Source organism: Dendrobates tinctorius, unplaced genomic scaffold (genome assembly GCF_039654945.1).
Source record: "Dendrobates tinctorius isolate UK_male_01 unplaced genomic scaffold, ASM3965494v1 ptg000048l, whole genome shotgun sequence".
In the NCBI taxonomy this organism is placed as follows: domain Eukaryota; kingdom Metazoa; phylum Chordata; class Amphibia; order Anura; family Dendrobatidae; genus Dendrobates; species Dendrobates tinctorius.
The window spans coordinates 34,517,510-34,589,598 of NW_027361716.1; positions in this window are offsets into that span (position 1 = coordinate 34,517,510).

Genomic DNA, 72,089 nt, shown 5'->3' on the forward strand with positions numbered 1-72,089 from the left:
AAATTTCAGTCCTGCATGATTCTACCAAGAAATGTGTGTTCATTGAAACCGCTGGTTTTTGATAGTTTGGGCCCTATTGAATAATGAATGTTTTGAATTTTCTCCAAAAGTAAAGTAGTTGCAAACTCATCCTTTTAGAAACTTGTTTGGGCTGTTGAGAGGAGTAAAAAACCATCAAAAATTTCAATCCTGCATGATTCTACCAAGAAATGTGATTCTTCATTCAAAACGCTGGTTTTTGCTATTGGGCTCTATTGAATAATGAATGTTTTGAATTTTCTCCAAAAGTAAAGTAGTTGCAAACTCATGCTTTTAGAGACTTGTTTGGGCTCATGAGAGGAGTAGAAAAACATCAAAAATTTCAGTCCTGCATGATTCTACCAAGAAATGTGTGTTCATTGAAACCGCTGGTTTTTGATAGTTTGGGCCCTATTGAATAATGAATGTTTTGAATTTTCTCCAAAAGTAAAGTAGTTGCAAACTCATCCTTTTAGAAACTTGTTTGGGCTGTTGAGAGGAGTAAAAAACCATCAAAAATTTCAATCCTGCATGATTTTACCAAGAAATGTGATTCTTCATTCAAAACCTGATTTTTGCTATTGGGCTCTATTGAATAGTGAATGTTTTGAATTTTCTCCAAAAGTAAAGTAGTTGCAAACTCATGCTTTTAGAGACTTGTTTGGGCTCATGAGAGGAGTAGAAAAACATCAAAAATTTCAGTCCTGCATGATTCTACCAAGAAATGTGTTCATTCAAACCGCTGGTTTTTGATAGTTTGGGCCCAATTGAATAATGAATGTTTTGAATTTTCTCCAAAAGTAAAGTAGTTGCAAACTTATCCTTTTAGAAACTTGTTTGGGCTGTTGAGAGGAGTAAAAAACCATCAAAAATTTCAATCCTGCATGATTTTACCAAGAAATGTGATTCTTCATTCAAAACCTGATTTTTGCTATTGGGCTCTATTGAATAGTGAATGTTTTGAATTTTCTCCAAAAGTAAAGTAGTTGCAAACTCATGCTTTTAGAGACTTGTTTGGGCTCATGAGAGGAGTAGAAAACCATCAAAAATTTCAGTCCTGCATGATTCTACCAAGAAATGTGTGTTCATTGAAACCGCTGGTTTTTGATAGTTTGGGCCCTATTGAATAATGAATGTTTTGAATTTTCTCCAAAAGTAAAGTAGTTGCAAACTTATCCTTTTAGAAACTTGTTTGGGCTGTTGAGAGGAGTAAAAAACCATCAAAAATTTCAATCCTGCATGATTTTACCAAGAAGTGTGATTCTTCATTCAAAACCTGATTTTTGCTATTGGGCTCTATTGAATAGTGAATGTTTTGAATTTTCTCCAAAAGTAAAGTAGTTGCAAACTCATGCTTTTAGAGTCTTGTTTGGGCTCATGAGAGGAGTAGAAAAACATCAAAAATTTCAGTCCTGCATGATTCTACCAAGAAATGTGTGTTCATTGAAACCGCTGGTTTTTGATAGTTTGGGCCCTATTGAATAATGAATGTTTTGAATTTTCTCCAAAAGTAAAGTAGTTGCAAACTCATCCTTTTAGAAACTTGTTTGGGCTGTTGAGAGGAGTAAAAAACCATCAAAAATTTCAATCCTGCATGATTCTACCAAGAAATGTGATTCTTCATTCAAAACGCTGGTTTTTGCTATTGGGCTCTATTGAATAATGAATGTTTTGAATTTTCTCCAAAAGTAAAGTAGTTGCAAACTCATGCTTTTAGAGACTTGTTTGGGCTCATGAGAGGAGTAGAAAAACATCAAAAATTTCAGTCCTGCATGATTCTACCAAGAAATGTGTGTTCATTGAAACCGCTGGTTTTTGATAGTTTGGGCCCTATTGAATAATGAATGTTTTGAATTTTCTCCAAAAGTAAAGTAGTTGCAAACTCATCCTTTTAGAAACTTGTTTGGGCTGTTGAGAGGAGTAAAAAACCATCAAAAATTTCAATCCTGCATGATTCTACCAAGAAATGTGATTCTTCATTCAAAACGCTGGTTTTTGCTATTGGGCTCTATTGAATAATGAATGTTTTGAATTTTCTCCAAAAGTAAAGTAGTTGCAAACTCATGCTTTTAGAGACTTGTTTGGGCTCATGAGAGGAGTAGAAAAACATCAAAAATTTCAGTCCTGCATGATTCTACCAAGAAATGTGTGTTCATTGAAACCGCTGGTTTTTGATAGTTTGGGCCCTATTGAATAATGAATGTTTTGAATTTTCTCCAAAAGTAAAGTAGTTGCAAACTCATCGTTTTAGAAACTTGTTTGGGCTGTTGAGAGGAGTAAAAAACCATCAAAAATTTCAATCCTGCATGATTCTACCAAGAAATGTGATTCTTCATTCAAAACGCTGGTTTTTGCAATTGGGCTCTATTGAATAATGAATGTTTTGAATTTTCTCCAAAAGTAAAGTAGTTGCAAACTCATGCTTTTAGAGACTTGTTTGGGCTCATGAGAGGAGTAGAAAAACATCAAAAATTTCAGTCCTGCATGATTCTACCAAGAAATGTGTGTTCATTGAAACCGCTGGTTTTTGATAGTTTGGGCCCTATTGAATAATGAATGTTTTGAATTTTCTCCAAAAGTAAAGTAGTTGCAAACTCATCCTTTTAGAAACTTGTTTGGGCTGTTGAGAGGAGTAAAAAACCATCAAAAATTTCAATCCTGCATGATTTTACCAAGAAATGTGATTCTTCATTCAAAACCTGATTTTTGCTATTGGGCTCTATTGAATAGTGAATGTTTTGAATTTTCTCCAAAAGTAAAGTAGTTGCAAACTCATGCTTTTAGAGTCTTGTTTGGGCTCATGAGAGGAGTAGAAAAACATCAAAAATTTCAGTCCTGCATGATTCTACCAAGAAATGTGTGTTCATTGAAACCGCTGGTTTTTGATAGTTTGGGCCCTATTGAATAATGAATGTTTTGAATTTTCTCCAAAAGTAAAGTAGTTGCAAACTCATCCTTTTAGAAACTTGTTTGGGCTGTTGAGAGGAGTAAAAAACCATCAAAAATTTCAATCCTGCATGATTCTACCAAGAAATGTGATTCTTCATTCAAAACGCTGGTTTTTGCTATTGGGCTCTATTGAATAATGAATGTTTTGAATTTTCTCCAAAAGTAAAGTAGTTGCAAACTCATGCTTTTAGAGACTTGTTTGGGCTCATGAGAGGAGTAGAAAAACATCAAAAATTTCAGTCCTGCATGATTCTACCAAGAAATGTGTGTTCATTGAAACCGCTGGTTTTTGATAGTTTGGGCCCTATTGAATAATGAATGTTTTCAATTTTCTCCAAAAGTAAAGTAGTTGCAAACTCATCCTTTTAGAAACTTGTTTGGGCTGTTGAGAGGAGTAAAAAACCATCAAAAATTTCAATCCTGCATGATTTTACCAAGAAATGTGATTCTTCATTCAAAACCTGATTTTTGCTATTGGGCTCTATTGAATAGTGAATGTTTTGAATTTTCTCCAAAAGTAAAGTAGTTGCAAACTCATGCTTTTAGAGACTTGTTTGGGCTCATGAGAGGAGTAGAAAAACATCAAAAATTTCAGTCCTGCATGATTCTACCAAGAAATGTGTTCATTCAAACCGCTGGTTTTTGATAGTTTGGGCCCAATTGAATAATGAATGTTTTGAATTTTCTCCAAAAGTAAAGTAGTTGCAAACTTATCCTTTTAGAAACTTGTTTGGGCTGTTGAGAGGAGTAAAAAACCATCAAAAATTTCAATCCTGCATGATTTTACCAAGAAATGTGATTCTTCATTCAAAACCTGATTTTTGCTATTGGGCTCTATTGAATAGTGAATGTTTTGAATTTTCTCCAAAAGTAAAGTAGTTGCAAACTCATGCTTTTAGAGACTTGTTTGGGCTCATGAGAGGAGTAGAAAACCATCAAAAATTTCAGTCCTGCATGATTCTACCAAGAAATGTGTGTTCATTGAAACCGCTGGTTTTTGATAGTTTGGGCCCTATTGAATAATGAATGTTTTGAATTTTCTCCAAAAGTAAAGTAGTTGCAAACTCATCCTTTTAGAAACTTGTTTGGGCTGTTGAGAGGAGTAAAAAACCATCAAAAATTTCAATCCTGCATGATTTTACCAAGAAATGTGATTCTTCATTCAAAACCTGATTTTTGCTATTGGGCTCTATTGAATAGTGAATGTTTTGAATTTTCTCCAAAAGTAAAGTAGTTGCAAACTCATGCTTTTAGAGTCTTGTTTGGGCTCATGAGAGGAGTAGAAAAACATCAAAAATTTCAGTCCTGCATGATTCTACCAAGAAAAGTGTGTTCATTGAAACCGCTGGTTTTTGATAGTTTGGGCCCTATTGAATAATGAATGTTTTGAATTTTCTCCAAAAGTAAAGTAGTTGCAAACTCATCCTTTTAGAAACTTGTTTGGGCTGTTGAGAGGAGTAAAAAACCATCAAAAATTTCAATCCTGCATGATTCTACCAAGAAATGTGATTCTTCATTCAAAACGCTGGTTTTTGCTATTGGGCTCTATTGAATAATGAATGTTTTGAATTTTCTCCAAAAGTAAAGTAGTTGCAAACTCATGCTTTTAGAGACTTGTTTGGGCTCATGAGAGGAGTAGAAAAACATCAAAAATTTCAGTCCTGCATGATTCTACCAAGAAATGTGTGTTCATTGAAACCGCTGGTTTTTGATAGTTTGGGCCCTATTGAATAATGAATGTTTTGAATTTTCTCCAAAAGTAAAGTAGTTGCAAACTCATCCTTTTAGAAACTTTTAGAGACTTGTTTGGGCTCATGAGAGGAGTAGAAAAACATCAAAAATTTCAGTCCTGCATGATTCTACCAAGAAATGTGTTCATTCAAACCGCTGGTTTTTGATAGTTTGGGCCCAATTGAATAATGAATGTTTTGAATTTTCTCCAAAAGTAAAGTAGTTGCAAACTTATCCTTTTAGAAACTTGTTTGGGCTGTTGAGAGGAGTAAAAAACCATCAAAAATTTCAATCCTGCATGATTTTACCAAGAAATGTGATTCTTCATTCAAAACCTGATTTTTGCTATTGGGCTCTATTGAATAGTGAATGTTTTGAATTTTCTCCAAAAGTAAAGTAGTTGCAAACTCATGCTTTTAGAGACTTGTTTGGGCTCATGAGAGGAGTAGAAAACCATCAAAAATTTCAGTCCTGCATGATTCTACCAAGAAATGTGTGTTCATTGAAACCGCTGGTTTTTGATAGTTTGGGCCCTATTGAATAATGAATGTTTTGAATTTTCTCCAAAAGTAAAGTAGTTGCAAACTCATCCTTTTAGAAACTTGTTTGGGCTGTTGAGAGGAGTAAAAAACCATCAAAAATTTCAATCCTGCATGATTTTACCAAGAAGTGTGATTCTTCATTCAAAACCTGATTTTTGCTATTGGGCTCTATTGAATAGTGAATGTTTTGAATTTTCTCCAAAAGTAAAGTAGTTGCAAACTCATGCTTTTAGAGTCTTGTTTGGGCTCATGAGAGGAGTAGAAAAACATCAAAAATTTCAGTCCTGCATGATTCTACCAAGAAATGTGTGTTCATTGAAACCGCTGGTTTTTGATAGTTTGGGCCCTATTGAATAATGAATGTTTTGAATTTTCTCCAAAAGTAAAGTAGTTGCAAACTCATCCTTTTAGAAACTTGTTTGGGCTGTTGAGAGGAGTAAAAAACCATCAAAAATTTCAATCCTGCATGATTCTACCAAGAAATGTGATTCTTCATTCAAAACGCTGGTTTTTGCTATTGGGCTCTATTGAATAATGAATGTTTTGAATTTTCTCCAAAAGTAAAGTAGTTGCAAACTCATGCTTTTAGAGACTTGTTTGGGCTCATGAGAGGAGTAGAAAAACATCAAAAATTTCAGTCCTGCATGATTCTACCAAGAAATGTGTGTTCATTGAAACCGCTGGTTTTTGATAGTTTGGGCCCTATTGAATAATGAATGTTTTGAATTTTCTCCAAAAGTAAAGTAGTTGCAAACTCATCCTTTTAGAAACTTGTTTGGGCTGTTGAGAGGAGTAAAAAACCATCAAAAATTTCAATCCTGCATGATTCTACCAAGAAATGTGATTCTTCATTCAAAACGCTGGTTTTTGCTATTGGGCTCTATTGAATAATGAATGTTTTGAATTTTCTCCAAAAGTAAAGTAGTTGCAAACTCATGCTTTTAGAGACTTGTTTGGGCTCATGAGAGGAGTAGAAAAACATCAAAAATTTCAGTCCTGCATGATTCTACCAAGAAATGTGTGTTCATTGAAACCGCTGGTTTTTGATAGTTTGGGCCCTATTGAATAATGAATGTTTTGAATTTTCTCCAAAAGTAAAGTAGTTGCAAACTCATCGTTTTAGAAACTTGTTTGGGCTGTTGAGAGGAGTAAAAAACCATCAAAAATTTCAATCCTGCATGATTCTACCAAGAAATGTGATTCTTCATTCAAAACGCTGGTTTTTGCAATTGGGCTCTATTGAATAATGAATGTTTTGAATTTTCTCCAAAAGTAAAGTAGTTGCAAACTCATGCTTTTAGAGACTTGTTTGGGCTCATGAGAGGAGTAGAAAAACATCAAAAATTTCAGTCCTGCATGATTCTACCAAGAAATGTGTGTTCATTGAAACCGCTGGTTTTTGATAGTTTGGGCCCTATTGAATAATGAATGTTTTGAATTTTCTCCAAAAGTAAAGTAGTTGCAAACTCATCCTTTTAGAAACTTGTTTGGGCTGTTGAGAGGAGTAAAAAACCATCAAAAATTTCAATCCTGCATGATTTTACCAAGAAATGTGATTCTTCATTCAAAACCTGATTTTTGCTATTGGGCTCTATTGAATAGTGAATGTTTTGAATTTTCTCCAAAAGTAAAGTAGTTGCAAACTCATGCTTTTAGAGACTTGTTTGGGCTCATGAGAGGAGTAGAAAAACATCAAAAATTTCAGTCCTGCATGATTCTACCAAGAAATGTGTTCATTCAAACCGCTGGTTTTTGATAGTTTGGGCCCAATTGAATAATGAATGTTTTGAATTTTCTCCAAAAGTAAAGTAGTTGCAAACTTATCCTTTTAGAAACTTGTTTGGGCTGTTGAGAGGAGTAAAAAACCATCAAAAATTTCAATCCTGCATGATTTTACCAAGAAATGTGATTCTTCATTCAAAACCTGATTTTTGCTATTGGGCTCTATTGAATAGTGAATGTTTTGAATTTTCTCCAAAAGTAAAGTAGTTGCAAACTCATGCTTTTAGAGTCTTGTTTGGGCTCATGAGAGGAGTAGAAAAACATCAAAAATTTCAGTCCTGCATGATTCTACCAAGAAATGTGTGTTCATTGAAACCGCTGGTTTTTGATAGTTTGGGCCCTATTGAATAATGAATGTTTTGAATTTTCTCCAAAAGTAAAGTAGTTGCAAACTCATCCTTTTAGAAACTTGTTTGGGCTGTTGAGAGGAGTAAAAAACCATCAAAAATTTCAATCCTGCATGATTCTACCAAGAAATGTGATTCTTCATTCAAAACGCTGGTTTTTGCTATTGGGCTCTATTGAATAATGAATGTTTTGAATTTTCTCCAAAAGTAAAGTAGTTGCAAACTCATGCTTTTAGAGACTTGTTTGGGCTCATGAGAGGAGTAGAAAAACATCAAAAATTTCAGTCCTGCATGATTCTACCAAGAAATGTGTGTTCATTGAAACCGCTGGTTTTTGATAGTTTGGGCCCTATTGAATAATGAATGTTTTGAATTTTCTCCAAAAGTAAAGTAGTTGCAAACTCATCCTTTTAGAAACTTGTTTGGGCTGTTGAGAGGAGTAAAAAACCATCAAAAATTTCAATCCTGCATGATTTTACCAAGAAATGTGATTCTTCATTCAAAACCTGATTTTTGCTATTGGGCTCTATTGAATAGTGAATGTTTTGAATTTTCTCCAAAAGTAAAGTAGTTGCAAACTCATGCTTTTAGAGACTTGTTTGGGCTCATGAGAGGAGTAGAAAAACATCAAAAATTTCAGTCCTGCATGATTCTACCAAGAAATGTGTTCATTCAAACCGCTGGTTTTTGATAGTTTGGGCCCAATTGAATAATGAATGTTTTGAATTTTCTCCAAAAGTAAAGTAGTTGCAAACTTATCCTTTTAGAAACTTGTTTGGGCTGTTGAGAGGAGTAAAAAACCATCAAAAATTTCAATCCTGCATGATTTTACCAAGAAATGTGATTCTTCATTCAAAACCTGATTTTTGCTATTGGGCTCTATTGAATAGTGAATGTTTTGAATTTTCTCCAAAAGTAAAGTAGTTGCAAACTCATGCTTTTAGAGACTTGTTTGGGCTCATGAGAGGAGTAGAAAACCATCAAAAATTTCAGTCCTGCATGATTCTACCAAGAAATGTGTGTTCATTGAAACCGCTGGTTTTTGATAGTTTGGGCCCTATTGAATAATGAATGTTTTGAATTTTCTCCAAAAGTAAAGTAGTTGCAAACTCATCCTTTTAGAAACTTGTTTGGGCTGTTGAGAGGAGTAAAAAACCATCAAAAATTTCAATCCTGCATGATTTTACCAAGAAGTGTGATTCTTCATTCAAAACCTGATTTTTGCTATTGGGCTCTATTGAATAGTGAATGTTTTGAATTTTCTCCAAAAGTAAAGTAGTTGCAAACTCATGCTTTTAGAGTCTTGTTTGGGCTCATGAGAGGAGTAGAAAAACATCAAAAATTTCAGTCCTGCATGATTCTACCAAGAAATGTGTGTTCATTGAAACCGCTGGTTTTTGATAGTTTGGGCCCTATTGAATAATGAATGTTTTGAATTTTCTCCAAAAGTAAAGTAGTTGCAAACTCATCCTTTTAGAAACTTGTTTGGGCTGTTGAGAGGAGTAAAAAACCATCAAAAATTTCAATCCTGCATGATTCTACCAAGAAATGTGATTCTTCATTCAAAACGCTGGTTTTTGCTATTGGGCTCTATTGAATAATGAATGTTTTGAATTTTCTCCAAAAGTAAAGTAGTTGCAAACTCATGCTTTTAGAGACTTGTTTGGGCTCATGAGAGGAGTAGAAAAACATCAAAAATTTCAGTCCTGCATGATTCTACCAAGAAATGTGTGTTCATTGAAACCGCTGGTTTTTGATAGTTTGGGCCCTATTGAATAATGAATGTTTTGAATTTTCTCCAAAAGTAAAGTAGTTGCAAACTCATCCTTTTAGAAACTTGTTTGGGCTGTTGAGAGGAGTAAAAAACCATCAAAAATTTCAATCCTGCATGATTCTACCAAGAAATGTGATTCTTCATTCAAAACGCTGGTTTTTGCTATTGGGCTCTATTGAATAATTAATGTTTTGAATTTTCTCCAAAAGTAAAGTAGTTGCAAACTCATGCTTTTAGAGACTTGTTTGGGCTCATGAGAGGAGTAGAAAAACATCAAAAATTTCAGTCCTGCATGATTCTACCAAGAAATGTGTGTTCATTGAAACCGCTGGTTTTTGATAGTTTGGGCCCTATTGAATAATGAATGTTTTGAATTTTCTCCAAAAGTAAAGTAGTTGCAAACTCATCCTTTTAGAAACTTGTTTGGGCTGTTGAGAGGAGTAAAAAACCATCAAAAATTTCAATCCTGCATGATTCTACCAAGAAATGTGATTCTTCATTCAAAACGCTGGTTTTTGCTATTGGGCTCTATTGAATAATGAATGTTTTGAATTTTCTCCAAAAGTAAAGTAGTTGCAAACTCATGCTTTTAGAGACTTGTTTGGGCTCATGAGAGGAGTAGAAAAACATCAAAAATTTCAGTCCTGCATGATTCTACCAAGAAATGTGTGTTCATTGAAACCGCTGGTTTTTGATAGTTTGGGCCCTATTGAATAATGAATGTTTTGAATTTTCTCCAAAAGTAAAGTAGTTGCAAACTCATCCTTTTAGAAACTTGTTTGGGCTGTTGAGAGGAGTAAAAAACCATCAAAAATTTCAATCCTGCATGATTTTACCAAGAAATGTGATTCTTCATTCAAAACCTGATTTTTGCTATTGGGCTCTATTGAATAGTGAATGTTTTGAATTTTCTCCAAAAGTAAAGTAGTTGCAAACTCATGCTTTTAGAGACTTGTTTGGGCTCATGCGAGGAGTAGAAAAACATCAAAAATTTCAGTCCTGCATGATTCTACCAAGAAATGTGTTCATTCAAACCGCTGGTTTTTGATAGTTTGGGCCCAATTGAATAATGAATGTTTTGAATTTTCTCCAAAAGTAAAGTAGTTGCAAACTTATCCTTTTAGAAACTTGTTTGGGCTGTTGAGAGGAGTAAAAAACCATCAAAAATTTCAATCCTGCATGATTTTACCAAGAAATGTGATTCTTCATTCAAAACCTGATTTTTGCTATTGGGCTCTATTGAATAGTGAATGTTTTGAATTTTCTCCAAAAGTAAAGTAGTTGCAAACTCATGCTTTTAGAGACTTGTTTGGGCTCATGAGAGGAGTAGAAAACCATCAAAAATTTCAGTCCTGCATGATTCTACCAAGAAATGTGTGTTCATTGAAACCGCTGGTTTTTGATAGTTTGGGCCCTATTGAATAATGAATGTTTTGAATTTTCTCCAAAAGTAAAGTAGTTGCAAACTCATCCTTTTAGAAACTTGTTTGGGCTGTTGAGAGGAGTAAAAAACCATCAAAAATTTCAATCCTGCATGATTTTACCAAGAAATGTGATTCTTCATTCAAAACCTGATTTTTGCTATTGGGCTCTATTGAATAGTGAATGTTTTGAATTTTCTCCAAAAGTAAAGTAGTTGCAAACTCATGCTTTTAGAGTCTTGTTTGGGCTCATGAGAGGAGTAGAAAAACATCAAAAATTTCAGTCCTGCATGATTCTACCAAGAAATGTGTGTTCATTGAAACCGCTGGTTTTTGATAGTTTGGGCCCTATTGAATAATGAATGTTTTGAATTTTCTCCAAAAGTAAAGTAGTTGCAAACTCATCCTTTTAGAAACTTGTTTGGGCTGTTGAGAGGAGTAAAAAACCATCAAAAATTTCAATCCTGCATGATTCTACCAAGAAATGTGATTCTTCATTCAAAACGCTGGTTTTTGCTATTGGGCTCTATTGAATAATGAATGTTTTGAATTTTCTCCAAAAGTAAAGTAGTTGCAAACTCATGCTTTTAGAGACTTGTTTGGGCTCATGAGAGGAGTAGAAAAACATCAAAAATTTCAGTCCTGCATGATTCTACCAAGAAATGTGTGTTCATTGAAACCGCTGGTTTTTGATAGTTTGGGCCCTATTGAATAATGAATGTTTTGAATTTTCTCCAAAAGTAAAGTAGTTGCAAACTCATCCTTTTAGAAACTTGTTTGGGCTGTTGAGAGGAGTAAAAAACCATCAAAAATTTCAATCCTGCATGATTCTACCAAGAAATGTGATTCTTCATTCAAAACGCTGGTTTTTGCTATTGGGCTCTATTGAATAATGAATGTTTTGAATTTTCTCCAAAAGTAAAGTAGTTGCAAACTCATGCTTTTAGAGACTTGTTTGGGCTCATGAGAGGAGTAGAAAAACATCAAAAATTTCAGTCCTGCATGATTCTACCAAGAAATGTGTGTTCATTGAAACCGCTGGTTTTTGATAGTTTGGGCCCTATTGAATAATGAATGTTTTGAATTTTCTCCAAAAGTAAAGTAGTTGCAAACTCATCCTTTTAGAAACTTGTTTGGGCTGTTGAGAGGAGTAAAAAACCATCAAAAATTTCAATCCTGCATGATTCTACCAAGAAATGTGATTCTTCATTCAAAACGCTGGTTTTTGCTATTGGGCTCTATTGAATAATGAATGTTTTGAATTTTCTCCAAAAGTAAAGTAGTTGCAAACTCATGCTTTTAGAGACTTGTTTGGGCTCATGAGAGGAGTAGAAAAACATCAAAAATTTCAGTCCTGCATGATTCTACCAAGAAATGTGTGTTCATTGAAACCGCTGGTTTTTGATAGTTTGGGCCCTATTGAATAATGAATGTTTTGAATTTTCTCCAAAAGTAAAGTAGTTGCAAACTCATCCTTTTAGAAACTTGTTTGGGCTGTTGAGAGGAGTAAAAAACCATCAAAAATTTCAATCCTGCATGATTTTACCAAGAAATGTGATTCTTCATTCAAAACCTGATTTTTGCTATTGGGCTCTATTGAATAGTGAATGTTTTGAATTTTCTCCAAAAGTAAAGTAGTTGCAAACTCATGCTTTTAGAGTCTTGTTTGGGCTCATGAGAGGAGTAGAAAAACATCAAAAATTTCAGTCCTGCATGATTCTACCAAGAAATGTGTGTTCATTGAAACCGCTGGTTTTTGATAGTTTGGGCCCTATTGAATAATGAATGTTTTGAATTTTCTCCAAAAGTAAAGTAGTTGCAAACTCATCCTTTTAGAAACTTGTTTGGGCTGTTGAGAGGAGTAAAAAACCATCAAAAATTTCAATCCTGCATGATTCTACCAAGAAATGTGATTCTTCATTCAAAACGCTGGTTTTTGCTATTGGGCTCTATTGAATAATGAATGTTTTGAATTTTCTCCAAAAGTAAAGTAGTTGCAAACTCATGCTTTTAGAGACTTGTTTGGGCTCATGAGAGGAGTAGAAAAACATCAAAAATTTCAGTCCTGCATGATTCTACCAAGAAATGTGTGTTCATTGAAACCGCTGGTTTTTGATAGTTTGGGCCCTATTGAATAATGAATGTTTTGAATTTTCTCCAAAAGTAAAGTAGTTGCAAACTCATCCTTTTAGAAACTTGTTTGGGCTGTTGAGAGGAGTAAAAAACCATCAAAAATTTCAATCCTGCATGATTTTACCAAGAAATGTGATTCTTCATTCAAAACCTGATTTTTGCTATTGGGCTCTATTGAATAGTGAATGTTTTGAATTTTCTCCAAAAGTAAAGTAGTTGCAAACTCATGCTTTTAGAGACTTGTTTGGGCTCATGAGAGGAGTAGAAAAACATCAAAAATTTCAGTCCTGCATGATTCTACCAAGAAATGTGTTCATTCAAACCGCTGGTTTTTGATAGTTTGGGCCCAATTGAATAATGAATGTTTTGAATTTTCTCCAAAAGTAAAGTAGTTGCAAACTTATCCTTTTAGAAACTTGTTTGGGCTGTTGAGAGGAGTAAAAAACCATCAAAAATTTCAATCCTGCATGATTTTACCAAGAAATGTGATTCTTCATTCAAAACCTGATTTTTGCTATTGGGCTCTATTGAATAGTGAATGTTTTGAATTTTCTCCAAAAGTAAAGTAGTTGCAAACTCATGCTTTTAGAGACTTGTTTGGGCTCATGAGAGGAGTAGAAAACCATCAAAAATTTCAATCCTGCATGATTCTACCAAGAAATGTGTGTTCATTGAAACCGCTGGTTTTTGATAGTTTGGGCCCTATTGAATAATGAATGTTTTGAATTTTCTCCAAAAGTAAAGTAGTTGCAAACTCATCCTTTTAGAAACTTGTTTGGGCTGTTGAGAGGAGTAAAAAACCATCAAAAATTTCAATCCTGCATGATTTTACCAAGAAATGTGATTCTTCATTCAAAACCTGATTTTTGCTATTGGGCTCTATTGAATAGTGAATGTTTTGAATTTTCTCCAAAAGTAAAGTAGTTGCAAACTCATGCTTTTAGAGTCTTGTTTGGGCTCATGAGAGGAGTAGAAAAACATCAAAAATTTCAGTCCTGCATGATTCTACCAAGAAATGTGTGTTCATTGAAACCGCTGGTTTTTGATAGTTTGGGCCCTATTGAATAATGAATGTTTTGAATTTTCTCCAAAAGTAAAGTAGTTGCAAACTCATCCTTTTAGAAACTTGTTTGGGCTGTTGAGAGGAGTAAAAAACCATCAAAAATTTCAATCCTGCATGATTCTACCAAGAAATGTGATTCTTCATTCAAAACGCTGGTTTTTGCTATTGGGCTCTATTGAATAATGAATGTTTTGAATTTTCTCCAAAAGTAAAGTAGTTGCAAACTCATGCTTTTAGAGACTTGTTTGGGCTCATGAGAGGAGTAGAAAAACATCAAAAATTTCAGTCCTGCATGATTCTACCAAGAAATGTGTGTTCATTGAAACCGCTGGTTTTTGATAGTTTGGGCCCTATTGAATAATGAATGTTTTGAATTTTCTCCAAAAGTAAAGTAGTTGCAAACTCATCCTTTTAGAAACTTGTTTGGGCTGTTGAGAGGAGTAAAAAACCATCAAAAATTTCAATCCTGCATGATTTTACCAAGAAATGTGATTCTTCATTCAAAACCTGATTTTTGCTATTGGGCTCTATTGAATAGTGAATGTTTTGAATTTTCTCCAAAAGTAAAGTAGTTGCAAACTCATGCTTTTAGAGACTTGTTTGGGCTCATGAGAGGAGTAGAAAAACATCAAAAATTTCAGTCCTGCATGATTCTACCAAGAAATGTGTTCATTCAAACCGCTGGTTTTTGATAGTTTGGGCCCAATTGAATAATGAATGTTTTGAATTTTCTCCAAAAGTAAAGTAGTTGCAAACTTATCCTTTTAGAAACTTGTTTGGGCTTTTGAGAGGAGTAAAAAACCATCAAAAATTTCAATCCTGCATGATTTTACCAAGAAATGTGATTCTTCATTCAAAACCTGATTTTTGCTATTGGGCTCTATTGAATAGTGAATGTTTTGAATTTTCTCCAAAAGTAAAGTAGTTGCAAACTCATGCTTTTAGAGACTTGTTTGGGCTCATGAGAGGAGTAGAAAACCATCAAAAATGTCAGTCCTGCATGATTCTACCAAGAAATGTGTGTTCATTGAAACCGCTGGTTTTTGATAGTTTGGGCCCTATTGAATAATGAATGTTTTGAATTTTCTCCAAAAGTAAAGTAGTTGCAAACTCATCCTTTTAGAAACTTGTTTGGGCTGTTGAGAGGAGTAAAAAACCATCAAAAATTTCAATCCTGCATGATTTTACCAAGAAGTGTGATTCTTCATTCAAAACCTGATTTTTGCTATTGGGCTCTATTGAATAGTGAATGTTTTGAATTTTCTCCAAAAGTAAAGTAGTTGCAAACTCATGCTTTTAGAGTCTTGTTTGGGCTCATGAGAGGAGTAGAAAAACATCAAAAATTTCAGTCCTGCATGATTCTACCAAGAAATGTGTGTTCATTGAAACCGCTGGTTTTTGATAGTTTGGGCCCTATTGAATAATGAATGTTTTGAATTTTCTCCAAAAGTAAAGTAGTTGCAAACTCATCCTTTTAGAAACTTGTTTGGGCTGTTGAGAGGAGTAAAAAACCATCAAAAATTTCAATCCTGCATGATTCTACCAAGAAATGTGATTCTTCATTCAAAACGCTGGTTTTTGCTATTGGGCTCTATTGAATAATGAATGTTTTGAATTTTCTCCAAAAGTAAAGTAGTTGCAAACTCATGCTTTTAGAGACTTGTTTGGGCTCATGAGAGGAGTAGAAAAACATCAAAAATTTCAGTCCTGCATGATTCTACCAAGAAATGTGTGTTCATTGAAACCGCTGGTTTTTGATAGTTTGGGCCCTATTGAATAATGAATGTTTTGAATTTTCTCCAAAAGTAAAGTAGTTGCAAACTCATCCTTTTAGAAACTTGTTTGGGCTGTTGAGAGGAGTAAAAAACCATCAAAAATTTCAATCCTGCATGATTCTACCAAGAAATGTGATTCTTCATTCAAAACGCTGGTTTTTGCTATTGGGCTCTATTGAATAATGAATGTTTTGAATTTTCTCCAAAAGTAAAGTAGTTGCAAACTCATGCTTTTAGAGACTTGTTTGGGCTCATGAGAGGAGTAGAAAAACATCAAAAATTTCAGTCCTGCATGATTCTACCAAGAAATGTGTGTTCATTGAAACCGCTGGTTTTTGATAGTTTGGGCCCTATTGAATAATGAATGTTTTGAATTTTCTCCAAAAGTAAAGTAGTTGCAAACTCATCCTTTTAGAAACTTGTTTGGGCTGTTGAGAGGAGTAAAAAACCATCAAAAATTTCAATCCTGCATGATTCTACCAAGAAATGTGATTCTTCATTCAAAACGCTGGTTTTTGCTATTGGGCTCAATTGAATAATTAATGTTTTGAATTTTCTCCAAAAGTAAAGTAGTTGCAAACTCATGCTTTTAGAGACTTGTTTGGGCTCATGAGAGGAGTAGAAAAACATCAAAAATTTCAGTCCTGCATGATTCTACCAAGAAATGTGTGCTCATTGAAACCGCTGGTTTTTGATAGTTTGGGCCCTATTGAATAATGAATGTTTTGAATTTTCTCCAAAAGTAAAGTAGTTGCAAACTCATCCTTTTAGAAACTTGTTTGGGCTGTTGAGAGGAGTAAAAAACCATCAAAAATTTCAATCCTGCATGATTTTACCAAGAAATGTGATTCTTCATTCAAAACCTGATTTTTGCTATTGGGCTCTATTGAATAGTGAATGTTTTGAATTTTCTCCAAAAGTAAAGTAGTTGCAAACTCATGCTTTTAGAGTCTTGTTTGGGCTCATGAGAGGAGTAGAAAAACATCAAAAATTTCAGTCCTGCATGATTCTACCAAGAAATGTGTGTTCATTGAAACCGCTGGTTTTTGATAGTTTGGGCCCTATTGAATAATGAATGTTTTGAATTTTCTCCAAAAGTAAAGTAGTTGCAAACTCATCCTTTTAGAAACTTGTTTGGGCTGTTGAGAGGAGTAAAAAACCATCAAAAATTTCAATCCTGCATGATTCTACCAAGAAATGTGATTCTTCATTCAAAACGCTGGTTTTTGCTATTGGGCTCTATTGAATAATGAATGTTTTGAATTTTCTCCAAAAGTAAAGTAGTTGCAAACTCATGCTTTTAGAGACTTGTTTGGGCTCATGAGAGGAGTAGAAAAACATCAAAAATTTCAGTCCTGCATGATTCTACCAAGAAATGTGTGTTCATTGAAACCGCTGGTTTTTGATAGTTTGGGCCCTATTGAATAATGAATGTTTTCAATTTTCTCCAAAAGTAAAGTAGTTGCAAACTCATCCTTTTAGAAACTTGTTTGGGCTGTTGAGAGGAGTAAAAAACCATCAAAAATTTCAATCCTGCATGATTTTACCAAGAAATGTGATTCTTCATTCAAAACCTGATTTTTGCTATTGGGCTCTATTGAATAGTGAATGTTTTGAATTTTCTCCAAAAGTAAAGTAGTTGCAAACTCATGCTTTTAGAGACTTGTTTGGGCTCATGAGAGGAGTAGAAAAACATCAAAAATTTCAGTCCTGCATGATTCTACCAAGAAATGTGTTCATTCAAACCGCTGGTTTTTGATAGTTTGGGCCCAATTGAATAATGAATGTTTTGAATTTTCTCCAAAAGTAAAGTAGTTGCAAACTTATCCTTTTAGAAACTTGTTTGGGCTGTTGAGAGGAGTAAAAAACCATCAAAAATTTCAATCCTGCATGATTTTACCAAGAAATGTGATTCTTCATTCAAAACCTGATTTTTGCTATTGGGCTCTATTGAATAGTGAATGTTTTGAATTTTCTCCAAAAGTAAAGTAGTTGCAAACTCATGCTTTTAGAGACTTGTTTGGGCTCATGAGAGGAGTAGAAAACCATCAAAAATTTCAGTCCTGCATGATTCTACCAAGAAATGTGTGTTCATTGAAACCGCTGGTTTTTGATAGTTTGGGCCCTATTGAATAATGAATGTTTTGAATTTTCTCCAAAAGTAAAGTAGTTGCAAACTCATCCTTTTAGAAACTTGTTTGGGCTGTTGAGAGGAGTAAAAAACCATCAAAAATTTCAATCCTGCATGATTTTACCAAGAAATGTGATTCTTCATTCAAAACCTGATTTTTGCTATTGGGCTCTATTGAATAGTGAATGTTTTGAATTTTCTCCAAAAGTAAAGTAGTTGCAAACTCATGCTTTTAGAGTCTTGTTTGGGCTCATGAGAGGAGTAGAAAAACATCAAAAATTTCAGTCCTGCATGATTCTACCAAGAAATGTGTGTTCATTGAAACCGCTGGTTTTTGATAGTTTGGGCCCTATTGAATAATGAATGTTTTGAATTTTCTCCAAAAGTAAAGTAGTTGCAAACTCATCCTTTTAGAAACTTGTTTGGGCTGTTGAGAGGAGTAAAAAACCATCAAAAATTTCAATCCTGCATGATTCTACCAAGAAATGTGATTCTTCATTCAAAACGCTGGTTTTTGCTATTGGGCTCTATTGAATAATGAATGTTTTGAATTTTCTCCAAAAGTAAAGTAGTTGCAAACTCATGCTTTTAGAGACTTGTTTGGGCTCATGAGAGGAGTAGAAAAACATCAAAAATTTCAGTCCTGCATGATTCTACCAAGAAATGTGTGTTCATTGAAACCGCTGGTTTTTGATAGTTTGGGCCCTATTGAATAATGAATGTTTTGAATTTTCTCCAAAAGTAAAGTAGTTGCAAACTCATCCTTTTAGAAACTTGTTTGGGCTGTTGAGAGGAGTAAAAAACCATCAAAAATTTCAATCCTGCATGATTCTACCAAGAAATGTGATTCTTCATTCAAAACGCTGGTTTTTGCTATTGGGCTCTATTGAATAATGAATGTTTTGAATTTTCTCCAAAAGTAAAGTAGTTGCAAACTCATGCTTTTAGAGACTTGTTTGGGCTCATGAGAGGAGTAGAAAAACATCAAAAATTTCAGTCCTGCATGATTCTACCAAGAAATGTGTGTTCATTGAAACCGCTGGTTTTTGATAGTTTGGGCCCTATTGAATAATGAATGTTTTGAATTTTCTCCAAAAGTAAAGTAGTTGCAAACTCATCGTTTTAGAAACTTGTTTGGGCTGTTGAGAGGAGTAAAAAACCATCAAAAATTTCAATCCTGCATGATTCTACCAAGAAATGTGATTCTTCATTCAAAACGCTGGTTTTTGCAATTGGGCTCAATTGAATAATGAATGTTTTGAATTTTCTCCAAAAGTAAAGTAGTTGCAAACTCATGCTTTTAGAGACTTGTTTGGGCTCATGAGAGGAGTAGAAAAACATCAAAAATTTCAGTCCTGCATGATTCTACCAAGAAATGTGTGTTCATTGAAACCGCTGGTTTTTGATAGTTTGGGCCCTATTGAATAATGAATGTTTTCAATTTTCTCCAAAAGTAAAGTAGTTGCAAACTCATCCTTTTAGAAACTTGTTTGGGCTGTTGAGAGGAGTAAAAAACCATCAAAAATTTCAATCCTGCATGATTTTACCAAGAAATGTGATTCTTCATTCAAAACCTGATTTTTGCTATTGGGCTCTATTGAATAGTGAATGTTTTGAATTTTCTCCAAAAGTAAAGTAGTTGCAAACTCATGCTTTTAGAGACTTGTTTGGGCTCATGAGAGGAGTAGAAAAACATCAAAAATTTCAGTCCTGCATGATTCTACCAAGAAATGTGTTCATTCAAACCGCTGGTTTTTGATAGTTTGGGCCCAATTGAATAATTAATGTTTTGAATTTTCTCCAAAAGTAAAGTAGTTGCAAACTTATCCTTTTAGAAACTTGATTGGGCTGTTGAGAGGAGTAAAAAACCATCAAAAATTTCAATCCTGCATGATTTTACCAAGAAATGTGATTCTTCATTCAAAACCTGATTTTTGCTATTGGGCTCTATTGAATAGTGAATGTTTTGAATTTTCTCCAAAAGTAAAGTAGTTGCAAACTCATGCTTTTAGAGACTTGTTTGGGCTCATGAGAGGAGTAGAAAACCATCAAAAATTTCAGTCCTGCATGATTCTACCAAGAAATGTGTGTTCATTGAAACCGCTGGTTTTTGATAGTTTGGGCCCTATTGAATAATGAATGTTTTGAATTTTCTACAAAAGTAAAGTAGTTGCAAACTCATCCTTTTAGAAACTTGTTTGGGCTGTTGAGAGGAGTAAAAAACCATCAAAAATTTCAATCCTGCATGATTTTACCAAGAAATGTGATTCTTCATTCAAAACCTGATTTTTGCTATTGGGCTCTATTGAATAGTGAATGTTTTGAATTTTCTCCAAAAGTAAAGTAGTTGCAAACTCATGCTTTTAGAGTCTTGTTTGGGCTCATGAGAGGAGTAGAAAAACATCAAAAATTTCAGTCCTGCATGATTCTACCAAGAAATGTGTGTTCATTGAAACCGCTGGTTTTTGATAGTTTGGGCCCTATTGAATAATGAATGTTTTGAATTTTCTCCAAAAGTAAAGTAGTTGCAAACTCATCCTTTTAGAAACTTGTTTGGGCTGTTGAGAGGAGTAAAAAACCATCAAAAATTTCAATCCTGCATGATTCTACCAAGAAATGTGATTCTTCATTCAAAACGCTGGTTTTTGCTATTGGGCTCTATTGAATAATGAATGTTTTGAATTTTCTCCAAAAGTAAAGTAGTTGCAAACTCATGCTTTTAGAGACTTGTTTGGGCTCATGAGAGGAGTAGAAAAACATCAAAAATTTCAGTCCTGCATGATTCTACCAAGAAATGTGTGTTCATTGAAACCGCTGGTTTTTGATAGTTTGGGCCCTATTGAATAATGAATGTTTTGAATTTTCTCCAAAAGTAAAGTAGTTGCAAACTCATCCTTTTAGAAACTTGTTTGGGCTGTTGAGAGGAGTAAAAAACCATCAAAAATTTCAATCCTGCATGATTCTACCAAGAAATGTGATTCTTCATTCAAAACGCTGGTTTTTGCTATTGGGCTCTATTGAATAATGAATGTTTTGAATTTTCTCCAAAAGTAAAGTAGTTGCAAACTCATGCTTTTAGAGACTTGTTTGGGCTCATGAGAGGAGTAGAAAAACATCAAAAATTTCAGTCCTGCATGATTCTACCAAGAAATGTGTGTTCATTGAAACCGCTGGTTTTTGATAGTTTGGGCCCTATTGAATAATGAATGTTTTGAATTTTCTCCAAAAGTAAAGTAGTTGCAAACTCATCGTTTTAGAAACTTGTTTGGGCTGTTGAGAGGAGTAAAAAACCATCAAAAATTTCAATCCTGCATGATTCTACCAAGAAATGTGATTCTTCATTCAAAACGCTGGTTTTTGCAATTGGGCTCTATTGAATAATGAATGTTTTGAATTTTCTCCAAAAGTAAAGTAGTTGCAAACTCATGCTTTTAGAGACTTGTTTGGGCTCATGAGAGGAGTAGAAAAACATCAAAAATTTCAGTCCTGCATGATTCTACCAAGAAATGTGTGTTCATTGAAACCGCTGGTTTTTGATAGTTTGGGCCCTATTGAATAATGAATGTTTTGAATTTTCTCCAAAAGTAAAGTAGTTGCAAACTCATCCTTTTAGAAACTTGTTTGGGCTGTTGAGAGGAGTAAAAAACCATCAAAAATTTCAATCCTGCATGATTTTACCAAGAAATGTGATTCTTCATTCAAAACCTGATTTTTGCTATTGGGCTCTATTGAATAGTGAATGTTTTGAATTTTCTCCAAAAGTAAAGTAGTTGCAAACTCATGCTTTTAGAGACTTGTTTGGGCTCATGAGAGGAGTAGAAAAACATCAAAAATTTCAGTCCTGCATGATTCTACCAAGAAATGTGTTCATTCAAACCGCTGGTTTTTGATAGTTTGGGCCCTATTGAATAATGAATGTTTTGAATTTTCTCCAAAAGTAAAGTAGTTGCAAACTCATCCTGTTAGAAACTTGTTTGGGCTGTTGAGAGGAGTAAAAAACCATCAAAAATTTCAATCATGCATGATTCTACCAAGAAATGTGATTCTTCATTCAAAACGCTGGTTTTTGCTATTGGGCTCTATTGAATAATGAATGTTTTGAATTTTCTCCAAAAGTAAAGTAGTTGCAAACTCATGCTTTTAGAGACTTGTTTGGGCTCATGAGAGGAGTAGAAAAACATCAAAAATTTCAGTCCTGCATGATTCTACCAAGAAATGTGTGTTCATTGAAACCGCTGTTTTTTGATAGTTTGGGCCCTATTGAATAATGAATGTTTTGAATTTTCTCCAAAAGTAAAGTAGTTGCAAACTCATCCTTTTAGAAACTTGTTTGGGCTGTTGAGAGGAGTAAAAAACCATCAAAAATTTCAATCCTGCATGATTCTACCAAGAAATGTGATTCTTCATTCAAAACGCTGGTTTTTGCTATTGGGCTCTATTGAATAATGAATGTTTTGAATTTTCTCCAAAAGTAAAGTAGTTGCAAACTCATGCTTTTAGAGACTTGTTTGGGCTCATGAGAGGAGTAGAAAAACATCAAAAATTTCAGTCCTGCATGATTCTACCAAGAAATGTGTGTTCATTGAAACCGCTGGTTTTTGATAGTTTGGGCCCTATTGAATAATGAATGTTTTGAATTTTCTCCAAAAGTAAAGTAGTTGCAAACTCATCGTTTTAGAAACTTGTTTGGGCTGTTGAGAGGAGTAAAAAACCATCAAAAATTTCAATCCTGCATGATTCTACCAAGAAATGTGATTCTTCATTCAAAACGCTGGTTTTTGCAATTGGGCTCTATTGAATAATGAATGTTTTGAATTTTCTCCAAAAGTAAAGTAGTTGCAAACTCATGCTTTTAGAGACTTGTTTGGGCTCATGAGAGGAGTAGAAAAACATCAAAAATTTCAGTCCTGCATGATTCTACCAAGAAATGTGTGTTCATTGAAACCGCTGGTTTTTGATAGTTTGGGCCCTATTGAATAATGAATGTTTTCAATTTTCTCCAAAAGTAAAGTAGTTGCAAACTCATCCTTTTAGAAACTTGTTTGGGCTGTTGAGAGGAGTAAAAAACCATCAAAAATTTCAATCCTGCATGATTTTACCAAGAAATGTGATTCTTCATTCAAAACCTGATTTTTGCTATTGGGCTCTATTGAATAGTGAATGTTTTGAATTTTCTCCAAAAGTAAAGTAGTTGCAAACTCATGCTTTTAGAGACTTGTTTGGGCTCATGAGAGGAGTAGAAAAACATCAAAAATTTCAGTCCTGCATGATTCTACCAAGAAATGTGTTCATTCAAACCGCTGGTTTTTGATAGTTTGGGCCCAATTGAATAATGAATGTTTTGAATTTTCTCCAAAAGTAAAGTAGTTGCAAACTTATCCTTTTAGAAACTTGTTTGGGCTGTTGAGAGGAGTAAAAAACCATCAAAAATTTCAATCCTGCATGATTTTACCAAGAAATGTGATTCTTCATTCAAAACCTGATTTTTGCTATTGGGCTCTATTGAATAGTGAATGTTTTGAATTTTCTCCAAAAGTAAAGTAGTTGCAAACTCATGCTTTTAGAGACTTGTTTGGGCTCATGAGAGGAGTAGAAAAACATCAAAAATTTCAGTCCTGCATGATTCTACCAAGAAATGTGTGTTCATTGAAACCGCTGGTTTTTGATAGTTTGGGCCCTATTGAATAATGAATGTTTTGAATTTTCTCCAAAAGTAAAGTAGTTGCAAACTCATCCTTTTAGAAACTTGTTTGGGCTGTTGAGAGGAGTAAAAAACCATCAAAAATTTCAATCCTGCATGATTCTACCAAGAAATGTGATTCTTCATTCAAAACGCTGGTTTTTGCTATTGGGCTCTATTGAATAATGAATGTTTTGAATTTTCTCCAAAAGTAAAGTAGTTGCAAACTCATGCTTTTAGAGACTTGTTTGGGCTCATGAGAGGAGTAGAAAAACATCAAAAATTTCAGTCCTGCATGATTCTACCAAGAAATGTGTGTTCATTGAAACCGCTGGTTTTTGATAGTTTGGGCCCTATTGAATAATGAATGTTTTGAATTTTCTCCAAAAGTAAAGTAGTTGCAAACTCATCCTTTTAGAAACTTGTTTGGGCTGTTGAGAGGAGTAAAAAACCATCAAAAATTTCAATCCTGCATGATTCTACCAAGAAATGTGATTCTTCATTCAAAACGCTGGTTTTTGCTATTGGGCTCTATTGAATAATGAATGTTTTGAATTTTCTCCAAAAGTAAAGTAGTTGCAAACTCATGCTTTTAGAGACTTGTTTGGGCTCATGAGAGGAGTAGAAAAACATCAAAAATTTCAGTCCTGCATGATTCTACCAAGAAATGTGTGTTCATTGAAACCGCTGGTTTTTGATAGTTTGGGCCCTATTGAATAATGAATGTTTTGAATTTTCTCCAAAAGTAAAGTAGTTGCAAACTCATCGTTTTAGAAACTTGTTTGGGCTGTTGAGAGGAGTAAAAAACCATCAAAAATTTCAATCCTGCATGATTCTACCAAGAAATGTGATTCTTCATTCAAAACGCTGGTTTTTGCAATTGGGCTCTATTGAATAATGAATGTTTTGAATTTTCTCCAAAAGTAAAGTAGTTGCAAACTCATGCTTTTAGAGACTTGTTTGGGCTCATGAGAGGAGTAGAAAAACATCAAAAATTTCAGTCCTGCATGATTCTACCAAGAAATGTGTGTTCATTGAAACCGCTGGTTTTTGATAGTTTGGGCCCTATTGAATAATGAATGTTTTGAATTTTCTCCAAAAGTAAAGTAGTTGCAAACTCATCCTTTTAGAAACTTGTTTGGGCTGTTGAGAGGAGTAAAAAACCATCAAAAATTTCAATCCTGCATGATTTTACCAAGAAATGTGATTCTTCATTCAAAACCTGATTTTTGCTATTGGGCTCTATTGAATAGTGAATGTTTTGAATTTTCTCCAAAAGTAAAGTAGTTGCAAACTCATGCTTTTAGAGACTTGTTTGGGCTCATGAGAGGAGTAGAAAAACATCAAAAATTTCAGTCCTGCATGATTCTACCAAGAAATGTGTTCATTCAAACCGCTGGTTTTTGATAGTTTGGGCCCTATTGAATAATGAATGTTTTGAATTTTCTCCAAAAGTAAAGTAGTTGCAAACTCATCGTTTTAGAAACTTGTTTGGGCTGTTGAGAGGAGTAAAAAACCATCAAAAATTTCAATCCTGCATGATTCTACCAAGAAATGTGATTCTTCATTCAAAACGCTGGTTTTTGCAATTGGGCTCTATTGAATAATGAATGTTTTGAATTTTCTCCAAAAGTAAAGTAGTTGCAAACTCATGCTTTTAGAGACTTGTTTGGGCTCATGAGAGGAGTAGAAAAACATCAAAAATTTCAGTCCTGCATGATTCTACCAAGAAATGTGTGTTCATTGAAACCGCTGTTTTTTGATAGTTTGGGCCCTATTGAATAATGAATGTTTTGAATTTTCTCCAAAAGTAAAGTAGTTGCAAACTCATCCTTTTAGAAACTTGTTTGGGCTGTTGAGAGGAGTAAAAAACCATCAAAAATTTCAATCCTGCATGATTCTACCAAGAAATGTGATTCTTCATTCAAAACGCTGGTTTTTGCTATTGGGCTCTATTGAATAATGAATGTTTTGAATTTTCTCCAAAAGTAAAGTAGTTGCAAACTCATGCTTTTAGAGACTTGTTTGGGCTCATGAGAGGAGTAGAAAAGCATCAAAAATTTCAGTCCTGCATGATTCTACCAAGACATGTGTGTTCATTGAAACGGCTGGTTTTTGATAGTTTGGGCCCTATTGAATAATGAATGTTTTGAATTTTCTCCAAAAGTAAAGTAGTTGCAAACTCATCCTTTTAGAAACTTGTTTGGGCTGTTGAGAGGAGTAAAAAACCATCAAAAATTTCAATCCTGCATGATTCTACCAAGAAATGTGATTCTTCATTCAAAACGCTGGTTTTTGCTATTGGGCTCTATTGAATAATGAATGTTTTGAATTTTCTCCAAAAGTAAAGTAGTTGCAAACTCATGCTTTTAGAGACTTGTTTGGGCTCATGAGAGGAGTAGAAAAACATCAAAAATTTCAGTCCTGCATGATTCTACCAAGAAATGTGTGTTCATTGAAACCGCTGGTTTTTGATAGTTTGGGCCCTATTGAATAATGAATGTTTTGAATTTTCTCCAAAAGTAAAGTAGTTGCAAACTCATCCTTTTAGAAACTTGTTTGGGCTGTTGAGAGGAGTAAAAAACCATCAAAAATTTCAATCCTGCATGATTTTACCAAGAAATGTGATTCTTCATTCAAAACCTGATTTTTGCTATTGGGCTCTATTGAATAGTGAATGTTTTGAATTTTCTCCAAAAGTAAAGTAGTTGCAAACTCATGCTTTTAGAGACTTGTTTGGGCTCATGAGAGGAGTAGAAAGACATCAAAAATTTCAGTCCTGCATGATTCTACCAAGAAATGTGTTCATTCAAACCGCTGGTTTTTGATAGTTTGGGCCCTATTGAATAATGAATGTTTTGAATTTTCTCCAAAAGTAAAGTAGTTGCAAACTCATCCTGTTAGAAACTTGTTTGGGCTGTTGAGAGGAGTAAAAAACCATCAAAAATTTCAATCATGCATGATTCTACCAAGAAATGTGATTCTTCATTCAAAACGCTGGTTTTTGCTATTGGGCTCTATTGAATAATGAATGTTTTGAATTTTCTCCAAAAGTAAAGTAGTTGCAAACTCATGCTTTTAGAGACTTGTTTGGGCTCATGAGAGGAGTAGAAAAACATCAAAAATTTCAGTCCTGCATGATTCTACCAAGAAATGTGTGTTCATTGAAACCGCTGTTTTTTGATAGTTTGGGCCCTATTGAATAATGAATGTTTTGAATTTTCTCCAAAAGTAAAGTAGTTGCAAACTCATCCTTTTAGAAACTTGTTTGGGCTGTTGAGAGGAGTAAAAAACCATCAAAAATTTCAATCCTGCATGATTCTACCAAGAAATGTGATTCTTCATTCAAAACGCTGGTTTTTGCTATTGGGCTCTATTGAATAATGAATGTTTTGAATTTTCTCCAAAAGTAAAGTAGTTGCAAACTCATGCTTTTAGAGACTTGTTTGGGCTCATGAGATGAGTAGAAACACACCAAAAATTTCAGTCCTGCATGATTCTACCAAGACATGTGTGTTCATTGAAACGGCTGGTTTTTGATAGTTTGGGCCCTATTGAATAATGAATGTTTTGAATTTTCTCCAAAAGTAAAGTAGTTGCAAACTCATCCTTTTAGAAACTTGTTTGGGCTGTTGAGAGGAGTAAAAAACCATCAAAAATTTCAATCCTGCATGATTCTACCAAGAAATGTGATTCTTCATTCAAAACGCTGGTTTTTGCTATTGGGCTCTATTGAATAATGAATGTTTTGAATTTTCTCCAAAAGTAAAGTAGTTGCAAACTCATGCTTTTAGAGACTTGTTTGGGCTCATGAGAGGAGTAGAAAAACATCAAAAATTTCAGTCCTGCATGATTCTACCAAGAAATGTGTGTTCATTGAAACCGCTGGTTTTTGATAGTTTGGGCCCTATTGAATAATGAATGTTTTGAATTTTCTCCAAAAGTAAAGTAGTTGCAAACTCATCCTTTTAGAAACTTGTTTGGGCTGTTGAGAGGAGTAAAAAACCATCAAAAATTTCAATCCTGCATGATTTTACCAAGAAATGTGATTCTTCATTCAAAACCTGATTTTTGCTATTGGGCTCTATTGAATAGTGAATGTTTTGAATTTTCTCCAAAAGTAAAGTAGTTGCAAACTCATGCTTTTAGAGACTTGTTTGGGCTCATGAGAGGAGTAGAAAAACATCAAAAATTTCAGTCCTGCATGATTCTACCAAGAAATGTGTTCATTCAAACCGCTGGTTTTTGATAGTTTGGGCCCAATTGAATAATGAATGTTTTGAATTTTCTCCAAAAGTAAAGTAGTTGCAAACTTATCCTTTTAGAAACTTGTTTGGGCTGTTGAGAGGAGTAAAAAACCATCAAAAATTTCAATCCTGCATGATTTTACCAAGAAATGTGATTCTTCATTCAAAACCTGATTTTTGCTATTGGGCTCTATTGAATAGTGAATGTTTTGAATTTTCTCCAAAAGTAAAGTAGTTGCAAACTCATGCTTTTAGAGACTTGTTTGGGCTCATGAGAGGAGTAGAAAACCATCAAAAATTTCAGTCCTGCATGATTCTACCAAGAAATGTGTGTTCATTGAAACCGCTGGTTTTTGATAGTTTGGGCCCTATTGAATAATGAATGTTTTGAATTTTCTCCAAAAGTAAAGTAGTTGCAAACTCATCCTTTTAGAAACTTGTTTGGGCTGTTGAGAGGAGTAAAAAACCATCAAAAATTTCAATCCTGCATGATTTTACCAAGAAATGTGATTCTTCATTCAAAACCTGATTTTTGCTATTGGGCTCTATTGAATAGTGAATGTTTTGAATTTTCTCCAAAAGTAAAGTAGTTGCAAACTCATGCTTTTAGAGTCTTGTTTGGGCTCATGAGAGGAGTAGAAAAACATCAAAAATTTCAGTCCTGCATGATTCTACCAAGAAATGTGTGTTCATTGAAACCGCTGGTTTTTGATAGTTTGGGCCCTATTGAATAATGAATGTTTTGAATTTTCTCCAAAAGTAAAGTAGTTGCAAACTCATCCTTTTAGAAACTTGTTTGGGCTGTTGAGAGGAGTAAAAAACCATCAAAAATTTCAATCCTGCATGATTCTACCAAGAAATGTGATTCTTCATTCAAAACGCTGGTTTTTGCTATTGGGCTCTATTGAATAATGAATGTTTTGAATTTTCTCCAAAAGTAAAGTAGTTGCAAACTGACTTGTTTGGGCTCATGAGAGGAGTAGAAAAACATCAAAAATTTCAGTCCTGCATGATTCTACCAAGAAATGTGTGTTCATTGAAACCGCTGGTTTTTGATAGTTTGGGCCCTATTGAATAATGAATGTTTTCAATTTTCTCCAAAAGTAAAGTAGTTGCAAACTCATCCTTTTAGAAACTTGTTTGGGCTGTTGAGAGGAGTAAAAAACCATCAAAAATTTCAATCCTGCATGATTCTACCAAGAAATGTGATTCTTCATTCAAAACGCTGGTTTTTGCTATTGGGCTCTATTGAATAATGAATGTTTTGAATTTTCTCCAAAAGTAAAGTAGTTGCAAACTCATGCTTTTAGAGACTTGTTTGGGCTCATGAGATGAGTAGAAAAACATCAAAAATTTCAGTCCTGCATGATTCTACCAAGACATGTGTGTTCATTGAAACTGCTGGTTTTTGATAGTTTTGGCCCTATTGAATAATGAATGTTTTGAATTTTCTCCAAAAGTAAAGTAGTTGCAAACTCATCCTTTTAGAAACTTGTTTGGGCTGTTGAGAGGAGTAAAAAACCATCAAAAATTTCAATCCTGCATGATTCTACCAAGAAATGTGTGTTCATTCAAACCGCTGGTTTTTGATAGTTTGGGCCCTATTGAATAATGAATGTTTTGAATTTTCTCCAAAAGTAAAGTAGTTGCAAACTCATGCTTTTAGAGACTTGTTTGGGCTCATGAGAGGAGTAGAAAAACATCAAAAATTTCAGTCCTGCATGATTCTACCAAGAAATGTGTGTTCATTGAAACCGCTGGTTTTTGATAGTTTGGGCTCTATTGAATAATGAATGTTTTGAATTTTCTCCAAAAGTAAAGTAGTTGCAAACTCATCCTTTTAGAAACTTGTTTGGGCTGTTGAGAGGAGTAAAAAACCATCAAAAATTTCAATCCTGCATGATTCTACCAAGAAATGTGATTCTTCATTCAAAACGCTGGTTTTTGCTATTGGGCTCTATTGAATAATGAATGTTTTGAATTTTCTCCAAAAGTAAAGTAGTTGCAAACTCATGCTTTTAGAGACTTGTTTGGGCTCATGAGAGGAGTAGAAAAACATCAAAAATTTCAGTCCTGCATGATTCTACCAAGAAATGTGTGTTCATTGAAACCGCTGGTTTTTGATAGTTTGGGCCCTATTGAATAATGAATGTTTTGAATTTTCTCCAAAAGTAAAGTAGTTGCAAACTCATCCTTTTAGAAACTTGTTTGGGCTGTTGAGAGGAGTAAAAAACCATCAAAAATTTCAATCCTGCATGATTCTACCAAGAAATGTGATTCTTCATTCAAAACGCTGGTTTTTGCTATTGGGCTCTATTGAATAATGAATGTTTTGAATTTTCTCCAAAAGTAAAGTAGTTGCAAACTCATGCTTTTAGAGACTTGTTTGGGCTCATGAGAGGAGTAGAAAAGCATCAAAAATTTCAGTCCTGCATGATTCTACCAAGACATGTGTGTTCATTGAAACGGCTGGTTTTTGATAGTTTGGGCCCTATTGAATAATGAATGTTTTGAATTTTCTCCAAAAGTAAAGTAGTTGCAAACTCATCCTTTTAGAAACTTGTTTGGGCTGTTGAGAGGAGTAAAAAACCATCAAAAATTTCAATCCTGCATGATTCTACCAAGAAATGTGATTCTTCATTCAAAACGCTGGTTTTTGCTATTGGGCTCTATTGAATAATGAATGTTTTGAATTTTCTCCAAAAGTAAAGTAGTTGCAAACTCATGCTTTTAGAGACTTGTTTGGGCTCATGAGAGGAGTAGAAAAACATCAAAAATTTCAGTCCTGCATGATTCTACCAAGAAATGTGTGTTCATTGAAACCGCTGGTTTTTGATAGTTTGGGCCCTATTGAATAATGAATGTTTTCAATTTTCTCCAAAAGTAAAGTAGTTGCAAACTCATCCTTTTAGAAACTTGTTTGGGCTGTTGAGAGGAGTAAAAAACCATCAAAAATTTCAATCCTGCATGATTCTACCAAGAAATGTGATTCTTCATTCAAAACGCTGGTTTTTGCTATTGGGCTCTATTGAATAATGAATGTTTTGAATTTTCTCCAAAAGTAAAGTAGTTGCAAACTCATGCTTTTAGAGACTTGTTTGGGCTCATGAGATGAGTAGAAAAACATCAAAAATTTCAGTCCTGCATGATTCTACCAAGACATGTGTGTTCATTGAAACGGCTGGTTTTTGATAGTTTGGGCCCTATTGAATAATGAATGTTTTGAATTTTCTCCAAAAGTAAAGTAGTTGCAAACTCATCCTTTTAGAAACTTGTTTGGGCTGTTGAGAGGAGTAAAAAACCATCAAAAATTTCAATCCTGCATGATTCTACCAAGAAATGTGATTCTTCATTCAAAACGCTGGTTTTTGCTATTGGGCTCTATTGAATAATGAATGTTTTGAATTTTCTCCAAAAGTAAAGTAGTTGCAAACTCATCCTTTTAGAAACTTGTTTGGGCTGTTGAGAGGAGTAAAAAACCATCAAAAATTTCAATCCTGCATGATTCTACCAAGAAATGTGATTCTTCATTCAAAACGCTGGTTTTTCTATTGGGCTCTATTGAATAATGAATGTTTTGAATTTTCTCCAAAAGTAAAGTAGTTGCAAACTCATGCTTTTAGAGACTTGTTTGGGCTCATGAGATGAGTAGAAAAACATCAAAAATTTCAGTCCTGCATGATTCTTCCAAGACATGTGTGTTCATTGAAACGGCTGGTTTTTGATAGTTTGGGCCCTATTGAATAATGAATGTTTTGAATTTTCTCCAAAAGTAAAGTAGTTGCAAACTCATCCTTTTAGAAACTTGTTTGGGCTCATGAGAGGAGTAGAAAAACATCAAAAATTTCAGTCCTGCATGATTCTACCAAGAAATGTGTGTTGATTCAAACCGCTGGTTTTTGATAGTTTTTGCCCTATTGAATAATGAATGTTTTGAATTTTCTCCAAAAGTAAAGTAGTTGCAAACTCATGCTTTTAGAGACTTGTTTGGGCTCATGAGAGGAGTAGAAAAACATCAAAAATTTCAGTCCTGCATGATTCTACCAAGAAATGTGTGTTCATTGAAACCGCTGGTTTTTGATAGTTTGGGCTCTATTGAATAATGAATGTTTTGAATTTTCTCCAAAAGTAAAGTAGTTGCAAACTCATCCTTTTAGAAACTTGTTTGGGCTGTTGAGAGGAGTAAAAAACCATCAAAAATTTCAATCCTGCATGATTCTACCAAGAAATGTGATTCTTCATTCAAAACGCTGGTTTTTGCTATTGGGCTCTATTGAATAATGAATGTTTTGAATTTTCTCCAAAAGTAAAGTAGTTGCAAACTCATGCTTTTAGAGACTTGTTTGGGCTCATGAGAGGAGTAGAAAAACATCAAAAATTTCAGTCCTGCATGATTCTACCAAGAAATGTGTGTTCATTGAAACCGCTGGTTTTTGATAGTTTGGGCCCTATTGAATAATGAATGTTTTGAATTTTCTCCAAAAGTAAAGTAGTTGCAAACTCATCCTTTTAGAAACTTGTTTGGGCTGTTGAGAGGAGTAAAAAACCATCAAAAATTTCAATCCTGCATGATTCTACCAAGAAATGTGATTCTTCATTCAAAACGCTGGTTTTTGCTATTGGGCTCTATTGAATAATGAATGTTTTGAATTTTCTCCAAAAGTAAAGTAGTTGCAAACTGACTTGTTTGGGCTCATGAGAGGAGTAGAAAAACATCAAAAATTTCAGTCCTGCATGATTCTACCAAGAAATGTGTGTTCATTGAAACCGCTGGTTTTTGATAGTTTGGGCCCTATTGAATAATGAATGTTTTCAATTTTCTCCAAAAGTAAAGTAGTTGCAAACTCATCCTTTTAGAAACTTGTTTGGGCTGTTGAGAGGAGTAAAAAACCATCAAAAATTTCAATCCTGCATGATTCTACCAAGAAATGTGATTCTTCATTCAAAACGCTGGTTTTTGCTATTGGGCTCTATTGAATAATGAATGTTTTGAATTTTCTCCAAAAGTAAAGTAGTTGCAAACTCATGCTTTTAGAGACTTGTTTGGGCTCATGAGATGAGTAGAAAAACATCAAAAATTTCAGTCCTGCATGATTCTACCAAGACATGTGTGTTCATTGAAACTGCTGGTTTTTGATAGTTTTGGCCCTATTGAATAATGAATGTTTTGAATTTTCTCCAAAAGTAAAGTAGTTGCAAACTCATCCTTTTAGAAACTTGTTTGGGCTGTTGAGAGGAGTAAAAAACCATCAAAAATTTCAATCCTGCATGATTCTACCAAGAAATGTGTGTTCATTCAAACCGCTGGTTTTTGATAGTTTGGGCCCTATTGAATAATGAATGTTTTGAATTTTCTCCAAAAGTAAAGTAGTTGCAAACTCATGCTTTTAGAGACTTGTTTGGGCTCATGAGAGGAGTAGAAAAACATCAAAAATTTCAGTCCTGCATGATTCTACCAAGAAATGTGTGTTCATTGAAACCGCTGGTTTTTGATAGTTTGGGCTCTATTGAATAATGAATGTTTTGAATTTTCTCCAAAAGTAAAGTAGTTGCAAACTCATCCTTTTAGAAACTTGTTTGGGCTGTTGAGAGGAGTAAAAAACCATCAAAAATTTCAATCCTGCATGATTCTACCAAGAAATGTGATTCTTCATTCAAAACGCTGGTTTTTGCTATTGGGCTCTATTGAATAATGAATGTTTTGAATTTTCTCCAAAAGTAAAGTAGTTGCAAACTCATGCTTTTAGAGACTTGTTTGGGCTCATGAGAGGAGTAGAAAAACATCAAAAATTTCAGTCCTGCATGATTCTACCAAGAAATGTGTGTTCATTGAAACCGCTGGTTTTTGATAGTTTGGGCCCTATTGAATAATGAATGTTTTGAATTTTCTCCAAAAGTAAAGTAGTTGCAAACTCATCCTTTTAGAAACTTGTTTGGGCTGTTGAGAGGAGTAAAAAACCATCAAAAATTTCAATCCTGCATGATTCTACCAAGAAATGTGATTCTTCATTCAAAACGCTGGTTTTTGCTATTGGGCTCTATTGAATAATGAATGTTTTGAATTTTCTCCAAAAGTAAAGTAGTTGCAAACTCATGCTTTTAGAGACTTGTTTGGGCTCATGAGAGGAGTAGAAAAGCATCAAAAATTTCAGTCCTGCATGATTCTACCAAGACATGTGTGTTCATTGAAACGGCTGGTTTTTGATAGTTTGGGCCCTATTGAATAATGAATGTTTTGAATTTTCTCCAAAAGTAAAGTAGTTGCAAACTCATCCTTTTAGAAACTTGTTTGGGCTGTTGAGAGGAGTAAAAAACCATCAAAAATTTCAATCCTGCATGATTCTACCAAGAAATGTGATTCTTCATTCAAAACGCTGGTTTTTGCTATTGGGCTCTATTGAATAATGAATGTTTTGAATTTTCTCCAAAAGTAAAGTAGTTGCAAACTCATGCTTTTAGAGACTTGTTTGGGCTCATGAGAGGAGTAGAAAAACATCAAAAATTTCAGTCCTGCATGATTCTACCAAGAAATGTGTGTTCATTGAAACCGCTGGTTTTTGATAGTTTGGGCCCTATTGAATAATGAATGTTTTGAATTTTCTCCAAAAGTAAAGTAGTTGCAAACTCATCCTTTTAGAAACTTGTTTGGGCTGTTGAGAGGAGTAAAAAACCATCAAAAATTTCAATCCTGCATGATTCTACCAAGAAATGTGATTCTTCATTCAAAACGCTGGTTTTTGCTATTGGGCTCTATTGAATAATGAATGTTTTGAATTTTCTCCAAAAGTAAAGTAGTTGCAAACTCATGCTTTTAGAGACTTGTTTGGGCTCATGAGATGAGTAGAAAAACATCAAAAATTTCAGTCCTGCATGATTCTACCAAGACATGTGTGTTCATTGAAACGGCTGGTTTTTGATAGTTTGGGCCCTATTGAATAATGAATGTTTTGAATTTTCTCCAAAAGTAAAGTAGTTGCAAACTCATCCTTTTAGAAACTTGTTTGGGCTGTTGAGAGGAGTAAAAAACCATCAAAAATTTCAATCCTGCATGATTCTACCAAGAAATGTGATTCTTCATTCAAAACGCTGGTTTTTGCTATTGGGCTCTATTGAATAATGAATGTTTTGAATTTTCTCCAAAAGTAAAGTAGTTGCAAACTCATCCTTTTAGAAACTTGTTTGGGCTGTTGAGAGGAGTAAAAAACCATCAAAAATTTCAATCCTGCATGATTCTACCAAGAAATGTGATTCTTTATTCAAAACGCTGGTTTTTGCTATTGGGCTCTATTGAATAATGAATGTTTTGAATTTTCTCCAAAAGTAAAGTAGTTGCAAACTCATGCTTTTAGAGACTTGTTTGGGCTCATGAGATGAGTAGAAAAACATCAAAAATTTCAGTCCTGCATGATTCTTCCAAGACATGTGTGTTCATTGAAACGGCTGGTTTTTGATAGTTTGGGCCCTATTGAATAATGAATGTTTTGAATTTTCTCCAAAAGTAAAGTAGTTGCAAACTCATCCTTTTAGAAACTTGTTTGGGCTGTTGAGAGGAGTAAAAAACCATCAAAAATTTCAATCCTGCATGATTCTACCAAGAAATGTGATTCTTCATTCAAAACGCTGGTTTTTGCTATTGGGCTCTAATGAATAATGAATGTTTTGAATTTTCTCCAAAAGTAAAGTAGTTGCAAACTCATGCTTTTAGAGACTTGTTTGGGCTCATGAGAGGAGTAGAAAAACATCAAAAATTTCAGTCCTGCATGATTCTACCAAGAAATGTGTGTTCATTGAAACCGCTGGTTTTTGATAGTTTGGGCCCTATTGAATAATGAATGTTTTGAATTTTCTCCAAAAGTAAAGTAGTTGCAAACTCATCCTTTTAGAAACTTGTTTGGGCTGTTGAGAGGAGTAAAAAAAGCATCAAAAATTTCAATCCTGCATGATTCTACCAAGAAATGTGATTCTTCATTCAAAACGCTGGTTTTTGCTATTGGGCTCTATTGAATAATGAATGTTTTGAATTTTCTCCAAAAGTAAAGTAGTTGCAAACTCATGCTTTTAGAGACTTGTTTGGGCTCATGAGATGAGTAGAAAAACATCAAAAATTTCAGTCCTGCATGATTCTACCAAGACATGTGTGTTCATTGAAACGGCTGGTTTTTGATAGTTTGGGCCCTATTGAATAATGAATGTTTTGAATTTTCTCCAAAAGTAAAGTATTTGCAAACTCATCCTTTTAGAAACTTGTTTGGGCTGTTGAGAGGAGTAAAAAACCATCAAAAATTTCAATCCTGCATGATTCTACCAAGAAATGTGATTCTTCATTCAAAACGCTGGTTTTTGCTATTGGGCTCTATTGAATAATGAATGTTTTGAATTTTCTCCAAAAGTAAAGTAGTTGCAAACTCATGCTTTTAGAGACTTGTTTGGGCTCATGAGAGGAGTAGAAAAACATCAAAAATTTCAGTCCTGCATGATTCTACCAAGAAATGTGTGTTCATTGAAACCGCTGGTTTTTGATAGTTTGGGCCCTATTGAATAATGAATGTTTTGAATTTTCTCCAAAAGTAAAGTAGTTGCAAACTCATCCTTTTAGAAACTTGTTTGGGCTGTTGAGAGGAGTAAAAAACCATCAAAAATTTCAATCCTGCATGATTCTACCAAGAAATGTGATTCTTCATTCAAAACGCTGGTTTTTGCTATTGGGCTCTATTGAATAATGAATGTTTTGAATTTTCTCCAAAAGTAAAGTAGTTGCAAACTCATGCTTTTAGAGACTTGTTTGGGCTCATGAGAGGAGTAGAAAAACATCAAAAATTTCAGTCCTGCATGATTCTACCAAGAAATGTGTGTTCATTCAAACCGCTGGTTTTTGATAGTTTGGGCCCTATTGAATAATGAATGTTTTGAATTTTCTCCAAAAGTAAAGTAGTTGCAAACTCATCCTTTTAGAAACTTGTTTGGGCTGTTGAGAGGAGTAAAAAACCATCAAAAATTTCAATCCTGCATGATTCTACCAAGAAATGTGATTCTTCATTCAAAACGCTGGTTTTTGCTATTGGGCTCTATTGAATAATGAATGTTTTGAATTTTCTACAAAAGTAAAGTAGTTGCAAACTCATGCTTTTAGAGACTTGTTTGGGCTCATGAGAGGAGTAGAAAAACATCAAAAATTTCAGTCCTGCATGATTCTACCAAGAAATGTGTGTTCATTGAAACCGCTGGTTTTTGATAGTTTGGGCCCTATTGAATAATGAATGTTTTCAATTTTCTCCAAAAGTAAAGTAGTTGCAAACTCATCCTTTTAGAAACTTGTTTGGGCTGTTGAGAGGAGTAAAAAACCATCAAAAATTTCAATCCTGCATGATTTTACCAAGAAATGTGATTCTTCATTCAAAACCTGATTTTTGCTATTGGGCTCTATTGAATAGTGAATGTTTTGAATTTTCTCCAAAAGTAAAGTAGTTGCAAACTCATGCTTTTAGAGACTTGTTTGGGCTCATGAGAGGAGTAGAAAAACATCAAAAATTTCAGTCCTGCATGATTCTACCAAGAAATGTGTTCATTCAAACCGCTGGTTTTTGATAGTTTGGGCCCAATTGAATAATGAATGTTTTGAATTTTCTCCAAAAGTAAAGTAGTTGCAAACTTATCCTTTTAGAAACTTGTTTGGGCTGTTGAGAGGAGTAAAAAACCATCAAAAATTTCAATCCTGCATGATTTTACCAAGAAATGTGATTCTTCATTCAAAACCTGATTTTTGCTATTGGGCTCTATTGAATAGTGAATGTTTTGAATTTTCTCCAAAAGTAAAGTAGTTGCAAACTCATGCTTTTAGAGACTTGTTTGGGCTCATGAGAGGAGTAGAAAACCATCAAAAATTTCAGTCCTGCATGATTCTACCAAGAAATGTGTGTTCATTGAAACCGCTGGTTTTTGATAGTTTGGGCCCTATTGAATAATGAATGTTTTGAATTTTCTCCAAAAGTAAAGTAGTTGCAAACTCATCCTTTTAGAAACTTGTTTGGGCTGTTGAGAGGAGTAAAAAACCATCAAAAATTTCAATCCTGCATGATTTTACCAAGAAATGTGATTCTTCATTCAAAACCTGATTTTTGCTATTGGGCTCTATTGAATAGTGAATGTTTTGAATTTTCTCCAAAAGTAAAGTAGTTGCAAACTCATGCTTTTAGAGTCTTGTTTGGGCTCATGAGAGGAGTAGAAAAACATCAAAAATTTCAGTCCTGCATGATTCTACCAAGAAATGTGTGTTCATTGAAACCGCTGGTTTTTGATAGTTTGGGCCCTATTGAATAATGAATGTTTTGAATTTTCTCCAAAAGTAAAGTAGTTGCAAACTCATCCTTTTAGAAACTTGTTTGGGCTGTTGAGAGGAGTAAAAAACCATCAAAAATTTCAATCCTGCATGATTCTACCAAGAAATGTGATTCTTCATTCAAAACGCTGGTTTTTGCTATTGGGCTCTATTGAATAATGAATGTTTTGAATTTTCTCCAAAAGTAAAGTAGTTGCAAACTCATGCTTTTAGAGACTTGTTTGGGCTCATGAGAGTAGAAAAACATCAAAAATTTCAGTCCTGCATGATTCTTCCAAGAAATGTGTGTTCATTCAAACCGCTGGTTTTTGATAGTTTGGGCCCTATTGAATAATGAATGTTTTGAATTTTCTCCAAAAGTAAAGTAGTTGCAAACTCATGCTTTTAGAGACTTGTTTGGGCTCACGAGAGGAGTAGAAAAACATCAAAAATTTCAGTCCTGCATGATTCTACCAAGACATGTGTGTTCATTGAAACGGCTGGTTTTTGATAGTTTGGGACCTATTGAATAATGAATGTTTTGAATTTTCTCCAAAAGTAAAGTAGTTGCAAACTCATCCTTTTAGAAACTTGTTTGGGCTGTTGAGAGGAGTAAAAAACCATCAAAAATTTCAATCCTGCATGATTCTACCAAGAAATGTGATTCTTCATTCAAAACGCTGGTTTTTGCTATTGGGCTCTATTGAATAATGAATGTTTTGAATTTTCTCCAAAAGTAAAGTAGTTGCAAACTCATGCTTTTAGAGACTTGTTTGGGCTCATGAGAGGAGTAGAAAAACATCAAAAATTTCAGTCCTGCATGATTCTACCAAGAAATGTGTGTTGATTCAAACCGCTGGTTTTTGATAGTTTTTGCCCTATTGAATAATGAATGTTTTGAATTTTCTCCAAAAGTAAAGTAGTTGCAAACTCATGCTTTTAGAGACTTGTTTGGGCTCATGAGAGGAGTAGAAAAACATCAAAAATTTCAGTCCTGCATGATTCTACCAAGAAATGTGTGTTCATTGAAACCGCTGGTTTTTGATAGTTTGGGCCCTATTGAATAATGAATGTTTTGAATTTTCTCCAAAAGTAAAGTAGTTGCAAACTCATCCTTTTAGAAACTTGTTTGGGCTGTTGAGAGGAGTAAAAAACCATCAAAAATTTCAATTCTGCATGATTCTACCAAGAAATGTGATTCTTCATTCAAAACGCTGGTTTTTGCTATTGGGCTCTATTGAATAATGAATGTTTTGAATTTTCTCCAAAAGTAAAGTAGTTGCAAACTCATGCTTTTAGAGACTTGTTTGGGCTCATGAGAGGAGTAGAAAAACATCAAAAATTTCAGTCCTGCATGATTCTACCAAGAAATGTGTGTTCATTGAAACCGCTGGTTTTTGATAGTTTGGGCCCTATTGAATAATGAATGTTTTGAATTTTCTCCAAAAGTAAAGTAGTTGCAAACTCATCCTTTTAGAAACTTGTTTGGGCTGTTGAGAGGAGTAAAAAACCATCAAAAATTTCAATCCTGCATGATTCTACCAAGAAATGTGATTCTTCATTCAAAACGCTGGTTTTTGCTATTGGGCTCTATTGAATAATGAATGTTTTGAATTTTCTCCAAAAGTAAAGTAGTTGCAAACTCATGCTTTTAGAGACTTGTTTGGGCTCATGAGATGAGTAGAAAAACATCAAAAATTTCAGTCCTGCATGATTCTACCAAGACATGTGTGTTCATTGAAACGGCTGGTTTTTGATAGTTTGGGCCCTATTGAATAATGAATGTTTTGAATTTTCTCCAAAAGTAAAGTAGTTGCAAACTCATCCTTTTAGAAACTTGTTTGGGCTGTTGAGAGGAGTAAAAAACCATCAAAAATTTCAATCCTGCATGATTCTACCAAGAAATGTGATTCTTCATTCAAAACGCTGGTTTTTGCTATTGGGCTCTATTGAATAATGAATGTTTTGAATTTTCTCCAAAAGTAAAGTAGTTGCAAACTCATGCTTTTAGAGACTTGTTTGGGCTCATGAGATGAGTAGAAAAACATCAAAAATTTCAGTCCTTCATGATTCTACCAAGACATGTGTGTTCATTGAAACTGCTGGTTTTTGATAGTTTTGGCCCTATTGAATAATGAATGTTTTGAATTTTCTCCAAAAGTAAAGTAGTTGCAAACTCATCCTTTTAGAAACTTGTTTGGGCTGTTGAGAGGAGTAAAAAACCATCAAAAATTTCAATCCTGCATGATTCTACCAAGAAATGTGTGTTCATTCAAACCGCTGGTTTTTGATAGTTTGGGCCCTATTGAATAATGAATGTTTTGAATTTTCTCCAAAAGTAAAGTAGTTGCAAACTCATGCTTTTAGAGACTTGTTTGGGCTCATGAGAGGAGTAGAAAAACATCAAAAATTTCAGTCCTGCATGATTCTACCAAGAAATGTGTGTTCATTGAAACCGCTGGTTTTTGATAGTTTGGGCCCTATTGAATAATGAATGTTTTGAATTTTCTCCAAAAGTAAAGTAGTTGCAAACTCATCCTTTTAGAAACTTGTTTGGGCTGTTGAGAGGAGTAAAAAACCATCAAAAATTTCAATCCTGCATGATTCTACCAAGAAATGTGATTCTTCATTCAAAACGCTGGTTTTTGCTATTGGGCTCTATTGAATAATGAATGTTTTGAATTTTCTCCAAAAGTAAAGTAGTTGCAAACTCATGCTTTTAGAGACTTGTTTGGGCTCATGAGAGGAGTAGAAAAACATCAAAAATTTCAGTCCTGCATGATTCTACCAAGAAATGTGTGTTCATTGAAACCGCTGGTTTTTGATAGTTTGGGCCCTATTGAATAATGAATGTTTTGAATTTTCTCCAAAAGTAAAGTACTTGCAAACTCATCCTTTTAGAAACTTGTTTGGGCTGTTGAGAGGAGTAAAAAACCATCAAAAATTTCAATCCTGCATGATTCTACCAAGAAATGTGATTCTTCATTCAAAACGCTGGTTTTTGCTATTGGGCTCTATTGAATAATGAATGTTTTGAATTTTCTCCAAAAGTAAAGTAGTTGCAAACTGACTTGTTTGGGCTCATGAGAGGAGTAGAAAAACATCAAAAATTTCAGTCCTGCATGATTCTACCAAGAAATGTGTGTTCATTGAAACCGCTGGTTTTTGATAGTTTGGGCCCTATTGAATAATGAATGTTTTGAATTTTCTCCAAAAGTAAAGTAGTTGCAAACTCATCCTTTTAGAAACTTGTTTGGGCTGTTGAGAGGAGTAAAAAACCATCAAAAATTTCAATCCTGCATGATTCTACCAAGAAATGTGATTCTTCATTCAAAACGCTGGTTTTTGCTATTGGGCTCTATTGAATAATGAATGTTTTGAATTTTCTCCAAAAGTAAAGTAGTTGCAAACTCATGCTTTTAGAGACTTGTTTGGGCTCATGAGAGGAGTAGAAAAACATCAAAAATTTCAGTCCTGCATGATTCTACCAAGAAATGTGTGTTCATTGAAACCGCTGGTTTTTGATAGTTTGGGCCCTATTGAATAATGAATGTTTTGAATTTTCTCCAAAAGTAAAGTAGTTGCAAACTCATCCTTTTAGAAACTTGTTTGGGCTGTTGAGAGGAGTAAAAAACCATCAAAAATTTCAATCCTGCATGATTCTACCAAGAAATGTGATTCTTCATTCAAAACGCTGGTTTTTGCTATTGGGCTCTATTGAATAATGAATGTTTTGAATTTTCTCCAAAAGTAAAGTAGTTGCAAACTCATGCTTTTAGAGACTTGTTTGGGCTCATGAGAGGAGTAGAAAAGCATCAAAAATTTCAGTCCTGCATGATTCTACCAAGACATGTGTGTTCATTGAAACGGCTGGTTTTTGATAGTTTGGGCCCTATTGAATAATGAATGTTTTGAATTTTCTCCAAAAGTAAAGTAGTTGCAAACTCATCCTTTTAGAAACTTGTTTGGGCTGTTGAGAGGAGTAAAAAACCATCAAAAATTTCAATCCTGCATGATTCTACCAAGAAATGTGATTCTTCATTCAAAACGCTGGTTTTTGCTATTGGGCTCTATTGAATAATGAATGTTTTGAATTTTCTCCAAAAGTAAAGTAGTTGCAAACTCATGCTTTTAGAGACTTGTTTGGGCTCATGAGAGGAGTAGAAAAACATCAAAAATTTCAGTCCTGCATGATTCTACCAAGAAATGTGTGTTCATTGAAACCGCTGGTTTTTGATAGTTTGGGCCCTATTGAATAATGAATGTTTTGAATTTTCTCCAAAAGTAAAGTAGTTGCAAACTCATCCTTTTAGAAACTTGTTTGGGCTGTTGAGAGGAGTAAAAAACCATCAAAAATTTCAATCCTGCATGATTCTACCAAGAAATGTGATTCTTCATTCAAAACGCTGGTTTTTGCTATTGGGCTCTATTGAATAATGAATGTTTTGAATTTTCTCCAAAAGTAAAGTAGTTGCAAACTCATGCTTTTAGAGACTTGTTTGGGCTCATGAGATGAGTAGAAAAACATCAAAAATTTCAGTCCTGCACGATTCTACCAAGACATGTGTGTTCATTGAAACGGCTGGTTTTTGATAGTTTGGGCCCTATTGAATAATGAATGTTTTGAATTTTCTCCAAAAGTAAAGTAGTTGCAAACTCATCCTTTTAGAAACTTGTTTGGGCTGTTGAGAGGAGTAAAAAACCATCAAAAATTTCAATCCTGCATGATTCTACCAAGAAATGTGATTCTTCATTCAAAACGCTGGTTTTTGCTATTGGGCTCTATTGAATAATGAATGTTTTGAATTTTCTCCAAAAGTAAAGTAGTTGCAAACTCATCCTTTTAGAAACTTGTTTGGGCTGTTGAGAGGAGTAAAAAACCATCAAAAATTTCAATCCTGCATGATTCTACCAAGAAATGTGATTCTTCATTCAAAACGCTGGTTTTTGCTATTGGGCTCTATTGAATAATGAATGTTTTGAATTTTCTCCAAAAGTAAAGTAGTTGCAAACTCATGCTTTTAGAGACTTGTTTGGGCTCATGAGATGAGTAGAAAAACATCAAAAATTTCAGTCCTGCATGATTCTACCAAGACATGTGTGTTCATTGAAACTGCTGGTTTTTGATAGTTTTGGCACTATTGAATAATGAATGTTTTGAATTTTCTCCAAAAGTAAAGTAGTTGCAAACTCATCCTTTTAGAAACTTGTTTGGGCTGTTGAGAGGAGTAAAAAACCATCAAAAATTTCAATCCTGCATGATTCTACCAAGAAATGTGTGTTCATTCAAACCGCTGGTTTTTGATAGTTTGGGCCCTATTGAATAATGAATGTTTTGAATTTTCTCCAAAAGTAAAGTAGTTGCAAACTCATGCTTTTAGAGACTTGTTTGGGCTCATGAGAGGAGTAGAAAAACATCAAAAATTTCAGTCCTGCATGATTCTACCAAGAAATGTGTGTTCATTGAAACCGCTGGTTTTTGATAGTTTGGGCTCTATTGAATAATGAATGTTTTGAATTTTCTCCAAAAGTAAAGTAGTTGCAAACTCATCCTTTTAGAAACTTGTTTGGGCTGTTGAGAGGAGTAAAAAACCATCAAAAATTTCAATCCTGCATGATTCTACCAAGAAATGTGATTCTTCATTCAAAACGCTGGTTTTTGCTATTGGGCTCTATTGAATAATGAATGTTTTGAATTTTCTCCAAAAGTAAAGTAGTTGCAAACTCATGCTTTTAGAGACTTGTTTGGGCTCATGAGAGGAGTAGAAAAACATCAAAAATTTCAGTCCTGCATGATTCTACCAAGAAATGTGTGTTCATTGAAACCGCTGGTTTTTGATAGTTTGGGCCCTATTGAATAATGAATGTTTTGAATTTTCTCCAAAAGTAAAGTAGTTGCAAACTCATCCTTTTAGAAACTTGTTTGGGCTGTTGAGAGGAGTAAAAAACCATCAAAAATTTCAATCCTGCATGATTCTACCAAGAAATGTGATTCTTCATTCAAAACGCTGGTTTTTGCTATTGGGCTCTATTGAATAATGAATGTTTTGAATTTTCTCCAAAAGTAAAGTAGTTGCAAACTGACTTGTTTGGGCTCATGAGAGGAGTAGAAAAACATCAAAAATTTCAGTCCTGCATGATTCTACCAAGAAATGTGTGTTCATTGAAACCGCTGGTTTTTGATAGTTTGGGCCCTATTGAATAATGAATGTTTTCAATTTTCTCCAAAAGTAAAGTAGTTGCAAACTCATCCTTTTAGAAACTTGTTTGGGCTGTTGAGAGGAGTAAAAAACCATCAAAAACTTCAATCCTGCATGATTCTACCAAGAAATGTGATTCTTCATTCAAAACGCTGGTTTTTGCTATTGGGCTCTATTGAATAATGAATGTTTTGAATTTTCTCCAAAAGTAAAGTAGTTGCAAACTCATGCTTTTAGAGACTTGTTTGGGCTCATGAGATGAGTAGAAAAACATCAAAAATTTCAGTCCTGCATGATTCTACCAAGACATGTGTGTTCATTGAAACTGCTGGTTTTTGATAGTTTTGGCCCTATTGAATAATGAATGTTTTGAATTTTCTCCAAAAGTAAAGTAGTTGCAAACTCATCCTTTTAGAAACTTGTTTGGGCTGTTGAGAGGAGTAAAAAACCATCAAAAATTTCAATCCTGCATGATTCTACCAAGAAATGTGTGTTCATTCAAACCGCTGGTTTTTGATAGTTTGGGCCCTATTGAATAATGAATGTTTTGAATTTTCTCCAAAAGTAAAGTAGTTGCAAACTCATGCTTTTAGAGACTTGTTTGGGCTCATGAGAGGAGTAGAAAAACATCAAAAATTTCAGTCCTGCATGATTCTACCAAGAAATGTGTGTTCATTGAAACCGCTGGTTTTTGATAGTTTGGGCTCTATTGAATAATGAATGTTTTGAATTTTCTCCAAAAGTAAAGTAGTTGCAAACTCATCCTTTTAGAAACTTGTTTGGGCTGTTGAGAGGAGTAAAAAACCATCAAAAATTTCAATCCTGCATGATTCTACCAAGAAATGTGATTCTTCATTCAAAACGCTGGTTTTTGCTATTGGGCTCTATTGAATAATGAATGTTTTGAATTTTCTCCAAAAGTAAAGTAGTTGCAAACTCATGCTTTTAGAGACTTGTTTGGGCTCATGAGAGGAGTAGAAAAACATCAAAAATTTCAGTCCTGCATGATTCTACCAAGAAATGTGTGTTCATTGAAACCGCTGGTTTTTGATAGTTTGGGCCCTATTGAATAATGAATGTTTTGAATTTTCTCCAAAAGTAAAGTAGTTGCAAACTCATCCTTTTAGAAACTTGTTTGGGCTGTTGAGAGGAGTAAAAAACCATCAAAAATTTCAATCCTGCATGATTCTACCAAGAAATGTGATTCTTCATTCAAAACGCTGGTTTTTGCTATTGGGCTCTATTGAATAATGAATGTTTTGAATTTTCTCCAAAAGTAAAGTAGTTGCAAACTCATGCTTTTAGAGACTTGTTTGGGCTCATGAGAGGAGTAGAAAAACATCAAAAATTTCAGTCCTGCATGATTCTACCAAGAAATGTGTGTTCATTGAAACCGCTGGTTTTTGATAGTTTGGGCCCTATTGAATAATGAATGTTTTGAATTTTCTCCAAAAGTAAAGTAGTTGCAAACTCATCCTTTTAGAAACTTGTTTGGGCTGTTGAGAGGAGTAAAAAAAGCATCAAAAATTTCAATCCTGCATGATTCTACCAAGAAATGTGATTCTTCATTCAAAACGCTGGTTTTTGCTATTGGGCTCTATTGAATAATGAATGTTTTGAATTTTCTCCAAAAGTAAAGTAGTTGCAAACTCATGCTTTTAGAGACTTGTTTGGGCTCATGAGATGAGTAGAAAAACATCAAAAATTTCAGTCCTGCATGATTCTACCAAGACATGTGTGTTCATTGAAACGGCTGGTTTTTGATAGTTTGGGCCCTATTGAATAATGAATGTTTTGAATTTTCTCCAAAAGTAAAGTAGTTGCAAACTCATCCTTTTAGAAACTTGTTTGGGCTGTTGAGAGGAGTAAAAAACCATCAAAAATTTCAATCCTGCATGATTCTACCAAGAAATGTGATTCTTCATTCAAAACGCTGGTTTTTGCTATTGGGCTCTATTGAATAATGAATGTTTTGAATTTTCTCCAAAAGTAAAGTAGTTGCAAACTCATGCTTTTAGAGACTTGTTTGGGCTCATGAGAGGAGTAGAAAAACATCAAAAATTTCAGTCCTGCATGATTCTACCAAGAAATGTGTGTTCATTGAAACCGCTGGTTTTTGATAGTTTGGGCCCTATTGAATAATGAATGTTTTGAATTTTCTCCAAAAGTAAAGTAGTTGCAAACTCATCCTTTTAGAAACTTGTTTGGGCTGTTGAGAGGAGTAAAAAAAGCATCAAAAATTTCAATCCTGCATGATTCTACCAAGAAATGTGATTCTTCATTCAAAACGCTGGTTTTTGCTATTGGGCTCTATTGAATAATGAATGTTTTGAATTTTCTCCAAAAGTAAAGTAGTTGCAAACTCATGCTTTTAGAGACTTGTTTGGGCTCATGAGATGAGTAGAAAAACATCAAAAATTTCAGTCCTGCATGATTCTACCAAGACATGTGTGTTCATTGAAACGGCTGGTTTTTGATAGTTTGGGCCCTATTGAATAATGAATGTTTTGAATTTTCTCCAAAAGTAAAGTATTTGCAAACTCATCCTTTTAGAAACTTGTTTGGGCTGTTGAGAGGAGTAAAAAACCATCAAAAATTTCAATCCTGCATGATTCTACCAAGAAATGTGATTCTTCATTCAAAACGCTGGTTTTTGCTATTGGGCTCTATTGAATAATGAATGTTTTGAATTTTCTCCAAAAGTAAAGTAGTTGCAAACTCATGCTTTTAGAGACTTGTTTGGGCTCATGAGAGGAGTAGAAAAACATCAAAAATTTCAGTCCTGCATGATTCTACCAAGAAATGTGTGTTCATTGAAACCGCTGGTTTTTGATAGTTTGGGCCCTATTGAATAATGAATGTTTTGAATTTTCTCCAAAAGTAAAGTAGTTGCAAACTCATCCTTTTAGAAACTTGTTTGGGCTGTTGAGAGGAGTAAAAAACCATCAAAAATTTCAATCCTGCATGATTCTACCAAGAAATGTGATTCTTCATTCAAAACGCTGGTTTTTGCTATTGGGCTCTATTGAATAATGAATGTTTTGAATTTTCTCCAAAAGTAAAGTAGTTGCAAACTCATGCTTTTAGAGACTTGTTTGGGCTCATGAGAGGAGTAGAAAAACATCAAAAATTTCAGTCCTGCATGATTCTACCAAGAAATGTGTGTTCATTCAAACCGCTGGTTTTTGATAGTTTGGGCCCTATTGAATAATGAATGTTTTGAATTTTCTCCAAAAGTAAAGTAGTTGCAAACTCATCCTTTTAGAAACTTGTTTGGGCTGTTGAGAGGAGTAAAAAACCATCAAAAATTTCAATCCTGCATGATTCTACCAAGAAATGTGATTCTTCATTCAAAACGCTGGTTTTTGCTATTGGGCTCTATTGAATAATGAATGTTTTGAATTTTCTACAAAAGTAAAGTAGTTGCAAACTCATGCTTTTAGAGACTTGTTTGGGCTCATGAGAGGAGTAGAAAAACATCAAAAATTTCAGTCCTGCATGATTCTACCAAGAAATGTGTGTTCATTGAAACCGCTGGTTTTTGATAGTTTGGGCCCTATTGAATAATGAATGTTTTCAATTTTCTCCAAAAGTAAAGTAGTTGCAAACTCATCCTTTTAGAAACTTGTTTGGGCTGTTGAGAGGAGTAAAAAACCATCAAAAATTTCAATCCTGCATGATTTTACCAAGAAATGTGATTCTTCATTCAAAACCTGATTTTTGCTATTGGGCTCTATTGAATAGTGAATGTTTTGAATTTTCTCCAAAAGTAAAGTAGTTGCAAACTCATGCTTTTAGAGACTTGTTTGGGCTCATGAGAGGAGTAGAAAAACATCAAAAATTTCAGTCCTGCATGATTCTACCAAGAAATGTGTTCATTCAAACCGCTGGTTTTTGATAGTTTGGGCCCAATTGAATAATGAATGTTTTGAATTTTCTCCAAAAGTAAAGTAGTTGCAAACTTATCCTTTTAGAAACTTGTTTGGGCTGTTGAGAGGAGTAAAAAACCATCAAAAATTTCAATCCTGCATGATTTTACCAAGAAATGTGATTCTTCATTCAAAACCTGATTTTTGCTATTGGGCTCTATTGAATAGTGAATGTTTTGAATTTTCTCCAAAAGTAAAGTAGTTGCAAACTCATGCTTTTAGAGACTTGTTTGGGCTCATGAGAGGAGTAGAAAACCATCAAAAATTTCAGTCCTGCATGATTCTACCAAGAAATGTGTGTTCATTGAAACCGCTGGTTTTTGATAGTTTGGGCCCTATTGAATAATGAATGTTTTGAATTTTCTCCAAAAGTAAAGTAGTTGCAAACTCATCCTTTTAGAAACTTGTTTGGGCTGTTGAGAGGAGTAAAAAACCATCAAAAATTTCAATCCTGCATGATTTTACCAAGAAATGTGATTCTTCATTCAAAACCTGATTTTTGCTATTGGGCTCTATTGAATAGTGAATGTTTTGAATTTTCTCCAAAAGTAAAGTAGTTGCAAACTCATGCTTTTAGAGTCTTGTTTGGGCTCATGAGAGGAGTAGAAAAACATCAAAAATTTCAGTCCTGCATGATTCTACCAAGAAATGTGTGTTCATTGAAACCGCTGGTTTTTGATAGTTTGGGCCCTATTGAATAATGAATGTTTTGAATTTTCTCCAAAAGTAAAGTAGTTGCAAACTCATCCTTTTAGAAACTTGTTTGGGCTGTTGAGAGGAGTAAAAAACCATCAAAAATTTCAATCCTGCATGATTCTACCAAGAAATGTGATTCTTCATTCAAAACGCTGGTTTTTGCTATTGGGCTCTATTGAATAATGAATGTTTTGAATTTTCTCCAAAAGTAAAGTAGTTGCAAACTCATGCTTTTAGAGACTTGTTTGGGCTCATGAGAGTAGAAAAACATCAAAAATTTCAGTCCTGCATGATTCTTCCAAGAAATGTGTGTTCATTCAAACCGCTGGTTTTTGATAGTTTGGGCCCTATTGAATAATGAATGTTTTGAATTTTCTCCAAAAGTAAAGTAGTTGCAAACTCATGCTTTTAGAGACTTGTTTGGGCTCACGAGAGGAGTAGAAAAACATCAAAAATTTCAGTCCTGCATGATTCTACCAAGACATGTGTGTTCATTGAAACGGCTGGTTTTTGATAGTTTGGGACCTATTGAATAATGAATGTTTTGAATTTTCTCCAAAAGTAAAGTAGTTGCAAACTCATCCTTTTAGAAACTTGTTTGGGCTGTTGAGAGGAGTAAAAAACCATCAAAAATTTCAATCCTGCATGATTCTACCAAGAAATGTGATTCTTCATTCAAAACGCTGGTTTTTGCTATTGGGCTCTATTGAATAATGAATGTTTTGAATTTTCTCCAAAAGTAAAGTAGTTGCAAACTCATGCTTTTAGAGACTTGTTTGGGCTCATGAGAGGAGTAGAAAAACATCAAAAATTTCAGTCCTGCATGATTCTACCAAGAAATGTGTGTTGATTCAAACCGCTGGTTTTTGATAGTTTTTGCCCTATTGAATAATGAATGTTTTGAATTTTCTCCAAAAGTAAAGTAGTTGCAAACTCATGCTTTTAGAGACTTGTTTGGGCTCATGAGAGGAGTAGAAAAACATCAAAAATTTCAGTCCTGCATGATTCTACCAAGAAATGTGTGTTCATTGAAACCGCTGGTTTTTGATAGTTTGGGCCCTATTGAATAATGAATGTTTTGAATTTTCTCCAAAAGTAAAGTAGTTGCAAACTCATCCTTTTAGAAACTTGTTTGGGCTGTTGAGAGGAGTAAAAAACCATCAAAAATTTCAATTCTGCATGATTCTACCAAGAAATGTGATTCTTCATTCAAAACGCTGGTTTTTGCTATTGGGCTCTATTGAATAATGAATGTTTTGAATTTTCTCCAAAAGTAAAGTAGTTGCAAACTCATGCTTTTAGAGACTTGTTTGGGCTCATGAGAGGAGTAGAAAAACATCAAAAATTTCAGTCCTGCATGATTCTACCAAGAAATGTGTGTTCATTGAAACCGCTGGTTTTTGATAGTTTGGGCCCTATTGAATAATGAATGTTTTGAATTTTCTCCAAAAGTAAAGTAGTTGCAAACTCATCCTTTTAGAAACTTGTTTGGGCTGTTGAGAGGAGTAAAAAACCATCAAAAATTTCAATCCTGCATGATTCTACCAAGAAATGTGATTCTTCATTCAAAACGCTGGTTTTTGCTATTGGGCTCTATTGAATAATGAATGTTTTGAATTTTCTCCAAAAGTAAAGTAGTTGCAAACTCATGCTTTTAGAGACTTGTTTGGGCTCATGAGATGAGTAGAAAAACATCAAAAATTTCAGTCCTGCATGATTCTACCAAGACATGTGTGTTCATTGAAACGGCTGGTTTTTGATAGTTTGGGCCCTATTGAATAATGAATGTTTTGAATTTTCTCCAAAAGTAAAGTAGTTGCAAACTCATCCTTTTAGAAACTTGTTTGGGCTGTTGAGAGGAGTAAAAAACCATCAAAAATTTCAATCCTGCATGATTCTACCAAGAAATGTGATTCTTCATTCAAAACGCTGGTTTTTGCTATTGGGCTCTATTGAATAATGAATGTTTTGAATTTTCTCCAAAAGTAAAGTAGTTGCAAACTCATGCTTTTAGAGACTTGTTTGGGCTCATGAGATGAGTAGAAAAACATCAAAAATTTCAGTCCTGCATGATTCTACCAAGACATGTGTGTTCATTGAAACTGCTGGTTTTTGATAGTTTTGGCCCTATTGAATAATGAATGTTTTGAATTTTCTCCAAAAGTAAAGTAGTTGCAAACTCATCCTTTTAGAAACTTGTTTGGGCTGTTGAGAGGAGTAAAAAACCATCAAAAATTTCAATCCTGCATGATTCTACCAAGAAATGTGTGTTCATTCAAACCGCTGGTTTTTGATAGTTTGGGCCCTATTGAATAATGAATGTTTTGAATTTTCTCCAAAAGTAAAGTAGTTGCAAACTCATGCTTTTAGAGACTTGTTTGGGCTCATGAGAGGAGTAGAAAAACATCAAAAATTTCAGTCCTGCATGATTCTACCAAGAAATGTGTGTTCATTGAAACCGCTGGTTTTTGATAGTTTGGGCCCTATTGAATAATGAATGTTTTGAATTTTCTCCAAAAGTAAAGTAGTTGCAAACTCATCCTTTTAGAAACTTGTTTGGGCTGTTGAGAGGAGTAAAAAACCATCAAAAATTTCAATCCTGCATGATTCTACCAAGAAATGTGATTCTTCATTCAAAACGCTGGTTTTTGCTATTGGGCTCTATTGAATAATGAATGTTTTGAATTTTCTCCAAAAGTAAAGTAGTTGCAAACTCATGCTTTTAGAGACTTGTTTGGGCTCATGAGAGGAGTAGAAAAACATCAAAAATTTCAGTCCTGCATGATTCTACCAAGAAATGTGTGTTCATTGAAACCGCTGGTTTTTGATAGTTTGGGCCCTATTGAATAATGAATGTTTTGAATTTTCTCCAAAAGTAAAGTACTTGCAAACTCATCCTTTTAGAAACTTGTTTGGGCTGTTGAGAGGAGTAAAAAACCATCAAAAATTTCAATCCTGCATGATTCTACCAAGAAATGTGATTCTTCATTCAAAACGCTGGTTTTTGCTATTGGGCTCTATTGAATAATGAATGTTTTGAATTTTCTCCAAAAGTAAAGTAGTTGCAAACTGACTTGTTTGGGCTCATGAGAGGAGTAGAAAAACATCAAAAATTTCAGTCCTGCATGATTCTACCAAGAAATGTGTGTTCATTGAAACCGCTGGTTTTTGATAGTTTGGGCCCTATTGAATAATGAATGTTTTCAATTTTCTCCAAAAGTAAAGTAGTTGCAAACTCATCCTTTTAGAAACTTGTTTGGGCTGTTGAGAGGAGTAAAAAACCATCAAAAATTTCAATCCTGCATGATTCTACCAAGAAATGTGATTCTTCATTCAAAACGCTGGTTTTTGCTATTGGGCTCTATTGAATAATGAATGTTTTGAATTTTCTCCAAAAGTAAAGTAGTTGCAAACTCATGCTTTTAGAGACTTGTTTGGGCTCATGAGATGAGTAGAAAAACATCAAAAATTTCAGTCCTGCATGATTCTACCAAGACATGTGTGTTCATTGAAACTGCTGGTTTTTGATAGTTTTGGCCCTATTGAATAATGAATGTTTTGAATTTTCTCCAAAAGTAAAGTAGTTGCAAACTCATCCTTTTAGAAACTTGTTTGGGCTGTTGAGAGGAGTAAAAAACCATCAAAAATTTCAATCCTGCATGATTCTACCAAGAAATGTGTGTTCATTCAAACCCTTGTTTTTTGATAGTTTGGGCCCTATTGAATAATGAATGATTTGAATTTTCTCCAAAAGTAAAGTAGTTGCAAACTCATGCTTTTAGAGACTTGTTTGGGCTCATGAGAGGAGTAGAAAAACATCAAAAATTTCAGTCCTGCATGATTCTACCAAGAAATGTGTGTTCATTGAAACCGCTGGTTTTTGATAGTTTGGGCTCTATTGAATAATGAATGTTTTGAATTTTCTCCAAAAGTAAAGTAGTTGCAAACTCATCCTTTTAGAAACTTGTTTGGGCTGTTGAGAGGAGTAAAAAACCATCAAAAATTTCAATCCTGCATGATTCTACCAAGAAATGTGATTCTTCATTCAAAACGCTGGTTTTTGCTATTGGGCTCTATTGAATAATGAATGTTTTGAATTTTCTCCAAAAGTAAAGTAGTTGCAAACTCATGCTTTTAGAGACTTGTTTGGGCTCATGAGAGGAGTAGAAAAACATCAAAAATTTCAGTCCTGCATGATTCTACCAAGAAATGTGTGTTCATTGAAACCGCTGGTTTTTGATAGTTTGGGCCCTATTGAATAATGAATGTTTTGAATTTTCTCCAAAAGTAAAGTAGTTGCAAACTCATCCTTTTAGAAACTTGTTTGGGCTGTTGAGAGGAGTAAAAAACCATCAAAAATTTCAATCCTGCATGATTCTACCAAGAAATGTGATTCTTCATTCAAAACGCTGGTTTTTGCTATTGGGCTCTATTGAATAATGAATGTTTTGAATTTTCTCCAAAAGTAAAGTAGTTGCAAACTCATGCTTTTAGAGACTTGTTTGGGCTCATGAGATGAGTAGAAAAACATCAAAAATTTCAGTCCTGCATGATTCTACCAAGACATGTGTGTTCATTGAAACGGCTGGTTTTTGATAGTTTGGGCCCTATTGAATAATGAATGTTTTGAATTTTCTCCAAAAGTAAAGTAGTTGCAAACTCATCCTTTTAGAAACTTGTTTGGGCTGTTGAGAGGAGTAAAAAACCATCAAAAATTTCAATCCTGCATGATTCTACCAAGAAATGTGATTCTTCATTCAAAACGCTGGTTTTTGCTATTGGGCTCTATTGAATAATGAATGTTTTGAATTTTCTCCAAAAGTAAAGTAGTTGCAAACTCATGCTTTTAGAGACTTGTTTGGGCTCATGAGAGGAGTAGAAAAACATCAAAAATTTCAGTCCTGCATGATTCTACCAAGAAATGTGTGTTCATTGAAACCGCTGGTTTTTGATAGTTTGGGCCCTATTGAATAATGAATGTTTTGAATTTTCTCCAAAAGTAAAGTAGTTGCAAACTCATCCTTTTAGAAACTTGTTTGGGCTGTTGAGAGGAGTAAAAAACCATCAAAAATTTCAATCCTGCATGATTCTACCAAGAAATGTGATTCTTCATTCAAAACGCTGGTTTTTGCTATTGGGCTCTATTGAATAATGAATGTTTTGAATTTTCTCCAAAAGTAAAGTAGTTGCAAACTCATGCTTTTAGAGACTTGTTTGGGCTCATGAGATGAGTAGAAAAACATCAAAAATTTCAGTCCTGCACGATTCTACCAAGACATGTGTGTTCATTGAAACGGCTGGTTTTTGATAGTTTGGGCCCTATTGAATAATGAATGTTTTGAATTTTCTCCAAAAGTAAAGTAGTTGCAAACTCATCCTTTTAGAAACTTGTTTGGGCTGTTGAGAGGAGTAAAAAACCATCAAAAATTTCAATCCTGCATGATTCTACCAAGAAATGTGATTCTTCATTCAAAACGCTGGTTTTTGCTATTGGGCTCTATTGAATAATGAATGTTTTGAATTTTCTCCAAAAGTAAAGTAGTTGCAAACTCATCCTTTTAGAAACTTGTTTGGGCTGTTGAGAGGAGTAAAAAACCATCAAAAATTTCAATCCTGCATGATTCTACCAAGAAATGTGATTCTTCATTCAAAACGCTGGTTTTTGCTATTGGGCTCTATTGAATAATGAATGTTTTGAATTTTCTCCAAAAGTAAAGTAGTTGCAAACTCATGCTTTTAGAGACTTGTTTGGGCTCATGAGATGAGTAGAAAAACATCAAAAATTTCAGTCCTGCATGATTCTACCAAGACATGTGTGTTCATTGAAACTGCTGGTTTTTGATAGTTTTGGCACTATTGAATAATGAATGTTTTGAATTTTCTCCAAAAGTAAAGTAGTTGCAAACTCATCCTTTTAGAAACTTGTTTGGGCTGTTGAGAGGAGTAAAAAACCATCAAAAATTTCAATCCTGCATGATTCTACCAAGAAATGTGTGTTCATTCAAACCGCTGGTTTTTGATAGTTTGGGCCCTATTGAATAATGAATGTTTTGAATTTTCTCCAAAAGTAAAGTAGTTGCAAACTCATGCTTTTAGAGACTTGTTTGGGCTCATGAGAGGAGTAGAAAAACATCAAAAATTTCAGTCCTGCATGATTCTACCAAGAAATGTGTGTTCATTGAAACCGCTGGTTTTTGATAGTTTGGGCTCTATTGAATAATGAATGTTTTGAATTTTCTCCAAAAGTAAAGTAGTTGCAAACTCATCCTTTTAGAAACTTGTTTGGGCTGTTGAGAGGAGTAAAAAACCATCAAAAATTTCAATCCTGCATGATTCTACCAAGAAATGTGATTCTTCATTCAAAACGCTGGTTTTTGCTATTGGGCTCTATTGAATAATGAATGTTTTGAATTTTCTCCAAAAGTAAAGTAGTTGCAAACTCATGCTTTTAGAGACTTGTTTGGGCTCATGAGAGGAGTAGAAAAACATCAAAAATTTCAGTCCTGCATGATTCTACCAAGAAATGTGTGTTCATTGAAACCGCTGGTTTTTGATAGTTTGGGCCCTATTGAATAATGAATGTTTTGAATTTTCTCCAAAAGTAAAGTAGTTGCAAACTCATCCTTTTAGAAACTTGTTTGGGCTGTTGAGAGGAGTAAAAAACCATCAAAAATTTCAATCCTGCATGATTCTACCAAGAAATGTGATTCTTCATTCAAAACGCTGGTTTTTGCTATTGGGCTCTATTGAATAATGAATGTTTTGAATTTTCTCCAAAAGTAAAGTAGTTGCAAACTGACTTGTTTGGGCTCATGAGAGGAGTAGAAAAACATCAAAAATTTCAGTCCTGCATGATTCTACCAAGAAATGTGTGTTCATTGAAACCGCTGGTTTTTGATAGTTTGGGCCCTATTGAATAATGAATGTTTTCAATTTTCTCCAAAAGTAAAGTAGTTGCAAACTCATCCTTTTAGAAACTTGTTTGGGCTGTTGAGAGGAGTAAAAAACCATCAAAAACTTCAATCCTGCATGATTCTACCAAGAAATGTGATTCTTCATTCAAAACGCTGGTTTTTGCTATTGGGCTCTATTGAATAATGAATGTTTTGAATTTTCTCCAAAAGTAAAGTAGTTGCAAACTCATGCTTTTAGAGACTTGTTTGGGCTCATGAGATGAGTAGAAAAACATCAAAAATTTCAGTCCTGCATGATTCTACCAAGACATGTGTGTTCATTGAAACTGCTGGTTTTTGATAGTTTTGGCCCTATTGAATAATGAATGTTTTGAATTTTCTCCAAAAGTAAAGTAGTTGCAAACTCATCCTTTTAGAAACTTGTTTGGGCTGTTGAGAGGAGTAAAAAACCATCAAAAATTTCAATCCTGCATGATTCTACCAAGAAATGTGTGTTCATTCAAACCGCTGGTTTTTGATAGTTTGGGCCCTATTGAATAATGAATGTTTTGAATTTTCTCCAAAAGTAAAGTAGTTGCAAACTCATGCTTTTAGAGACTTGTTTGGGCTCATGAGAGGAGTAGAAAAACATCAAAAATTTCAGTCCTGCATGATTCTACCAAGAAATGTGTGTTCATTGAAACCGCTGGTTTTTGATAGTTTGGGCTCTATTGAATAATGAATGTTTTGAATTTTCTCCAAAAGTAAAGTAGTTGCAAACTCATCCTTTTAGAAACTTGTTTGGGCTGTTGAGAGGAGTAAAAAACCATCAAAAATTTCAATCCTGCATGATTCTACCAAGAAATGTGATTCTTCATTCAAAACGCTGGTTTTTGCTATTGGGCTCTATTGAATAATGAATGTTTTGAATTTTCTCCAAAAGTAAAGTAGTTGCAAACTCATGCTTTTAGAGACTTGTTTGGGCTCATGAGAGGAGTAGAAAAACATCAAAAATTTCAGTCCTGCATGATTCTACCAAGAAATGTGTGTTCATTGAAACCGCTGGTTTTTGATAGTTTGGGCCCTATTGAATAATGAATGTTTTGAATTTTCTCCAAAAGTAAAGTAGTTGCAAACTCATCCTTTTAGAAACTTGTTTGGGCTGTTGAGAGGAGTAAAAAACCATCAAAAATTTCAATCCTGCATGATTCTACCAAGAAATGTGATTCTTCATTCAAAACGCTGGTTTTTGCTATTGGGCTCTATTGAATAATGAATGTTTTGAATTTTCTCCAAAAGTAAAGTAGTTGCAAACTCATGCTTTTAGAGACTTGTTTGGGCTCATGAGAGGAGTAGAAAAGCATCAAAAATTTCAGTCCTGCATGATTCTACCAAGACATGTGTGTTCATTGAAACGGCTGGTTTTTGATAGTTTGGGCCCTATTGAATAATGAATGTTTTGAATTTTCTCCAAAAGTAAAGTAGTTGCAAACTCATCCTTTTAGAAACTTGTTTGGGCTGTTGAGAGGAGTAAAAAACCATCAAAAATTTCAATCCTGCATGATTCTACCAAGAAATGTGATTCTTCATTCAAAACGCTGGTTTTTGCTATTGGGCTCTATTGAATAATGAATGTTTTGAATTTTCTCCAAAAGTAAAGTAGTTGCAAACTCATGCTTTTAGAGACTTGTTTGGGCTCATGAGAGGAGTAGAAAAACATCAAAAATTTCAGTCCTGCATGATTCTACCAAGAAATGTGTGTTCATTGAAACCGCTGGTTTTTGATAGTTTGGGCCCTATTGAATAATGAATGTTTTGAATTTTTTCCAAAAGTAAAGTAGTTGCAAACTCATCCTTTTAGAAACTTGTTTGGGCTGTTGAGAGGAGTAAAAAACCATCAAAAATTTCAATCCTGCATGATTCTACCAAGAAATGTGATTCTTCATTCAAAACGCTGGTTTTTGCTATTGGGCTCTATTGAATAATGAATGTTTTGAATTTTCTCCAAAAGTAAAGTAGTTGCAAACTCATGCTTTTAGAGACTTGTTTGGGCTCATGAGATGAGTAGAAAAACATCAAAAATTTCAGTCCTGCATGATTCTACCAAGACATGTGTGTTCATTGAAACGGCTGGTTTTTGATAGTTTGGGCTCTATTGAATAATGAATGTTTTGAATTTTCTCCAAAAGTAAAGTAGTTGCAAACTCATCCTTTTAGAAACTTGTTTGGGCTGTTGAGAGGAGTAAAAAACCATCAAAAATTTCAATCCTGCATGATTCTACCAAGAAATGTGATTCTTCATTCAAAACGCTGGTTTTTGCTATTGGGCTCTAATGAATAATGAATGTTTTGAATTTTCTCCAAAAGTAAAGTAGTTGCAAACTCATGCTTTTAGAGACTTGTTTGGGCTCATGAGAGGAGTAGAAAAACATCAAAAATTTCAGTCCTGCATGATTCTACCAAGAAATGTGTGTTCATTGAAACCGCTGGTTTTTGATAGTTTGGGCCCTATTGAATAATGAATGTTTTGAATTTTCTCCAAAAGTAAAGTAGTTGCAAACTCATCCTTTTAGAAACTTGTTTGGGCTGTTGAGAGGAGTAAAAAAGCATCAAAAATTTCAATCCTGCATGATTCTACCAAGAAATGTGATTCTTCATTCAAAACGCTGGTTTTTGCTATTGGGCTCTATTGAATAATGAATGTTTTGAATTTTCTCCAAAAGTAAAGTAGTTGCAAACTCATGCTTTTAGAGACTTGTTTGGGCTCATGAGATGAGTAGAAAAACATCAAAAATTTCAGTCCTGCATGATTCTACCAAGACATGTGTGTTCATTGAAACGGCTGGTTTTTGATAGTTTGGGCCCTATTGAATAATGAATGTTTTGAATTTTCTCCAAAAGTAAAGTATTTGCAAACTCATCCTTTTAGAAACTTGTTTGGGCTGTTGAGAGGAGTAAAAAACCATCAAAAATTTCAATCCTGCATGATTCTACCAAGAAATGTGATTCTTCATTCAAAACGCTGGTTTTTGCTATTGGGCTCTATTGAATAATGAATGTTTTGAATTTTCTCCAAAAGTAAAGTAGTTGCAAACTCATGCTTTTAGAGACTTGTTTGGGCTCATGAGAGGAGTAGAAAAACATCAAAAATTTCAGTCCTGCATGATTCTACCAAGAAATGTGTGTTCATTCAAACCGCTGGTTTTTGATAGTTTGGGCCCTATTGAATAATGAATGTTTTGAATTTTCTCCAAAAGTAAAGTAGTTGCAAACTCATCCTTTTAGAAACTTGTTTGGGCTGTTGAGAGGAGTAAAAAACCATCAAAAATTTCAATCCTGCATGATTCTACCAAGAAATGTGATTCTTCATTCAAAACGCTGGTTTTTGCTATTGGGCTCTATTGAATAATGAATGTTTTGAATTTTCTCCAAAAGTAAAGTAGTTGCAAACTCATGCTTTTAGAGACTTGTTTGGGCTCATGAGAGGAGTAGAAAAACATCAAAAATTTCAGTCCTGCATGATTCTACCAAGAAATGTGTGTTCATTGAAACCGCTGGTTTTTGATAGTTTGGGCCCTATTGAATAATGAATGTTTTGAATTTTCTCCAAAAGTAAAGTAGTTGCAAACTCATCCTTTTAGAAACTTGTTTGGGCTGTTGAGAGGAGTAAAAAACCATCAAAAATTTCAATCCTGCATGATTTTACCAAGAAATGTGATTCTTCATTCAAAACCTGATTTTTGCTATTGGGCTCTATTGAATAGTGAATGTTTTGAATTTTCTCCAAAAGTAAAGTAGTTGCAAACTCATGCTTTTAGAGACTTGTTTGGGCTCATGAGAGGAGTAGAAAAACATCAAAAATTTCAGTCCTGCATGATTCTACCAAGAAATGTGTGTTCATTCAAACCGCTGGTTTTTGATAGTTTGGGCCCTATTGAATAATGAATGTTTTGAATTTTCTCCAAAAGTAAAGTAGTTGCAAACTTATCCTTTTAGAAACTTGTTTGGGCTGTTGAGAGGAGTAAAAAACCATCAAAAATTTCAATCCTGCATGATTTTACCAAGAAATGTGATTCTTCATTCAAAACCTGATTTTTGCTATTGGGCTCTATTGAATAGTGAATGTTTTGAATTTTCTCCAAAAGTAAAGTAGTTGCAAACTCATGCTTTTAGAGACTTGTTTGGGCTCATGAGAGGAGTAGAAAACCATCAAAAATTTCAGTCCTGCATGATTCTACCAAGAAATGTGTGTTCATTGAAACCGCTGGTTTTTGATAGTTTGGGCCCTATTGAATAATGAATGTTTTGAATTTTCTCCAAAAGTAAAGTAGTTGCAAACTCATCCTTTTAGAAACTTGTTTGGGCTGTTGAGAGGAGTAAAAAACCATCAAAAATTTCAATCCTGCATGATTTTACCAAGAAATGTGATTCTTCATTCAAAACCTGATTTTTACTATTGGGCTCTATTGAATAGTGAATGTTTTGAATTTTCTCCAAAAGTAAAGTAGTTGCAAACTCATGCTTTTAGAGACTTGTTTGGGCTCATGAGAGGAGTAGAAAAACATCAAAAATTTCAGTCCTGCATGATTCTACCAAGAAATGTGTGTTCATTGAAACCGCTGGTTTTTGATATTTTGTGCCCTATTGAATAATGAATGTTTTGAATTTTCTCCAAAAGTAAAGTAGTTGCAAACTCATCCTTTTAGAAACTTGTTTGGGCTGTTGAGAGGAGTAAAAAACCATCAAAAATTTCAATCCTGCATGATTCTACCAAGAAATGTGATTCTTCATTCAAAACGCTGGTTTTTGCTATTGGGCTCTATTGAATAATGAATGTTTTGAATTTTCTCCAAAAGTAAAGTAGTTGCAAACTCATGCTTTTAGAGACTTGTTTGGGCTCATGAGAGGAGTAGAAAAACATCAAAAATTTCAGTCCTGCATGATTCTACCAAGAAATGTGTGTTCATTGAAACCGCTGGTTTTTGATAGTTTGGGCCCTATTGAATAATGAATGTTTTGAATTTTCTCCAAAAGTAAAGTAGTTGCAAACTCATCCTTTTAGAAACTTGTTTGGGCTGTTGAGAGGAGTAAAAAACCATCAAAAATTTCAATCCTGCATGATTCTACCAAGAAATGTGATTCTTCATTCAAAACGCTGGTTTTTGCTATTGGGCTCTATTGAATAATGAATGTTTTGAATTTTCTCCAAAAGTAAAGTAGTTGCAAACTCATGCTTTTAGAGACTTGTTTGGGCTCATGAGATGAGTAGAAAAACATCAAAAATTTCAGTCCTGCACGATTCTACCAAGACATGTGTGTTCATTGAAACGGCTGGTTTTTGATAGTTTGGGCCCTATTGAATAATGAATGTTTTGAATTTTCTCCAAAAGTAAAGTAGTTGCAAACTCATCCTTTTAGAAACTTGTTTGGGCTGTTGAGAGGAGTAAAAAACCATCAAAAATTTCAATCCTGCATGATTCTACCAAGAAATGTGATTCTTCATTCAAAACGCTGGTTTTTGCTATTGGGCTCTATTGAATAATGAATGTTTTGAATTTTCTCCAAAAGTAAAGTAGTTGCAAACTCATCCTTTTAGAAACTTGTTTGGGCTGTTGAGAGGAGTAAAAAACCATCAAAAATTTCAATCCTGCATGATTCTACCAAGAAATGTGATTCTTCATTCAAAACGCTGGTTTTTGCTATTGGGCTCTATTGAATAATGAATGTTTTGAATTTTCTCCAAAAGTAAAGTAGTTGCAAACTCATGCTTTTAGAGACTTGTTTGGGCTCATGAGATGAGTAGAAAAACATCAAAAATTTCAGTCCTGCATGATTCTACCAAGACATGTGTGTTCATTGAAACTGCTGGTTTTTGATAGTTTTGGCACTATTGAATAATGAATGTTTTGAATTTTCTCCAAAAGTAAAGTAGTTGCAAACTCATCCTTTTAGAAACTTGTTTGGGCTGTTGAGAGGAGTAAAAAACCATCAAAAATTTCAATCCTGCATGATTCTACCAAGAAATGTGTGTTCATTCAAACCGCTGGTTTTTGATAGTTTGGGCCCTATTGAATAATGAATGTTTTGAATTTTCTCCAAAAGTAAAGTAGTTGCAAACTCATGCTTTTAGAGACTTGTTTGGGCTCATGAGAGGAGTAGAAAAACATCAAAAATTTCAGTCCTGCATGATTCTACCAAGAAATGTGTGTTCATTGAAACCGCTGGTTTTTGATAGTTTGGGCTCTATTGAATAATGAATGTTTTGAATTTTCTCCAAAAGTAAAGTAGTTGCAAACTCATCCTTTTAGAAACTTGTTTGGGCTGTTGAGAGGAGTAAAAAACCATCAAAAATTTCAATCCTGCATGATTCTACCAAGAAATGTGATTCTTCATTCAAAACGCTGGTTTTTGCTATTGGGCTCTATTGAATAATGAATGTTTTGAATTTTCTCCAAAAGTAAAGTAGTTGCAAACTCATGCTTTTAGAGACTTGTTTGGGCTCATGAGAGGAGTAGAAAAACATCAAAAATTTCAGTCCTGCATGATTCTACCAAGAAATGTGTGTTCATTGAAACCGCTGGTTTTTGATAGTTTGGGCCCTATTGAATAATGAATGTTTTGAATTTTCTCCAAAAGTAAAGTAGTTGCAAACTCATCCTTTTAGAAACTTGTTTGGGCTGTTGAGAGGAGTAAAAAACCATCAAAAATTTCAATCCTGCATGATTCTACCAAGAAATGTGATTCTTCATTCAAAACGCTGGTTTTTGCTATTGGGCTCTATTGAATAATGAATGTTTTGAATTTTCTCCAAAAGTAAAGTAGTTGCAAACTCATGCTTTTAGAGACTTGTTTGGGCTCATGAGAGGAGTAGAAAAGCATCAAAAATTTCAGTCCTGCATGATTCTACCAAGACATGTGTGTTCATTGAAACGGCTGGTTTTTGATAGTTTGGGCCCTATTGAATAATGAATGTTTTGAATTTTCTCCAAAAGTAAAGTAGTTGCAAACTCATCCTTTTAGAAACTTGTTTGGGCTGTTGAGAGGAGTAAAAAACCATCAAAAATTTCAATCCTGCATGATTCTACCAAGAAATGTGATTCTTCATTCAAAACGCTGGTTTTTGCTATTGGGCTCTATTGAATAATGAATGTTTTGAATTTTCTCCAAAAGTAAAGTAGTTGCAAACTCATGCTTTTAGAGACTTGTTTGGGCTCATGAGAGGAGTAGAAAAACATCAAAAATTTCAGTCCTGCATGATTCTACCAAGAAATGTGTGTTCATTGAAACCGCTGGTTTTTGATAGTTTGGGCCCTATTGAATAATGAATGTTTTGAATTTTTTCCAAAAGTAAAGTAGTTGCAAACTCATCCTTTTAGAAACTTGTTTGGGCTGTTGAGAGGAGTAAAAAACCATCAAAAATTTCAATCCTGCATGATTCTACCAAGAAATGTGATTCTTCATTCAAAACGCTGGTTTTTGCTATTGGGCTCTATTGAATAATGAATGTTTTGAATTTTCTCCAAAAGTAAAGTAGTTGCAAACTCATGCTTTTAGAGACTTGTTTGGGCTCATGAGATGAGTAGAAAAACATCAAAAATTTCAGTCCTGCATGATTCTACCAAGACATGTGTGTTCATTGAAACGGCTGGTTTTTGATAGTTTGGGCTCTATTGAATAATGAATGTTTTGAATTTTCTCCAAAAGTAAAGTAGTTGCAAACTCATCCTTTTAGAAACTTGTTTGGGCTGTTGAGAGGAGTAAAAAACCATCAAAAATTTCAATCCTGCATGATTCTACCAAGAAATGTGATTCTTCATTCAAAACGCTGGTTTTTGCTATTGGGCTCTAATGAATAATGAATGTTTTGAATTTTCTCCAAAAGTAAAGTAGTTGCAAACTCATGCTTTTAGAGACTTGTTTGGGCTCATGAGAGGAGTAGAAAAACATCAAAAATTTCAGTCCTGCATGATTCTACCAAGAAATGTGTGTTCATTGAAACCGCTGGTTTTTGATAGTTTGGGCCCTATTGAATAATGAATGTTTTGAATTTTCTCCAAAAGTAAAGTAGTTGCAAACTCATCCTTTTAGAAACTTGTTTGGGCTGTTGAGAGGAGTAAAAAAGCATCAAAAATTTCAATCCTGCATGATTCTACCAAGAAATGTGATTCTTCATTCAAAACGCTGGTTTTTGCTATTGGGCTCTATTGAATAATGAATGTTTTGAATTTTCTCCAAAAGTAAAGTAGTTGCAAACTCATGCTTTTAGAGACTTGTTTGGGCTCATGAGATGAGTAGAAAAACATCAAAAATTTCAGTCCTGCATGATTCTACCAAGACATGTGTGTTCATTGAAACGGCTGGTTTTTGATAGTTTGGGCCCTATTGAATAATGAATGTTTTGAATTTTCTCCAAAAGTAAAGTATTTGCAAACTCATCCTTTTAGAAACTTGTTTGGGCTGTTGAGAGGAGTAAAAAACCATCAAAAATTTCAATCCTGCATGATTCTACCAAGAAATGTGATTCTTCATTCAAAACGCTGGTTTTTGCTATTGGGCTCTATTGAATAATGAATGTTTTGAATTTTCTCCAAAAGTAAAGTAGTTGCAAACTCATGCTTTTAGAGACTTGTTTGGGCTCATGAGAGGAGTAGAAAAACATCAAAAATTTCAGTCCTGCATGATTCTACCAAGAAATGTGTGTTCATTCAAACCGCTGGTTTTTGATAGTTTGGGCCCTATTGAATAATGAATGTTTTGAATTTTCTCCAAAAGTAAAGTAGTTGCAAACTCATCCTTTTAGAAACTTGTTTGGGCTGTTGAGAGGAGTAAAAAACCATCAAAAATTTCAATCCTGCATGATTCTACCAAGAAATGTGATTCTTCATTCAAAACGCTGGTTTTTGCTATTGGGCTCTATTGAATAATGAATGTTTTGAATTTTCTCCAAAAGTAAAGTAGTTGCAAACTCATGCTTTTAGAGACTTGTTTGGGCTCATGAGAGGAGTAGAAAAACATCAAAAATTTCAGTCCTGCATGATTCTACCAAGAAATGTGTGTTCATTGAAACCGCTGGTTTTTGATAGTTTGGGCCCTATTGAATAATGAATGTTTTGAATTTTCTCCAAAAGTAAAGTAGTTGCAAACTCATCCTTTTAGAAACTTGTTTGGGCTGTTGAGAGGAGTAAAAAACCATCAAAAATTTCAATCCTGCATGATTTTACCAAGAAATGTGATTCTTCATTCAAAACCTGATTTTTGCTATTGGGCTCTATTGAATAGTGAATGTTTTGAATTTTCTCCAAAAGTAAAGTAGTTGCAAACTCATGCTTTTAGAGACTTGTTTGGGCTCATGAGAGGAGTAGAAAAACATCAAAAATTTCAGTCCTGCATGATTCTACCAAGAAATGTGTGTTCATTCAAACCGCTGGTTTTTGATAGTTTGGGCCCTATTGAATAATGAATGTTTTGAATTTTCTCCAAAAGTAAAGTAGTTGCAAACTTATCCTTTTAGAAACTTGTTTGGGCTGTTGAGAGGAGTAAAAAACCATCAAAAATTTCAATCCTGCATGATTTTACCAAGAAATGTGATTCTTCATTCAAAACCTGATTTTTGCTATTGGGCTCTATTGAATAGTGAATGTTTTGAATTTTCTCCAAAAGTAAAGTAGTTGCAAACTCATGCTTTTAGAGACTTGTTTGGGCTCATGAGAGGAGTAGAAAACCATCAAAAATTTCAGTCCTGCATGATTCTACCAAGAAATGTGTGTTCATTGAAACCGCTGGTTTTTGATAGTTTGGGCCCTATTGAATAATGAATGTTTTGAATTTTCTCCAAAAGTAAAGTAGTTGCAAACTCATCCTTTTAGAAACTTGTTTGGGCTGTTGAGAGGAGTAAAAAACCATCAAAAATTTCAATCCTGCATGATTTTACCAAGAAATGTGATTCTTCATTCAAAACCTGATTTTTACTATTGGGCTCTATTGAATAGTGAATGTTTTGAATTTTCTCCAAAAGTAAAGTAGTTGCAAACTCATGCTTTTAGAGACTTGTTTGGGCTCATGAGAGGAGTAGAAAAACATCAAAAATTTCAGTCCTGCATGATTCTACCAAGAAATGTGTGTTCATTGAAACCGCTGGTTTTTGATATTTTGTGCCCTATTGAATAATGAATGTTTTGAATTTTCTCCAAAAGTAAAGTAGTTGCAAACTCATCCTTTTAGAAACTTGTTTGGGCTGTTGAGAGGAGTAAAAAACCATCAAAAATTTCAATCCTGCATGATTCTACCAAGAAATGTGATTCTTCATTCAAAACGCTGGTTTTTGCTATTGGGCTCTATTGAATAATGAATGTTTTGAATTTTCTCCAAAAGTAAAGTAGTTGCAAACTCATGCTTTTAGAGACTTGTTTGGGCTCATGAGAGGAGTAGAAAAACATCAAAAATTTCAGTCCTGCATGATTCTACCAAGAAATGTGTGTTCATTGAAACCGCTGGTTTTTGATAGTTTGGGCCCTATTGAATAATGAATGTTTTGAATTTTCTCCAAAAGTAAAGTAGTTGCAAACTCATCCTTTTAGAAACTTGTTTGGGCTGTTGAGAGGAGTAAAAAACCATCAAAAATTTCAATCCTGCATGATTCTACCAAGAAATGTGATTCTTCATTCAAAACGCTGGTTTTTGCTATTGGGCTCTATTGAATAATGAATGTTTTGAATTTTCTCCAAAAGTAAAGTAGTTGCAAACTCATGCTTTTAGAGACTTGTTTGGGCTCATGAGAGGAGTAGAAAAACATCAAAAATTTCAGTCCTGCATGATTCTACCAAGAAATGTGTGTTCATTGAAACCGCTGGTTTTTGATATTTTGTGCCCTATTGAATAATGAATGTTTTGAATTTTCTCCAAAAGTAAAGTAGTTGCAAACTCATCCTTTTAGAAACTTGTTTTGGCTGTTGAGAGGAGTAAAAAACCATCAAAAATTTCAATCCTGCATGATTCTACCAAGAAATGTGATTCTTCATTCAAAACGCTGGTTTTTGCTATTGGGCTCTATTGAATAATGAATGTTTTGAATTTTCTCCAAAAGTAAAGTAGTTGCAAACTCATGCTTTTAGAGACTTGTTTGGGCTCATGAGAGGAGTAGAAAAACATCAAAAATTTCAGTCCTGCATGATTCTACCAAGAAATGTGTGTTCATTGAAACCGCTGGTTTTTGATAGTTTGGGCCCTATTGAATAATGAATGTTTTGAATTTTCTCCAAAAGTAAAGTAGTTGCAAACTCATCCTTTTAGAAACTTGTTTGGGCTGTTGAGAGGAGTAAAAAACCATCAAAAATTTCAATCCTGCATGATTCTACCAAGAAATGTGATTCTTCATTCAAAACGCTGGTTTTTGCTATTGGGCTCTATTGAATAATGAATGTTTTGAATTTTCTCCAAAAGTAAAGTAGTTGCAAACTCATGCTTTTAGAGACTTGTTTGGGCTCATGAGAGGAGTAGAAAAACATCAAAAATTTCAGTCCTGCATGATTCTACCAAGAAATGTGTGTTCATTGAAACCGCTGGTTTTTGATAGTTTGGGCCCTATTGAATAATGAATGTTTTGAATTTTCTCCAAAAGTAAAGTAGTTGCAAACTCATCCTTTTAGAAACTTGTTTGGGCTGTTGAGAGGAGTAAAAAACCATCAAAAATTTCAATCCTGCATGATTCTACCAAGAAATGTGATTCTTCATTCAAAACGCTGGTTTTTGCTATTGGGCTCTATTGAATAATGAATGTTTTGAATTTTCTCCAAAAGTAAAGTAGCTGCAAACTCATGCTTTTAGAGACTTGTTTGGGCTCATGAGAGGAGTAGAAAAACATCAAAAATTTCAGTCCTGCATGATTCTACCAAGAAATGTGTGTTCATTGAAACCGCTGGTTTTTGATAGTTTGGGCCCTATTGAATAATGAATGTTTTGAATTTTCTCCAAAAGTAAAGTAGTTGCAAACTCATGCTTTTAGAGACTTGTTTGGGCTCATGAGAGGAGTAGAAAAACATCAAGAATTTCAGTCCTGCATGATTCTACCAAGAAATGTGTGTTCATTCAAACCGCTGGTTTTTGATAGTTTGGGCCCTATTGAATAATGAATGTTTTGAATTTTCTCCAAAAGTAAAGTAGTTGCAAACTCATGCTTTTAGAGACTTGTTTGGGCTCATGAGAGGAGTAGAAAAACATCAAAAATTTCAGTCCTGCATGATTCTACCAAGAAATGTGTGTTCATTGAAACCGCTGGTTTTTGATAGATTGGGCTCTATTGAATAATGAATGTTTTGAATTTTCTCCAAAAGTAAAGTTGTTGCAAACTCATCCTTTTAGAAACTTGTTTGGGCTGTTGAGAGGAGTAAAAAACCATCAAAAATTTCAATCCTGCATGATTCTACCAAGAAATGTGATTCTTCATTCAAAACGCTGGTTTTTGCTATTGGGCTCTATTGAATAATGAATGTTTTGAATTTTCTCCAAAAGTAAAGTAGTTGCAAACTTATGCTTTTAGAGACTTGTTTGGGCTCATGAGATGAGTAGAAAAACATCAAAAATTTCAGTCCTGCATGATTCTACCAAGACATGTGTGTTCATTGAAACGGCTGGTTTTTGATAGTTTGGGCCCTATTGAATAATGAATGTTTTGAATTTTCTCCAAAAGTAAAGTAGTTGCAAACTCATCCTTTTAGAAACTTGTTTGGGCTGTTGAGAGGAGTAAAAAACCATCAAAAATTTCAATCCTGCATGATTCTACCAAGAAATGTGATTCTTCATTCAAAACGCTGGTTTTTGCTATTGGGCTCTATTGAATAATGAATGTTTTGAATTTTCTCCAAAAGTAAAGTAGTTGCAAACTCATCCTTTTAGAAACTTGTTTGGGCTGTTGAGAGGAGTAAAAAACCATCAAAAATTTCAATCCTGCATGATTCTACCAAGAAATGTGATTCTTCATTCAAAACGCTGGTTTTTGCTATTGGGCTCTATTGAATAATGAATGTTTTGAATTTTCTCCAAAAGTAAAGTAGTTGCAAACTCATGCTTTTAGAGACTTGTTTGGGCTCATGAGATGAGTAGAAAAACATCAAAAATTTCAGTCCTGCATGATTCTACCAAGACATGTGTGTTCATTGAAACTGCTGGTTTTTGATAGTTTTGGCCCTATTGAATAATGAATGTTTTGAATTTTCTCCAAAAGTAAAGTAGTTGCAAACTCATCCTTTTAGAAACTTGTTTGGGCTGTTGAGAGGAGTAAAAAACCATCAAAAATTTCAATCCTGCATGATTCTACCAAGAAATGTGTGTTCATTCAAACCGCTGGTTTCTGATAGTTTGGGACCTATTGAATAATGAATGTTTTGAATTTTCTCCAAAAGTAAAGTAGTTGCAAACTCATGCTTTTAGAGACTTGTTTGGGCTCATGAGAGGAGTAGAAAAACATCAAAAATTTCAGTCCTGCATGATTCTACCAAGAAATGTGTGTTCATTGAAACCGCTGGTTTTTGATAGTTTGGGCTCTATTGAATAATGAATGTTTTGAATTTTCTCCAAAAGTAAAGTAGTTGCAAACTCATCCTTTTAGAAACTTGTTTGGGCTGTTGAGAGGAGTAAAAAGCCATCAAAAATTTCAATCCTGCATGATTCTACCAAGAAATGTGATTCTTCATTCAAAACGCTGGTTTTTGCTATTGGGCTCTATTGAATAATGAATGTTTTGAATTTTCTCCAAAAGTAAAGTAGTTGCAAACTCATGCTTTTAGAGACTTGTTTGGGCTCATGAGAGGAGTAGAAAAACATCAAAAATTTCAGTCCTGCATGATTCTACCAAGAAATGTGTGTTCATTGAAACCGCTGGTTTTTGATAGTTTGGGCCCTATTGAATAATGAATGTTTTGAATTTTCTCCAAAAGTAAAGTAGTTGCAAACTCATCCTTTTAGAAACTTGTTTGGGCTGTTGAGAGGAGTAAAAAACCATCAAAAATTTCAATCCTGCATGATTCTACCAAGAAATGTGATTCTTCATTCAAAACGCTGGTTTTTGCTATTGGGCTCTATTGAATAATGAATGTTTTGAATTTTCTCCAAAAGTAAAGTAGTTGCAAACTGACTTGTTTGGGCTCATGAGAGGAGTAGAAAAACATCAAAAATTTCAGTCCTGCATGATTCTACCAAGAAATGTGTGTTCATTGAAACCGCTGGTTTTTGATAGTTTGGGCCCTATTGAATAATGAATGTTTTCAATTTTCTCCAAAAGTAAAGTAGTTGCAAACTCATCCTTTTAGAAACTTGTTTGGGCTGTTGAGAGGAGTAAAAAACCATCAAAAATTTCAATCCTGCATGATTCTACCAAGAAATGTGATTCTTCATTCAAAACGCTGGTTTTTGCTATTGGGCTCTATTGAATAATGAATGTTTTGAATTTTCTCCAAAAGTAAAGTAGTTGCAAACTCATGCTTTTAGAGACTTGTTTGGGCTCATGAGATGAGTAGAAAAACATCAAAAATTTCAGTCCTGCATGATTCTACCAAGACATGTGTGTTCATTGAAACGGCTGGTTTTTGATAGTTTGGGCCCTATTGAATAATGAATGTTTTGAATTTTCTCCAAAAGTAAAGTAGTTGCAAACTCATCCTTTTAGAAACTTGTTTGGGCTGTTGAGAGGAGTAAAAAACCATCAAAAATTTCAATCCTGCATGATTCTACCAAGAAATGTGATTCTTCATTCAAAACGCTGGTTTTTGCTATTGGGCTCTATTGAATAATGAATGTTTTGAATTTTCTCCAAAAGTAAAGTAGTTGCAAACTCATCCTTTTAGAAACTTGTTTGGGCTGTTGAGAGGAGTAAAAAACCATCAAAAATTTCAATCCTGCATGATTCTACCAAGAAATGTGATTCTTCATTCAAAACGCTGGTTTTTGCTATTGGGCTCTATTGAATAATGAATGTTTTGAATTTTCTCCAAAAGTAAAGTAGTTGCAAACTCATGCTTTTAGAGACTTGTTTGGGCTCATGAGAGGAGTAGAAAAACATCAAAAATTTCAGTCCTGCATGATTCTACCAAGAAATGTGTGTTGATTCAAACCGCTGGTTTTTGATAGTTTTTGCCCTATTGAATAATGAATGTTTTGAATTTTCTCCAAAAGTAAAGTAGTTGCAAACTCATGCTTTTAGAGACTTGTTTGGGCTCATGAGAGGAGTAGAAAAACATAAAAAATTTCAGTCCTGCATGATTCTACCAAGAAATGTGTGTTCATTGAAACCGCTGGTTTTTGATAGTTTGGGCCCTATTGAATAATGAATGTTTTGAATTTTCTCCAAAAGTAAAGTAGTTGCAAACTCATCCTTTTAGAAACTTGTTTGGGCTGTTGAGAGGAGTAAAAAACCATCAAAAATTTCAATCCTGCATGATTCTACCAAGAAATGTGATTCTTCATTCAAAACGCTGGTTTTTGCTATTGGGCTCTATTGAATAATGAATGTTTTGAATTTTCTCCAAAAGTAAAGTAGTTGCAAACTCATGCTTTTAGAGACTTGTTTGGGCTCATGAGAGGAGTAGAAAAACATCAAAAATTTCAGTCCTGCATGATTCTACCAAGAAATGTGTGTTCATTCAAACCGCTGGTTTTTGATAGTTTGGGCCCTATTGAATAATGAATGTTTTGAATTTTCTCCAAAAGTAAAGTAGTTGCAAACTCATGCTTTTAGAGACTTGTTTGGGCTCATGAGAGGAGTAGAAAAACATAAAAAATTTCAGTCCTGCATGATTCTACCAAGAAATGTGTGTTCATTGAAACCGCTGGTTTTTGATAGTTTGGGCTCTATTGAATAATGAATGTTTTGAATTTTCTTTAACAATAATTTTTATTAGAATTTTCAGAATAGTAGTAAAAAAAAATATGAATACGTCACAATATGATGACACTTCAATAGTATATCAACATTGAGAATAAATGTAGTAAACATTAAACAAATAGTACCAGAAAGAGACAATAAAAAGAAAGGTAAATTTAGGCACTTGACTATGTGAAATATTGGCACATCATAAACCATAAGAAATAAAATATGAGTTCAGGATATGAAATCTTTTTCTATTTTAGACTTTAGATCCATCCATTTATACCATCTGTCATCAAATATTTTAATTAAGCCTTTATTAATATAGTGAATTTTCTCGTAGACACAATGTTTGTCTACCAGTAAGATAAGGGTGACAATGTCTGGAGGTTGCTTCCTGTTCCAACCCTTCGCTACAAGGAAGGCTGCAGACATAAGGATATGAGCCGCCAGAAATTTATTTCTTTTAAATCTATGTATGTCTATTAGTAACAAGGCTAGAGCAGGTTGTGGTTGAATACACCAATTGCATATGAGTGAAAGCAAATCGAACACCCTGGACCAGTACAACTTCAGCACAGGGCATCCCCAAAAAATATGTAATAAA